The sequence below is a fragment of the Prinia subflava genome, chromosome 5, assembly GCF_021018805.1.
Source record: "Prinia subflava isolate CZ2003 ecotype Zambia chromosome 5, Cam_Psub_1.2, whole genome shotgun sequence".
In the NCBI taxonomy this organism is placed as follows: Eukaryota; Metazoa; Chordata; class Aves; order Passeriformes; family Cisticolidae; genus Prinia; species Prinia subflava.
The window spans coordinates 58176399-58247891 of NC_086251.1; the positions used below are offsets into that span (position 1 = coordinate 58176399).

Below are 71493 nucleotides of genomic sequence, written 5' to 3' on the forward strand. Positions count from 1 at the left end.
TTGTGCAGGAGCCCTCCCAGCTGAGAGAAGTGCTGTGGGTGGTGCAATATTCAGCAGACTTCCAGACACCCCCTTTTTCTGTTCTGCAAAGAAAACACCTTGGGTACACAAGGGGCAAAAGCAGTGGCAGAACAAATAGGGAACAGTCCCTTTTGTGGGACTGGGCTGTGGGATGAGGATGGGATGAAGGCTCTGCAAGGGCTGTGCAAGCTGGACCATAAGGATGGGTGTGCAGGGAGCACCCGCAGGGACCAGGCAGCAGCTGGGCCAGTACCCCCGCCATGGAGAGCCTGGTGTGGCCTTTCCAGGGTTCTTGCATCCCCCAGCCCTCCCTCCAACCCAATTTCCACCGCAAGCAGCAGCAGTCCTCCTCTGCAGTGTGGGACTGGGACAATGCTCCCTGGATAAGTGGCCTTCTGTCCTACTGCTGCACCAGATCCAGGCTCTCTTCCCAACCTGCAAGCTTTTTTTTTTTTTTTTTTTTTTTTTTTTTTTTTTTTTTTTTTTTTTTTTTCTTTTCTTCTTTTCTTTTCTTTTTTTCTTTTTTTCTTTTTTTTTCTTTTCTTTTTTTTCTTTTTTTTCTTTTTTTTCTTTCTTTTTTTTCTTTTTTTTCTTTTCTTTTTTTTCTTTTTTTTCTTTCTTTTTTTTTCTTTTTTTTCTTTCTTTTTTTTTCTTTTTTTTTGGGATGGGGTGTTTGTTTGCTTGTTGTTTTGGGATTTTTGGGGGGGTTTTTTGTTGGTTTTTTTGGTTTTTTTGTTTTGTTTTCTTTTTTGTGGTTTTTTTCTGTTTTTGGTTTTTGGTTTTTGGTTTGGGGTGGGTTTTTTTGGTTGTTTAATTTTTTTGGTTGTTGTTGCAAGGTGGGGTTTGGGGGGTTTTTTGGTGATTTTTTGTTTTTGGTTTTGGTTTTTTTGGGTTTTGTAGGTTTGTTTTGTTTTGTTTTGATTTGTTTTCTCTTGCAAAATCAATTTATGGACAGCTCACTCATTTTTTTCCCCCTTGCAAACTTATTAGGTATTCAGTCCCGGCTAGCACTCGCAAGCATCCTTTGTCCCAGGGAGGGCTGGAGACCCCTTCATTAGCAGTGATTACCTCTGAGCAGTTTGACAGCCTCCCAGGCCGCTTACAAGACTTTCCCATTCAGCCCTGCCCGGGGCTGCCCCGATTCTCAAAAGAAACGGAAATATTCAAACATTTCTCCCCCCTTCCTAGCTGAAGAGAGGAAAAGCTGTTTCTCTTCTCCGCCTTCCCCATTCACTTCACTTTTGATACAATATTTTTCTTCTTTGTTAAACCGCAGAGAGAGGGGTCAAGGCAGACTTTTTAGTGACCCTTTTCGGAGCGTTTTGTTTAATGTAAATACAAGCTCCTTCACTCTTATCCATTTATAATTATTATTAGTTTTAAAACAACCAGAGGCTCGGGAGGGCGACGGCTTGGGCTGATCTTTAGGGGAGAAAAAAATGCTGAAAAAGCCAGGGGACGGACATTCACTTTCAATAAGGGAAGATAAAGGGCAGCTGGAAAAAAAACAAACGGGGGGACGGGGTGGGGAAAACGCGGTTTGTTTTTTTTATTTTGGGTCTTATTGGTCGAACTAAAGGCGCCGGCGCAGCCCCATGGCCCCTGCAGAGCTCCGGCGGGAGAAGCGGAGCAGGGACACGCTCGGTTCTCGCGTTCTCCCACAGCGAGCAAGGCCGGGCAGCGGGGCTGCTCTTCCCAAGGGGGCTCCGCGCTCCTTTCCCCGCCCCGGCCGCTCTTTCCGAAGGGCTTGGTTTGTGTTCTTGCCTCCAGCATCCGCGGGAGGGTCCCTGCACTGCCCACTCGGGAGATCCCGCATCCTGCATGACACTCAAACCCTTTGTCAATAGAGACAATATCAAAGAGACAATATCATCCCCGCTGCCCAGTGAATAAATTCCAGGTGGTTTTTTAGTTGGAAGGAAATCCCACGTTACCAGACGCTGAGCGCATGTGCTCTCCGCTCTCTTTAGATCTTTAATTCCCCACAATAAGCGCTGCTACTCTGCCTGCAGAAGCCGACCGAGAAATTGAATCCAATTCACCGATTTCCCGGGGAAGAAAAGAAATAAAGAAAGAACACGATGTATTTCAGCAGATTCCGTTTTGATGGCGAACGCCGCTTTTGCTCCCAAAACAACCTGATGGGTGGGAAGGGCTGCCTATCAGCGAACCCCAAACCCAAGGCAAAACCCCACGCGTCCTTTGAGGCTTAAACAGCACAGCAGGGCTCTTCTTGCACGGCTTAAATCCGGTGGGGTTCAGGAGGCAACAAACCTCAGGGTTTGGGGTGCAAAGTGCGCTCCGGACCCTCCCACAGGTGGGTACCCCAAAGGCAGGTGGAGACTCCTACTCTGCCCTCGCTCCCCGCCCTGCGATCCGACCCTCCCGCGCTCCTAAAATGTGAATTATTTGCCTGTTACACCTCACCAGGGATAGGGCTGCCTGTAAATTGACTTGAAAAAAAACAGCTAAAAAATTCCTGCTACGTCCCCCATCCCTGGAATAGTCTGTAAGGAAAACCAAGGCACATGCATTCGGGGACGGAACGCAGATTTAGGCATGGGGAGTGTAAACGCCTTGAATCCGGGTTTTAAATTCAAACTTAGGCAGAGAGGGGGAAATCATCTCCGAGACGGGAATATACCTCCCGATAAAAGGGAGGAGGACTGAATTAAACTACCACGGAGCTGAAACGCCCCTGTGCCCCCCCGGCCGCTGCCCTTGCAGGCAGCCGGAGCCGAGCGGGAGCCGGGGCATCTCCCGCTCCCAGCGCTGCTCGGCTTCCCCCGGTGCCAGGCTTCGGCTGCTAAATAAAACGAGCCGAGCAATCAGCTTACCGGGGAGGCATCTCTCTGAGGACAGGGAAGTAAACGCGATGAGACCGAGAAGACAAAAAAAGCACAGCTCAGGCGATTTAAAGATCAATGTCAAATTGTATAATATAAAATCCTTCTGCTGGGGAAAAAAGCTTAGCACGCTTCTTGGACCTGGCGTTTGGTCTCCTCCGGCAAAAGCGCCGCAAAACAAAGCGAGGGAGGCGGATGGTGGGGACAGCCACGGGCACATCGCAGGGGTCACGATTTGGGGTGATTTCGCCCCCGTATTGGCCTTTCACTGCCATGGAGAACTGTTAATTCCCCATCTTCTCCTTGCCTTTGCCAGGTGAGGGAGGAAGCCTAGCTTCCCCGGCGGGGCTGTGCCCCAACCATGCCTCTCCATAATATTATCTTTTTCATTTTTTCCCCCCTCGTTCCTCTCAGAAAGTTCGCCTCCGATAATCCCCAAAGATTCAACCCTCGGGAGAAAAGCAGCAGCGGCGATGCCGCCTCCTTCCCTTCCTCGGGCACCCGCATCCCCCGCCAGCCCCGTTCCCGCTCCTCTCGCCTCATCCCGGCTCCTCCCGGCTCCCTGCCTGGCACGGACATCACCCCCGGTCCCGAGGACCGGCCGGTTCGGTTCCTGCCGAGCTGCTGCTGAAATACCCGTGGCCTCGGAGATCTGCTCTGCGGAAACCGGCGGGCTTGAGAGCGACACCGTCATTTCAAAGCAGATGCGAGGGTCGTTCACCAAATATTTTATTATGGTTTTAGGCTGCTTCATACAGTTTCGTCCTGCACATGCTCTACAAGTCACCTGTGCACATAGAGAACAAGCCAAAAATAATAATAATAATTAATAATAATAATAGAAAAAATCTACCATAGCAATCCCTTAAATAAGTAAATAAACATTATATATATATATGTAAAAAACCCTTTAAAGTAAAGCAAAACCAACCAAAAGAACAGCGTCTTTTCAACATGAAACAACCCCGCGGGATAAGGGCAGGGGCTCAGACATTTTGCAACTTGGCATTAATATTTTTTAATTTTTTTTTTTTTTAATTTTACGTTTCCTCGACTTTCTTTAATTATTTCTTTTTAGGCATCAATTCTGCAAATCCTTCAAAATAAAGGCGACAACGATTTTAATTACGTTTTTCAATGCAGTCTGCTGCGGGGCTGGGAGGGAGGCGCGGGCGGGCGGCCGGGGAGGGCCCCGTACCCCGCGTTGGGCGCCCGCGCCGGGCGCTGCCAGCCCCGCTGCTCCGGCCGTGTGTGCAGGCACCGGTGAGCCGGGCCTGCCGCTGCCCCCGCTTTGCCGTGGCGGTGGTGTCAGATGTCACATTCACTGTCGCTGGAAGTGATGGAGATGGCGGAGGTGGCCGCTTTGCTGGAGAGGCTGGCTGCGGGGCTGGAGGCGGCCCCCACCGCCTCCCCGCCGCTCTCCTCCTCCGCTTGCAGCGAGCGCACCGAGCCCTGCGTTAGGACCTGCTGCTGTAGCCTGCAAGGAAGCGGCACACACAGCATCACCGCCCGCCCTGCGCACCCCGGCACCCTCCGGCAGCCCCCGGTGTCCCCTCCAGGGGCTCCCCCGACCCGCTGCCCCCGACCTCCGGCTCTCACCAGTTATACCAGTGACAGCAGAGAGGAGAAGCTGGCTATATCCAGTTCCTCAGCTCTGAGAAAGCGGTGCCCACCGCAGGGTCAGCCCCGCTCCTCGGCTGTCACACCCAGGGAAAGGCTGTCCCACCCTCCGCAGGCTGCCCCCAACCCGGGCCTCGTCTTAAGGGTCAGTAATGCCCTGCAGCAGCTCCCAGGCGCGTCTCCCGTCCAGTAGGCCTTACATCTTCCCTTAGCTGATAAAAAAGGACTCCGGGTGACAGTAGCCACGTCCCCGAGGTGTGACAGCCCGGCTGAGGGGTGAGAAGGGGAATTTTCCCCACCCCGGGATCCTGGGGAGGGGATAAAGGGGTAACTCTGCTCCCTCCCCTGCTTGCTGGGGCGTCTGCTTGTGTCACTAGTGTTGGGATAACACTGCTCATTTAGAGCCGTGATTTTGTTCTGTAACATTTATATATATATATATACGCTGTATTTCTATTATATATTTACATATAAAAAATAGAAACAAGAACAACATCCCAAGGAATGTTCCCGGATGGCTCCGGTGGAGGAACAAGGCACGGCGGCTGCGGCAGGGCCTGCAGAGGGCATGGCCGGCTCTTCTCAGGATGGACATATCTCAAACCGGTATTTATATGTCCGGGCAAAACTTTGAAGGGGGTTTGTCTCCGCTCAGCCCCTGAACACGGCCCTTCTACCGCCAGCTCCAGCCGGTGGCTCCCGGAGCCCTCTCTCCTGCTCCCCCTGTCCCGCTTCCCCACAGGGCAGCCTAGAGAGAGCCCAGGGCGGGGATCCTCCCCTATTAAATCCAAGTAATTAAAAAGCCTTAGCGCTTTCCCGCTGCTCCTGCTTTATCTCACTGCATTTCCCGGGGAGAAATCTCCCGGGCTCGTTTTCCCCATCCTCTGCCGGCAGCCTCGCACCGCCTCCCCGCAGCCTCCGGCCTCGGCGGGCGGGGGCGAAGCCTCCCCAAGGGGGAACCTGGGTCCCGACGGGAAGGGCAGCACCTTACCTGTTCTTAGCGGCTGCTGCTCTGTCCCTTTGCCGGCGGTTTTTGAACCAGTTGCCCACTTGCGTGGGGGTAAGTCCCGTAGCCTGAGCCAGTTCCCGCTTTTTGCTGGGGTTGGGGTAAGGGTCCTGCAGGTACCACTCCCGCAGCAAATGCCTCGTCCGCTCCTTGAAGCAATGTGTCTTCTGCTCGCCGTCCCAGATGGTGCGGGGCAGCGGGAACTTCTTCCTCACCCGGTACTTGTCCACCGGTCCCAGGGGTCGGCCCCGCAGCTTCTCCGCCTCCTGGTAATGCGCTTCCAGCCAGAGGGCTTGTAGTTTGGCGTGGGACTCCTTGGTGAACTTGTGGTTCTCCAGGATGTGGTAGAGCTCCCGGTAGTTCCCCGTGTGGAAGGCCACGATGGCCCGGGCTCTCAGCACCGACTCGTTCTTGTTGAGCGCCTCGCAGGCCGCGGGGGCCACGGGCAGGGACCAGAGGAAGCGCCCCAGGCGCTCGATGTCCCCGCTCTCCTCCAGGGTCTCGCATACCCCGGCCACCTGCTGCGGGCTGAAATTGAGGATGGGCAGCTGGAACATGGAGGCGGCGCCGGGCTCCGCTCCGCGCTCCGCGCACCCGCGGCGATGCCCGCCGCCACCGCGCACAGCCCCGCGGCGGGGAAGGGGCAGCGGCCCCGGGCCGCCCCTCGCTCCGCTGCTGCCTCCGCCGGCACCGGCGGAGCTGCCGCGGGAGGGACGGCGGAGGGCGGAGAGGCGATGGGGACCGCTCGGCAGCTCCGGCGACTGGGGGCGGTGGGCAGGGGCGAGGCGGAGGAGGATGGAGCAGGGAGGGAGGGCGGGCGGGGGGGAGGGAGGGAAAGAGAGAGAGAAAAAAAAAAAAAAAAAGGAGGGAAAAAAAAAAAGAAAAGAAAAGGAAACCAGAAAAGGCACAAGCACAGCTCCCCGTCGCCGCCGCGCTGCTGCGGGAACGGCTGATTTGCTGCGGGCTCGGCAGATTGGCTCCCGGGTTTCCATGGCGGGGCTGCCACTCACTGTCAGCCGCTGCCAATCACGGCGGAAGGCTCCGCTCCGCCCCGCTCCCCGCCCCGCTCCCCGCGGCTCCCCGGCCGCTCCCCGGGGACCGCGACCCCGCCGCCCTGCCCCGCCGACCCGGGCAGGGCAGAGCAGCCCTGCCGCCCCGGGGAAGGCAGGCGGAGGGGAGGGAGGGGGGCTCCCGCTTCAGGGTGCTGGCGGCAGGTTGGACGGAGTGGTCCCAGCAATAGGACGGCAGGGAGCCCCACATCCTTCCCGGTAAAGCCGCGGGGTCCTGCCCGGTGATGCCCGCACGGAGCTCCGCGCACCTGCGGGCGGAGAGGGGGATAAGGCAGAGCTGAAAAATAAGATTTAAAAAAAATTGGCTGCTCAACAGTGACAGTGATGCTGGGAGTGCCACTGACAATGGATGCACCGGGAGGACAGCAGGAACCGCCGAGATTTAGGGAAAACTCTCCCCTTTCCCCCTGTAGGTGACTTCCCATTTCGATTAAGACAAGCAATTATCTGCAAAGAGCCCACAGCCCTTCCCCGTTCAACCAAAGCGTTACTTTTTATTTCTATTTTTTTTTTTTTTACATTTAAATCCCTTATTGTTTTCGGCTGAATGATCCTGAACAGACGCCGAGAATAGTCGCGAGGAGTGAGAAGTCATTTGTAGGTCAGGAAAGCGACTTAAAGCAGATTTCGGGAATCTTTTGAAATATCGATCACCTCGCAGTAATCATTCCCCGTGGGTTTTTTCGCCCCTCGGTGCCCTAAGAGAGCGGGGCTGGGTGCGAGGTGAGCCCCGGCCGCCCCTTCGGATGAGCGGGGCCAACTCCAAACATCTCGGGGTAGGATGCAGTCACTTTCTGAGCTGCGAGGATACGATTTATTTTCCATAGAGAACGGGAGGATGATCAAGAAGCCACTCTTTATTCTACAAATAGCTGCTCAGTGGTAATTTCTTCCCAGGAATATTAGGAGCTGTGGTCAGAAAGGCAGCATATATTTTGAATTAAGCTCAATATGTTCTCCCCTCTGCTCTTTGCAATGTATTTTTTCTAGAATGCTTGTCAAAAAAATCCCTTCTTAATTTGATGTCTTGTTATTGTCTCTCTCCCCCCTTTATTCTTTTTTTTCCCCTATTGTTTTTGTTTTTCTTTCTTTCCTTCTTTAAAAAAGCTCCTTTGCTAGTTGCCCGTAGACCGAAATTAAACAGATTTACATTTTCTCCAATCATTTCTCCGCAGAAATGGAGCTGGACTGAGGCTCGCCGTCTTTTCTTTAGTATCAAGTACAATTTGTCTTTTGCTTGTGAAGATTTGGTAAATCAGAAGGCAGATAGATAGCGCAGATGGTCGGAGGTGTCGGGTCAGATTATGGTACGCCTCAGTACAGTGCTAAGCTCATTCTGACGGAAAACCCTGATATTATTTTCACAGATCTACACAGTTCACTTGAAAAAAACCCTTCGAGCCATTTACATCATTTATGTGAGGCTCACAGCTAGCGGGATGGAAAAGCTTTCAATACTGCTCATTTTCATAAAACCCGACAGAGCTAGGGAGACATAAAAGCGCACACAAAACTCACGAGTTCAGAGGCACTCCAGAGAAACTTAAAAAAAATAAAAGAAGTGACTTTTCAGCTTCACCTTCACCCAGGTTTGCTTTGCCGGTCTGTTCAGGGGGAAAACAAAGCGGGGAGAAAAAAATAGAGAAGAAAACATAATCTATAAATATTGCTGAGAGTCCTCTTCCAGCCTTCCATTCCAGCACTGTCCTCTCCGTTAGGGAAAAGCAATAATTTGACCAAGCCAACGAAAGATCCCAAATAACCTTTTCGGGCAGGAATTTAAAAAGCCTCCAGACCTCCTCGGTATGAGCATCGGGCTTCCCCAGCGAGCGGGTGAGAAGGCGGCGACCTCGGCGGCTCCCGGCGCGTCCCCGCGGGCAGGAGCTGCCCCATCGCCCCCAGCCCACCCCGCCGAGCCCCGGCAGCGTCCCGGGACGGGGCTGATGGAGAAAAACCTCTGCTGGGAGAGACGTGGAAGGATAGAAAACCTGTATTAATGGGTAGCTAATTTAGAACGGCCAGATGATGATGGTGATGATGATTACTAATATTACTGAAAGGTGGTTTCTTTTCTTTCTTTTTTCTATTTCTTAAAATTATACACATGATCTGGCGAGGGAGTTACTGGGCTGCAGCCTAATGACCGTGAACAGAGCGAGACAGGCTCCGTAATGAAAGCCAGGACTGTAGGCTAAAGAAATGAATCCTCATTAAGCGCGGCTCGCAGGGGCGAGGGGCTGTCCCCCAGGTCCCCAGCCTTTGTTCCCCAGAAACCGGCCCGGATGGGGCGATGCTGGCAGCACGCTGGGAGGGGAGAGGAAGAGAAAGAAAAGCGACACCGAAATGGACCCAGGAACCTTGTGTTAACCACTTAAAGGGTCACCCAAGGCGGAAAACCAGCCCAGTTCCAGTAGTTTTGCACCCTCTCCAGCAGGGAACGATGGGTTCTGGTTTTGGGAAGTGGCACGGTCCGGAGTGACTGGATTGTCCCCGTTTGGGAAAGGTTCTTGGGGCTCCTTGCTTTGAGCCACCAGGGCCGAGAGAGATCAGCTTCAAGGGGGCCTCTCCATCCCTTTCCCAGCTCTGGGAATTTTATCCATGGCCGGTACCACAACAGGTTCCCCGTTGCCCCGCAGCTCCGCAAGAGCTCTACCGCCAGCCCGGGCCGGGTTTTGCCTCCGGAGCTCGACCCTCGGCGATCGCAGCGACCCCAGGAGCGACCCCATCCCCGTGGGACGCCGAGATTCCTGCGGTGCCCGAGCCCCTGGCTCAGCCCCCGTGTCTTATTAAAGCTCCGGGCCAGCCTGGGGGGCACTTGGCTGTTTCCTCTACTTTTCGGCCCTTTCCTCCATTTTCTTCTTTCCCCCTCCCTCCTCTCATATAATAGAAACACTGCTCTTGACATTAATAGCAGGCAATGATTACTATTTTTATTTAGGTGACAACTTTGACCCTTGCTACAGGTAGCTGAATGAGTTAACACTGCAGAGACAAACCCACTGGAGAACAAGAAATAAAATTGTACATGAAAAAATATTTATCAAAAATATGATCAGACATCTCTAGCATTTCGACGGCCTGCATGGACATGGGGGTTCTGGCCTCAGGATAGGAAATATTCCCTTCTCCTTAGAGCCTTAAAGCAAAAATACGCTGAGAAACGTATCTATATCTCAGCATTGGTATTTGTCAGCTGTCCTGGGCCCTAGAATCTCAGTCACTGGGGATTATTAGCCAGACGGAGCTTCCAAACGCAGCAGAGGTGCGAATACATTTTTAAAGCCCTTGATTAGCATTAAAGGAGTGTACTAAAAAATACCCTCGGGAAGGAGAAGCCTCACATTAAAGTCTCGTGGGATTGTCAAGAGATGAGGGAGTTCATTAAGGGATGCTGACCGGCAGAACTGGAGCGCAGGCAGTCCCTCGGGCGGATATCTGGGAATCCAGCCGGGATTTCCCGGCCTTGGCTGGGTCTCGGCAGGGCCCGGGCTGGTACCGTGGAGCGCTGCGGGACTGGCTGGGCTGGAGCTCGCAGGAGGCTCCCTGTCCTGCCCCGGCTGGCTCTTACCCCGCTCCCTCGGAGCAGGCGGGGGATGCTCAGCCCGAGGGCAGTGCCCGCTGCCGCGGATAGAAAAGGTTACTGGAAATGTCAGCCCTCCTCGGGGAGCGGGGACGGAGTTTTCGGGAGCGTTTCCCACCGAGCCATCCCGGAGCTTTGATGGAGAACCTCAAGCTCAGGATGCTGGAGTGGGGGATGCTTGGTGAGGAAACGACCTGAGTTTCCATGTGTTACACGTGCTTGCCTTATTATTGTTAAGAGTGCCATAGTTGTTGAAACAACAGCTATCAATCGTTCCATTTCTTCCTAAAAATGAAGTTACATTTAAAGCTGTAATCTGCTTAATATTAAAGAGAGTGGGCAGGTTGGATCCGCACGTAAGCTCCTGATACCTGTTGAAGCACCCACTTTCTACTCTCACACAATATACTCATTAAATCTTTGTTCTTCAGTGTGTTGTTAGAATTACTTGCCAAAAGAAGTATCAGGCCGTGGTTGGTATATTTGAAGTTAAAATAAAGATGCACGGAAAACTCAAAATGTCTAAATTATTTTGATATTGGAAAGGGAAGACTTGTACAGGCCCCTGGTCAAGGCAATGACTGCAGACAGAAAGGATCTACCGCCCAAGGTTGAACTTTAATTTTCTTTCGAGTGTAGCTATCAACCTGGTTTTAAAGTTTCAAATCCTTTGGGATTTGTTTGGCTGCTGCCCTCACCTGCAGGTGAATACACACACTGCCAAATCTCCTTCTACAATGAAATGTTCCTGTACAATCTTCAATCTGCTTCCATCAGGATTTCATTGAAAATTTCAACAAAAGCAACAAAATCACAAAGTATTCAAATAGATTTTTTTTGATTGATGGTGTTTTTCTCCCCCATTAAGTCTCTCCTCTCCTCTCCTCTCCTCTCCTCTCCTCTCCTCTCCTCTCCTCTCCTCTCCTCTCCTCTCCTCTCCTCTCCTCTCCTCTCCTCTCCTCTCCTCTCCTCTCCTCTCCTCTCCTCTCCTCTCCTCTCCTCTCCTCTCCTCTCCTCTCCTCTCCTCTCCTCTCCTCTCCTCTCCGAACCTCTCCGAACCTCTCCGAACCTCTCCGAACCTCTCCGAACCTCTCCGAACCTCTCCGAACCTCTCCTCTCCGAACCTCTCCGAACCTCTCCGAACCTCTCCCTCTCTTATTTTACATTCAAGTCCTTTACGTATTACAACTTCTCCCAGGATGAGGACGAGAGTTGTCATGAAAACATTTACATAGCAGAAAGCAGGAATTAGGACAATTCGCGGGTTTGGGGGAGGTGAAGAACCACGATCAGATATTCTGCGGTGTCCAAATGTTTCTGGGGCTGAGTCTGGGAGAAATCCTGTGTCCCGTGTGGCACTGAGCTGGACTCCAGCTCCTCATGGAGGCGACTCGCTGTGGTTGAAAGCTGCTCAGGAATTGGGGTCCCTCTTTTCTTGGGAGCTTTGGGTACCATGTGGGAGTCAGGCACCACCCTGGGCTTGGAAACAGATTTGGGGCCATGGCTGAAGGTGAACATCTGCCTGGGCTCCAGCATTACAGCGCTGCTTCAAGGAGAAAATTCATCCCGGAGTAGCTTCATGAGGACTGGAACCTTCCATCCCGTATCCCGATAAATCAGGCAGCGACACTTCCCTGCTTTCTCCTGCTATTTAGCCGGGTGTCTCCAGAGACCTTCCCAAACTCGATCATAGTGCTAGCGGCACTGGGCTCCCTGTGCTCTCTGCGGGGCAAGAGAAAACAAACAAGTCAGAAGCAGCGGAATACAAAATTACCCTTTTTGCAGCTTCAGAAGGCGGTTTGGTGTTTTGGTGGTTTTTTGTTTGTTTGTTTGTTTTTGGTGGGTACAGAGCGATAACCTCGGCTTGGGAGTTCTTACAATAAATAGATGGGTAAAGGAGCTCCCGGACCCTGCCAAGCCCCGGTGGGAACAGGAGCCAGGGGAATTAACCGGGAAGTCCCTGCCGGCTTTATCCAAAGCCTATGGAACTGACTGACCACATTCCAGGTGAACTGGGGTCTGTGGGAACCTCACCTCCCTTGGCACCGCTACTTAAATTACCGGGACATGGCGAGGTGTTAATGAGCGTCATTGAAATTACCAGCTACTCTGCTGTTAAATTCTTATTTCGAGAAGTTTAGAGGGTCTCTAACGAATTGCTTAAGGCAGGACAAAGCTTCGAAGCCATTTCTCCTTGGGAAAATATTTAATGTTTTTGGAAGACAGAGTGGCAAATGCAGAGCCCCAGGGGCATCTAGGAATTCGAGTGTCCCTAGGGAGCAGGGCAAGGAGGCGGCTCTCACCCTCCGGGACAGTCAGAGAGATTGGCAGATGTTCCTGCAAAGGACACAGCCTCACCACGGAGCAGAGGCCGCAGATATCTACCTTGCAAAAGAACATGCCTATTTCCAGATCCCTCTCTTTTTTATTTCCCATCCTCATGTCTGACTTGAAGCCAGGTAAATCAGCTATTTCTCTCTGAAGCTGCATTTCTTGGTTGAATTGACTGTTCTGAAAGCCGCACCTCATCTGACTGACGCCTGGGGTACAGCTGGCAGAGAGAATTTTCTCCCTCTTCAGTCCTGTTTCCATTTCTCTATCCTTTCTTTCATCTGCTGATGTTTTCTTCTTCCTCCAGCTTGTACCCTACCCCCCAATTTATTTTCCTTTGCTTATTAATAACCTTAAATCCATCCTCTGCCTCAGTAATCCCAATTGGGAGTAAAAAACAAAAAAAAATGTAGAGGGAAGCATCACGTTCTAGTTTCTTGCACGCCCGGGCTGTGCATTTTTTCCTTGTAATGCTACACTTCCATAAACAAATGCATGCACACAATTTTGTGAGCACAACTTGTGTTGAGGCAAGCGGCGGCATCCCGCAGCATCCTTAGTGTGAAGCACCGCTCCGGGATGAGAAGGGAGATGCTTTAATGCCTTTTTAAACTATCTGAGGGCCGGGCCCGTGAGGGATTGAGAAGAGGATTTAGGCTGATTTCCACTAGCTGTGTCAGCAACACGAGTGGGATCTGGCGGGTTGGATAAAACAAGTTACACTCTGCAGCTCCTTATTTTTGTGCCACATCCCGGAGCGTGTACGTGTGTAATTAACCCCCAGCAGGCTTCCAGACCATGTCCCCTTCTAGAGGCGCTGCCTCCTCTCCCCGCCCGGCCACCGCCCGCCTGCGCGCTGCCCCCGGTAGATGGAGCATCCTCATCGCTTTTCGCCCTCAGAAATGTTGGTCTTTCCCTCATAAGTCCCACTGCTCAGGCAAACGGGTGGTTTGGGGAGCACATTGCGCCCCGCCGATGCGTCCCTGGGGGAGCGGCCGCTGGCGATAAGCCCGTCCGGCTGGCGCTGAGGTTGCTCCGCTGGGCGAACGGGCTCAGCCCCTTCTCCCGACCGCCCGAGCTGCTTCGGGCTTGCCCGACTACCCCGGCTCCCGGCAGGCCGGGCACGGAGCGCGGCGGGCAGGTGGCACCTGCCGCCCTTCCGCACCCTTCGGCGGGGCTGAGGTGCCTGAGGGGACGCGGGGCTTGACCCGCGGGGCGTGGCTGGCGCTGAGGGGCAGCGTCCGGCGGTGAGGGGGGCTCTGGCTCCTTCGTCCTTGGGTGAGTCTCTGGACGGCTCCTCGCCCTTTCGCTTGTGGCAGCGCCCGAGACGATGCGGGGCCGCCACGTTCTGGTTCTTTCCCAGTGCTGGTGGCCCCCCAGAGGCAGAGGGTCCCTGAGCGCCCCCGCCCCGCTCTCCTCCCTGAGGGACTCGGCCCCGTTTCCCACGCCGCCATTTTGTGGCGCTCTTCTGCCGCCCCAGTGGTGTCCCACAGGATGGGGGGGTTCTCCCCAATGTTTTCTCTTTTGACAAAAATAGTTTTAATTTTTATATCCCAGGACTTTAGGGAATAATCTGCAGTTTGGTATGTGCCGGAGTAAGTAAAATGCGGCAATCCAGTGGGTGCTTGGTTCAGGTCTCCTCACGAGGTTCAGGTCTTCTCCAGGGTTTTCTACAACTGTGTGGTAAAAGAAGGGCAGAGGAGCATGAACAACACGATAAGAGGCACATTTTTATTTTATTTTATCAACAGAGATAAAAAAAGTCACGAAATGTAAGCTCTTCTAAATTTCAAGAAGAGTCAAGCAACCAGTCTCTTTATAGTCATAAACAGTAATGAATAGCACGGGAGAAGCACAGGTTTGCTCTCAAAAGAGCCTCCCTAAAATGAAAATTATTCATATAGAGCCAACTGAAATTAATACTGTTTCACAGCTTACAACTGGTAGAATCGTGATGTGGATTTTAAGGAAGATATTTACCTCACAGGTTATGGGTATTTTCCACCTTTTAATGAAGAACCTGGCTGTTGCCAGATGGGTTACTGAGAAATGGCATTTTAAATGTTAGTGCTATAAAGGCTTGAAACCACATCAGGCTGTCTGCTTGTGGGTTCTGCACCCAATACAATCTTCTAAAACACGAAACTTTATTGCCGAGATTGAATTCCATTTAATTACATTAATGCCGTGCAAAAATGCAGGATGCATAACAATACTTTTCTCCTGGCAGCATTCTGAGTAGCCCCATTAGAAAGAATAGATGCAGTCTAAAGCTGGTTTACCCAGGCGCGTGTGTTACACATTTATCTTTAACAAAAATATCAGCCGCATAGGAGAGTGACCTCTGAATTACTCATCCTGAGTTGGCTGATGCTACTTTTCTGCAATATGTCCAAGAATCAGTCTTTGCTATAGTCATATCCTGAATGACATCAGAAAAGTTTGTTGCAGGCTGGTGTTACCTACTGTTTTAAAAGTCTGCAAACACCGTATATATTACCAGTGCAATTGCACCTCTCAGCCCTTTCTGTATCCTCTTAATTCACAGCATAGAATACCATCTGATATTTGCAGTTACACTACTTCATTTCAACAATACCAGAATAACAAGTATTTTACAAATGCATTATTTCAGAAGCACTGTTTTCTGCAACTTTACCCTTTTTTAAAATTTTATTGTAAAACTACAGTAAAAACTACAATAAAAGAAAAGGAACACTTCAGTTCTCTCTACAAAAGCATTAGTACTCTTCTACAAAAATATTCAAAAGGTAAAATTATTTGTATTTTTCTGTGATAATATAGTAGTCTCTATCTTAATAATATACCGCTATACAGTCTGCTCTATTGATGAACTTTGTATTGTAGTTTAAAAAACAATAAATATTTTTTTTTGCCCAAATATCTTGCAGCTTTTATGGGAAGTTTGAGAAAACCAGCTAATAAACACAGTTAAATTGTTTCTCAGGGACAGCTTTTTAATGCATGCTCCAAACTATTCTTTTAATAGTAAGAAATTACTTAGGATTTTTTTTTCCTCATGGTGTGAGAGCAAAAATATTCTGCCTTGAGGTAGTATTTCCTAGTATTTTTCTTAGTATTTTCAGAAGACTTTTTTTTCACTTGCTACCTGAACTGTTACCAGGAACTAGGATTTCGATCTTTTAAATACATTTGGTAAAACTATTATCTCTTTCTCGGAGTTTTTATCACAGCCTGTGCTAATCCATGCACTTGGATTAGGTGTCCTGATCCTCCCCTAACTCCCTTATGAGACAAATTCATTTCTGTCAAACACCCAGAGTTTTAAACGCTGCCTCCGCCCCTCCCGCTCCTGCAGCCTCAGTGCTGCAGGATGTAGCCTTAATGCCACTTTAGTTAAATTCTGCAGCTGTTTTCTATTCCACTTTATCCTGGATTAGGATCTCATCCTCATCACCAATTTGTGGTGGCTTTGCTTTTCTCGCGGTGTGATGGGGAAGCCACTGTGGGACAGGTAACACCCGGACAGCTTCGCTCACTGTCAGTGCACCTGAGCCGTGTCCAGAGCGTTCTGATGAACGGTGTTTGCATCCTTTTAGAGATCTCCATCATCCCCCACCTCTTTAAAAACTCAGTACTCAATTTCTGCACACAGCAGCACGGTACAAACAGAAGGATTCATAAGAGTCCGTCTTCCCCTTGCTGAGCATTCTGTCTTTAATCACAGTCAGCATTCATACAGCTTTGATTTAAATTAACTTGGTGGTTGTACGGCGGGAGTGTGCAGGGTGCTGAAGGAACTTTTCCAGCAGCAGCACTGCAGTCCATAGGTTTAGCAACCGGCTGGAGTACAGGCTACACATTTTGTACACAAACATCTCTCCTTGCGTTCTTCATTGCCTTCTGAGAACATTAAACCTCTCAAACAGAACTGCTCCAGGAGCAGCGCTTTACCTAAATTATAAATCTCCTTTTTTCCTAACTGTGATTTAGACTCCACCATTAGTGAGAAATTTGGCTCCACTAGACAGCAATTCAAATGCAGTTACAACTACTTTCCTCCCTTTTATGTTAAAATGTGTACTATTGTCTTGCCATTTTGACTTGTTTATTGTATCAACAAGGCTTTTGACTGTGTAAATCCTTGAATTGCATTTTTCTTTTGAAGTTTAAACAATGAGTGACGAGGTTTCGATCAACTTGGACAAAATTCTGGTCAAGCTTGGTAGGTCATTCTGTTACACATTTTTTGTTAACAATTATGCACTGCATAAAGTGGTATTTTCTGCTTTAAACAGTTATATGAACTTCAAATAAATGTATAATATTAAGCTTTTGTTCTTTGCCTACATAATGTTTTGTTAGCTGGGAGGTTATGGAGAGGAGTCCTGACAGCTATTTAATGGTAAAATTTCTATTTAGATATTTTGCTAAAATAATTGTTAATCAGAGTTTGTGCAGTTAATACTGCACAGCATAGGTTTGTTTCACAGCTCCACTCATATGTGTATATAACAAAGGGTCACTTTTCTTTTTAAGCTTCCCAGATAGAAAAAACTCGCAGTGCTAAGGAACACGTGGATCATCAGATAAATTGTGAGTAGTGATAAATTATCGTTTTATTGGATGCTGAACACTGATTTTGTTTCATGAATCCTGGGACACGTTCTGTGGCTCGGGGGCGGAAGCAGGATGAACAATGGAAGCTGTCCCGTGTCCTGCTCTCACCCTGCCTCGTCTTTAGCCATCAATACTTGCCCATTCTCCCCAGCAGACTTTGCTTTGCTCGCGACTTTTAGCCGAGGCTGTTCAGCTGCCTCATGGACAGCCAGTTTCATGCTGCGCCATTTCCTGCTCTGACTCTGCAGCTCCTCACAGGCACTGGCAGCCCTTTCATTCAGCTGTTCTTGCTCAATACATCTGCCACTTGCCTCCCTTTCTTTCTTCATGTTTTTTGTTCTTTCCAGATTTGGACCTCTGCCTCACTGCATCTTCTCTCTTTCTGTTTTCTTAAAATAATGAAAGTTCTCTCAGTTGCTGCTACATACTCAAGCCTGGTTCTTCTTTTTTTCCAATCAAGCAGCTGGTTACTTTATTTGAAATTCAAAACATTAAACCCAAAGAGAAAGTCTTGCTCTGTATCAAATTTGTTCTCCCCCAGGGTTTACAGATAACAAATACTATGGACTTATATCTGGACTGATTTTTAAACCATGCTACTATGTGGAATCCCTCATTAGGATGTCTGGAGAATAGTTTCTGTACCACAAACAATCTGAGAACATCTGTGCTCACCTCTGGTACTTCATAGATAGATATTCAAACACATAACATCCATTAAAGAAAAAAGGAACTAGAGAAAAATCTGGTCTAATTGGTGTTCTTTCTGATTATAACATTTCAAATAATCTTCACTGATATATCCAAGCGAGTACTTATTCATTAAGAAGATTATCACAATAGAATTGAAGCATCTTAAACATGAAAACATCTGTAACACTAAATCTGGCACACCTTGGATTCTGGTTTAACTCTCCAGTCACACAATTGAGCCTTAGAGATGAGGTTTTTCTTAACATTTATGCAGGCTTAGGGTAAATGTTCTTGGGGAAAATCCAAAGGCTGTGTAGTAACATGGCATAGCTGCTTTTGTGTTCAGTTCAGAGATACCTAAATCTGTGTAAACACACAGCCAACACTCAGGCTTTTAGCAGTTTGGGTTAAGTCTTTCAAAAACTTAGCAAAAAATAGTAACACTGATGTAATTTTGTCTCTGTGTGAGTATTACTTGGCAGATGAACAGCTGTAGCATTCAGGCTTGGACTTCTGGTGTGAGATTCATCAGGCTATTTGGCTACAGTCCCTTTCTTACCAATGGAGGGGAATAGGCACTTTTAGAGTGTTATTTACCTTATCCTGAAGGAACAGTTTAAAGTGGGTTAGATAAAATAAACTTTGGAAGTGTCAGCTTGTCTCAGCTGGTTGTAGCTGCAGCCATGGGTGTGTTGTTCTGAAGAAGGTGCTTGCACTAACATTGGGTGAGGTGGATCTCACCCACCAGGTCCTTGTGAGAGCACAGGGTGAGTTGAGCAGCTCACAGAAGTGCTTATCTGTAAAAAATACTAAATGAGATGTGAAGTGTATGTTTTGTTAATAGCATTGTGTTACAATTTGGTAAATCTCAAAAAGTCATCTACAGGGTTCTGCCACATTCAGCTGTTTATTTACAGAAGTAAGTTGTCCAATATTTATGCTTCATGCTAAGTAAAGGCAAGTTACTGACTTTAGATATTGAAAATATTCAGTGACTTAAGATAATCCAAGGATAACCCAAGACATTAAATTGCATTGAGAAATTTTTGCTTTTCACTGACCGACATTTCTCTGTGAGAAACAGTTTCTTTTCTGCTGTAAATGCAGATGCTGTTGAAAATTAATATATAGCAAGTAGTGCAAAACCAGAGCCAAACTTCAGGATGGACTGAATTCCAGAGCAGTAATTCCAACAACTCAAGACCCATCTTGCATCACTAAGATGCTCTTCCCAGTCGAGTAGATGAGGATGTGGCAGGATGTGATTGACTGCTGTGTAGGGCCACCTACTCTGGGATTTAGTGCTTCAGGGCAGCACTGATAGCAAGGGATGATTTAGCACTGATAAAGCTGAAATCTTGCATAGAAAAAAAGAATTAAAAGATGCAGAGAAAAAAAATTGCCAAGTTGTGCTTATTGCATTGCAAGGTGAGCATGCATGATAGCTCTCACAGCTTTTACTGGTGGAAAGAACACTGATCATGTTCAACAACAAGGATTCTCCTCTAAGCACTCATGCAGAAAGTGTTATCAGCTGTCTGCTGTCAGAGGCAGAATTAAGAGTTTGCCTTAAGAATCTCCACAAATATCATAGTCTTTGAGAACCTGTCATTATAAGGCACTTTTTAATTAACTAGCCTGTGTCCTATATTATCATACATTACACATCCTTACACTTAGTAAAATTCCTTTTTATTTTAATTTTTCTCTTTCTGTTTTCCACTCATTGCTTATATACCTTTTGTGATGTTTTTATTTTTCCTTTATTGTAGCCAACATTTGACTTTCTGGACTTCTACAAAAGAATACAAATGTTTGAAAGAGGGTCCTGGTTCTGGCTAGAGAGTGAGCAGTGCATGGTTTGGAGTGTTTCAGTGGGAACACTAAACTGGGGGATACCACTAATATTTACTTCAGTTCTGTACAGACTGGGAGTCACAAACAGCACAAATCATGGCAGTCTCACAATATTAGATGAGAATTAAGGTGCTCACCCCACAGCTGAAAATCCCCATGTTTTGACTCACTTTGGTGTTACTTTGCTTAATTGCAGGCTGTCTACTCACCTAGCATTATGGAGATTAAGCTTTTCAGAAGGAATTTTTAATAATTCTGAATGTAGACTTTTGATTTCATAGATTTGTTGAAAATAGTTGAATATACTTTTAAATTTGTTTTTTAATTTCAGTGTACACTGCAAAAATCACAGAAAATAAGAATCAAATTGCTTTGTTGGAGGAAAACATAAAAAAGGCTAATGGGGAACTTGCTGATTTGCAAAAGCAGAACGAGAGCAGCAAGAAGAGCTGTGATGTGTGAGTATAAAAGAACCTGAACTCTGAGTTGTGGCTGGAATTAGGGAAGTCAGTGAGGAAGGAAGGGAAAAATATGTGTGGGTGTGTTCTGACAGCAGTGATGTTAAAGAAAAATTTATTATTCTTCTGGGTTTTTTAAACTGCAAATCTTTAGGTATAAAAGTTACAGTACTACCCATTTACTGAAGAAGAATTATAGAAAAGCAGGCTACATTGAATTTTGGATTGTTTTTTAATTAAAATGCCCAGTTTTCAGAAGATCACAGGTACAATCTTTGCAGCATGCTAAAGTATTTATGTATTAAGGTAATAGAAGCAAAATTTTTCAACACTTGGATGCATCTGAATTTTGTCAAATTTGACCAATATTAAGAATACTGATTAAAAAATACTTCCTAAAATTGAACACTTCTTTGTTCACAACATGTTTCATGTTACTTTCTGTTCTATACACATTTTCACACAAGATGTGCCCTAGCTGCCTTTGCTTACACCCGTGTGTGCTTCTGCTGGCAGATTCTAGTACCAGTTTTGCTCCAGACTGCAAAATTTGTCTTCTGGGCACAATCTTTTGATGAATGCAATGGGCTGCCATTCACAGTTTTCCATACATAAATGTTTTTACCAGATAATTAGTTCAAGTTTTAAATGCTGATGGCTTTTGGATCTTGGTAATTAGAAGTTTTCAAGACACAATTTAGCTACAAGGAGTTTTATTTCCCTGACATATAATTTTTAAAAATTAAAACCTCCGGTTATTTGTAAGGGTAGCTGAAAAGGCAAATCTGTATTTGACAATACAGAGGGTTTGTCCCAGGTAATAAAATCCATCAGATTGTTCAATTTCTCCACAACCTGACTAGTTCCTCATCAACTGGAGTGAGGATCTGTTTGCAAATTCTGTTTTGTTTTCTTACAATTCTATATCTAAAGATAAGTACTTCAATAAAAATATCTATGAAATACATTTGAATATTTTTTTTTACAATGTGAATGGAGAGTGCAGGTGTTTCTGAGAATAAAGAGGGAAGTAAAGATTGCATTGGGGTTCTTTCTAGGTTTATTTTGAACTCTCAGAAAGAAAAAGAAGAATGGAATCATTAGTGAATAAAGTGGGTATAGTGGCTGGTTTATTTGAATGGATTGCCATTCAATACTGATTTGTAGCTTTACCATTAAAAGACTTGGGAAAAGATCTGACCTTGGTAAAAAAATTCTACTTTTCCATTACATTTAGTTCTTGCCTCCAATGTAAGATAAAATGAACACTTACACAAGTTTATGAAACTATCTACACTGCTTCCTTTGATATCTTTGTGAAGCTGCAAATCTGTTTGCAGATGATGAACTGTTAAGTGATGCAAATGAAGGAGTAAAAAATTAAGGGTAGAACCAACGATCTGATCTAAATTTTAATCATTGAATTCAATGGGGTTTGGCTCAAGTCCTACAAAGAATAATTAATGGCATTAGTGTAAAGAGACTGAAAATGAGAAGTGACTCATTAATGAATACATGTATTCACAGAAGGACAATGCTTGCAGAAGAGTAGAGACTTTGTGTCTTAAATTATTGGAAATGTCATTTAACGACAGACTGAAAACTGCAATAAACAAGCCCTGGCTATAAGATCAGACAATTAGAGCACTTACACAGTAGAATCTCCCCAAACTTCTAAAATTTATTCTAGCTGACACTCCATCTCTACTGGACATGATTCTAATGTTGGTTTTGTAAATTCAGATCCTGTTTTGGAGTCACAATCACTCCACAGCTGACTAATTGCCAGTGATAGAGCTCAACAGAGCTCTCAGAGAAACAACGTTTTGTCTGGGTTATGAGACATTATGGGTATATTGAAGCAGATTTGAAGACTTTGAACAACATGCAAGGTTCTTATATTCAACAAGTCTAGAGAAAATATGATATTTAGGATAGATGTATTGGGATAATACTGTGTTTTCTGAAGAAATCCGTATTGGTCCATGTAAAAAAGACCTGAAGACAGAAAATGACCTAAATGAAACTTATTTTTAGACAAGTTATGGCATTTTGCTTGTATTTAGTTTCTTGAAGGATCCAAACTAGAAACGTTGATCCCAGAGCAGTAAAAAGTAGTGAAATGCTGCTGATGGAACCTATTCCAATTTTATTGTTTCTCTTAAAGTTTTTAATTTTGGATGCAAGGATGGTGGGATTTCATGGAAATAGAAGATAATTTTTAAAAAGCCACATGAACTCAGAATGTTGTTAGTTAGGAAAAGAAGTTATGTCCCACTAGCCAAAGAGCAGGATAATTTTATTGGTTTTAGAGTAGTGTGGATAGAGATCTTTGCTATACCCTGGCTGATGAAATGAAGGACAAATAAATGTGGTGGCTACCAAGGACATCCATGGGACAGTGATGGATTTAGCAAACGAGTAAATGAGCTGCTTGAATCCTGCATACCTGGTTGTCTTCACAAACCACTGTTCTTGTACCACATTTTTTTTCCATGTCCACAGAATAGATGTGAACAAAAAATGTAACTCACAACATGGCTTGTACTCTGATTAATAAAATCTCTATGAATTTTACATCTCAGGGTTTTTTTCCTCCAAAGAAATTAATGGAATTTTCTGAGTAAAAGAACATCACAATGTCTGATGTGCAAGCACATTTTTATATAAGTATGTTGGTTTCTGCTTTTAAAAAAATCTGACCCTTTTGAAATTCAGCTTTCTGCTGAATTTGCAGTAGATGCAGTGAAGTAACATTTTGTACTTCCTTTTCTAATCTCTAGTGGTGTCCAGCAGTTTGTGCCAGGAGTGCTGGATGGTTCATGCTTCTTAGACCATTTTTTTTCTTCCAGACAGGATACTTTCTTTTCAAAATCTTTTTAATATGCCTCTCCTAAAAATCACATCTGAATTTCACTTGAATCAGAAAGTCTGTTTTTCTAGTATTCCCATATCCAGGGCAGAGGTGTCTCTAGTGCCTGGATGTTGATAAAGTCGTGCTCTTTCAATAGTCCTAAGTATTCTGTGAAGCTGCTCCATCTACAACATCCTGCTGTAGGAAAGTCACTTTGATGCCTTCTGAGCAGGACCTGCTGAGCAAACAGAGGAAATTCTGAGTTTGTAACTGCTGCTGGTGTTTAGGTGTGAGATGGGTGCTGGTGATACTGGGGAGAATGAAGTTGTGGGTGTCTCCAGCAATAAGATTCAACATATCTAAAGGATTTACTGATGGTGACATGTTGAGGACTTAAAATGTGGATTTAGATACCTCATTACTTAGCATTAGGTCCAAAAATTTGTGAAGTTTATTCCATTAATTCCTTAGAAAGTACTTTTTAATGTTTCTTAATTCTAAATATAAATATTTTCTTGAATTTGTAGGGTTTACAGTATTAACAAAATAAATGTATTCCTCCCAAAGCTGTCCCAAACCAGGACAGCCTGCAAGAGATTTCTGCACTAAACCTATTTATGTTTAACTTAAAAAAATTATAAATCATTTGTAAGCTAGCTAAAGTAACTTGGTGTCTTCTACATTTTTTTACTATGACAGACCACTAATAGCCTTTTGCTTTTTGTTTACTTTGTCCACAGCTGGAAGCCCACCTATGCAATTCTCAAAAAGCATGGACAATGTTTGAAAAATGAAATTAAAGCTTTAGAGGAAGCTACAGAAAATGAGAGGTATCTATGATCACATAGTTAATTAATAGTGATGAGGTTTCCAGCAATAGTGCTGACTAAACTGACTAAATTGATCAGCAAAACTGGTGCTGTCTGCAGGAAAAAATGGTTGCAAGCTTTTCAGGAGTTTGTAGTCATTTATAGGTGACTGAATAATCAAAAGAATTTTTTGTTTACATTACTATGAGATCATATGTTATTTTGTAGTTGCCAAAGAAATATGATAAAATATGAATTATTGAAATTAAGTTGCTTCCCAAATTACAATTTTTCAGAACATTGTTTGATCGCCTGTTGTTTCTAGAGAAGCCCAATAAATAAAAACAATTAATGTTTTCAAGTAACAGTTACAAGCATTCAGATAATTTTATGTTTTTCCTTATTTTTGAATATAAATTGCATAGGATTGTCAGAATATACAAATCAAGTTTTTAATGCTGTTGTATATTCTTCAGAATAACCACAAAGCATGCACACTCAGGTCCTGAAGAATGAGTATGTGGCTCAGAAAAGCCTGGCTTAAAACCATTTTAAGACCAGTTGTGAGCAAGCTTCTAGTCAGCATTAATTGCAAATTCAGTTCTGTTCAGTGAATGGCTTCTCAAGGGTTTCATCTTCATTAATTAGACTCGGCATTTAAAAGAAATTGTTAATTGTGTGATGTAGCTGCCTAGAGTCAGTGAAATAAAGAACAGACCCTGAAGACTCTCACTTGTACAAAAGTACCAAATGTTCTGTGCCAAGGTAACCCTCTAAAATTCCACTGAACAAAGTAAAACTTCTCCATTTCAGAGAGGCTGCTCACCTGCTCTGCCCGCCAGGGGCTGAAGGCTGCTTGGTGCAAAAGTCACAGCAGACCCCTCCAAATACCTAAATACCAGCTTAGAGTTGGAAATTTAGGTAATTTAAAACATTGGCTTTGAGTCTTTTGTAATCATTCTTTTTGCCAGTTGTCCAGGACAGCAGAAACAGCATGCCTGAGAGACTTTAATTAACTCACTTAGTAGCTTATCTTTCTTCTTCCTGTTCAGAGCTCTAAATTTGGTGAAAAATAAGGCTAAATTGGCTTTCTATGAGTATATGATTAAGCCATTTTGGCTTTCACTAATTTGAGCTGACAAGCCAAAGAAGCATTACTTTTAAATTGCTTCTTTAGATAACTAGTTTCAATTCCAACTTGAAAGTGTTTGATCTGTTTTCCTGAGCTTAATTATAAGACATCATGAGTACAAATCACAAAATAAATTTTATTCATGTATTTTTCAAAACTGTGCCCCAAGTAGAGTCTCTCTGCACCAAAGCATTTGATGATATGTTCAAGTCAGCAAATTCTAAATGTTTAAATTAGGAAGAAAAATAACTATCTTTACAACTTTATGAGCTGAATGTTCTTTTTAGCCTGGCATTTGGGGACACTGAGGACATGCTGCTTTAGATGGAAAGATGCTTTTAAAGGATGGGCAGAACAGTTCATGTTTAATTAGGCACTTACAATGGAGGTTTATGAAATGTTCCATATTTTTTGTTGTTATTGGTTTCCAGAGCATATAAGAATGCATATATGAACTGGAAGTTAATCCTGAAAATAAGTGATATGAAGAAGGAAAAAGTAATCAATTGCTATCCACATAATGTTTAGGGGATTGTGAGTGCTGCCCTTTTCCTGTTGTAATTAGATTTAAACTTGTTTTAATTAATGTGAACAGTGATGAATTCTAAATAGTCTGTGTTATCTGCATGAACTGGAGGATGTGAATTACTTGGAGAAAATATTAAAAATAGTGACGATTACTCAAGACTACTATACTATACATGGCCATAAATATTATCTGTAAAAATAGATTTTGGGAAAAGAATATAAAGTTTGAGGATTATATTCACAAGCTTGAAATGCACCTGTTACAACAAATTATTTTACTTATTTATATTATTTAAATTTATTTGTAATGCATTCTAAGTTTATTAGCGAATTTATTTTTTGATCAGTTATTGTTGTAACATCTATTTAATTAAATAGAACTGAATATTTTTCACCTTTCATACCTGGGAAATTTTGTACAGTGTCCAGAAATATTAAGTAAATGAAAAAACTTAGATTTTTGAGACCACCTGTACAGAAAAGTAAATAGTGTTATTTTCTGTGTGAAGTTTGGGAAATATCAATTCCTAGGTTTGATTCAGAGTGCTGACCTGCAAGTTCTCTCCTCTAAAGTTTGTCAGTTTAACACGAACTCCTGCCTGGAGTGTAGTTTAATTTGAAAAATAGAATCTGATTGTGTTTTGCCTTGTGAATTTGTTTTCCTTTTGTAAGAGCAGAAGATTCTAGTATTGAATTTGGATATAAGTTTTTCCCTCTCCCATTGCCTGGCACAGCCAGTGGGCAGCCGGGACTGTCAAATGCAGCCTCTCAGACATGCTGCAGTTAAATGATTAATAGCAGTTTGAGATGAAATGTGTTCCTTAGAGAGAAGCCCCGTGTGCTTTGCAAGCAGTGAGAGCTGTTCGTCAATGCAGGGGCAGCTTAAGAGGTAGGATTCTGCTTTGAATTGCTTTTATACACCATAGTTTTTCCCATAAAGGAATTTCTTGCTAATCTTTAGGTGTACCAATAACTTAATATTTTAAATTTTGCCTCTCCATTGTTCACATAAGCTTTTCATGCATTAATTGCTGTTACCTACTTCAGTAATGCATAGCTATGTGCTTACATGATGTCAGTGAAGTTACATTTAGTGTAACATTCATTTACAGGGCAGCCCCACAAGAAGCTGAGCATTCTGGCTCTTTGCCACTCAAAACATTTAAGTGTTTGCTTAACGTTAAGTATGAATAGTCCTGTTGTTTCACTGACTGATGTGTGTATTTAAGGCTTCCCTGAGTCACACAGAGATTACCTAGCATCTCCTTGGAGGCAGCTCTTAGTCCAGTGGTGCACCAGGCTGCTCTAAATATGGGAGCTTTGGCCAAATTCTCCTCTGCTGTAACTTTGATCCAGCTCCACCAAAACTGATGGAATTGTGCCAACATGCACCACCAGGGACTTTGGCCTGCAGTGAGTTTCATGATAATTACACAGGGAAAAACACATTTGTCATCTGCCAGGCTGCCTTTGAATATGGTGTGGTCTACATTCCCTTCAGAACGGGGAGGTTTGGCTGGTTTGTATGGTTTGTATCATGACTATTCTTTGTTACATACAGCATGGACTTCCTTGAATATAGCTGGAAACAAAAAAAAAATAAAGCTAAATATAACCTGACTCTTCTTCCTATGATAGCAGCAAATTACTTGAACTGATGACATGAATTTTTAGGGTTTTTTTTTCCTTATAAACAATGGTTTCCTGTGAAAAAAATTAAATATACATGTATTTTATAGGAAAATGTATGAGGATTCCATAGCCCAGTGTAGAAAGACTTTGGAGGAACACCGCAAAAAATATACAGAAACTGCTCTTGCCCAGAAGTATTACAAAAAAAGGGAAGAAGTTGAAGAAATCCAAAAGAGAGTTTTGAAACGCCTTGAAAAGTACAAATGGAAAGAAGATCCTTGCTTGGATATTCTGGGTATTGCTATTGTCAGTGCTTTTACAATAAAGCCTTTTGGCAGTGCCCTGCACACTAAAGGTGCCATACAGAAAATCTCTAGTTTTCCGAAGTTAGTTAAGCTAATAAAATATAATCTCTTTATTACACCATTAAAAAAATCTGTAGCAAATAAGAATTTAGATTATACATACTAATATTCCTTCCTCCAACCCACAAATGTAATGGGGAGAGATTTGTCATTGAACTTCTTGGGGTAAAAAAGTTCTAAGATTTCTTTAGATCAAGCCTCTCAAAATTTTAAATTTAATTTTCATCACTTTTTAGTGCTGTTTTTTACTTCCATTACTGTCATAATGCAATTTTTTTTATCTATACTAAGCCAAGATAAATGTTCCTGATCTATTAATTTATCTTGTATTTGCTAAGAAAATGGATTTGTTAGTTAATGATCTGAAAGCAAATTTTATTTTTGCAGAGGCTTCTCCTTTTACATCCGTAAATGCTTGGGCTGTACACATGTATCCTTGATTTCTAGTGTTTGGTCAGTTGGCAGGAAAGCAGTTTTATATTTAACTTTCACAACTTTCAATTTGAAAATAATTATTCACATATTTATGTTTAGAGTGGCAGCATTGGCATTTCTCTGTGAGAAAACTGAAGGTCAAATTCAGCTATTCAGTTTAAATTTATGGGAGCATTTTGGGGAAAAAATATAATTTAGTTTTATAACATATCGATCAAAATGCTTCATTTAGGAGAAGCTTAATTGAAGTTAGAGTTGAAGATTTGCCAAGGAAACACAGATTTATCAGAGCTCCCTGCACCTCTAGCGTTTGTTATAGCATAAAGAGGTCAGGGATCTGCTGGCATCCCTTGCTTGAAAAAATATATTATTGTAAAATATATTCCATGACATGGAAGTGCCTCTATGAGGAAAAAAACACAGGAAACCTTGCAGCTTGCTGAAGCTGCTGCTCAGGAAGCCATCAAACTGGAAAAAGAAGCAGAAGAATTACAAATGAAAATTGACTACTTAAAAAAGGTAACTTTATCTTAATTTTATTTTATATAAGTATGTGTTATATATGTGGTCATGCATAGCACTGTTATATTTTCTGAAACATCAAAAAAGTAGTGTGTTTTCAAGCTCACAGACCAACAGGATGATTCCAGCTTTATCATTGTGTTTCTATAGCATCACATGTGTTTTCTTAGAGAAGAGGGGTCCAGGAATGTAAAGGTTCTTAAAGCTTGATTCCCACTGACCTCAGTTTGTGTCACAGTTTCTGCTGAGGCACCGTGTGCCTGTGACTTTGATGTCAGCTCAGGAGAATACACTTGAAAATAGATCAGGGCCACTCCTCAGTGAGCCCCAGGGCTGGAGTGTGCAGCTTTCACAGGTCCTGCTGGGTTTTTAAAGGGTTTGTATTTAACTAAATATGCTTTACAATAAGAATAATGGAAATTCCTTCTCTCCTTGTTTTTTTTCCCCAAAGTACATGTGTGGGTATATAATATCCAGCAGTAAAACTGGCTGATTAACTAGGAGAAGCACTGAATTCAAAGGGAGACTCTTCAAAAACACCCCCAAAAAATCAATGGGATATTATCAGTAAAGAATTTGAACCTACTCCTCTGTAAAAGGTCTCTTTTAAACCTGAGTAGCCCAATCTTGTAAAGGTTTAGTAACTTTTTATGGAGTTGCATCTGGGTGTTTTTACCTGTCTGGAAAAGGACTCCATTGACTGCCTTGTGCTGATAGCAGCATGATGTGCACAGGTATTTTTTTCTGTTTATGTTCTATGATCCTGTTTGACACTCCCAGTTCCAGACTTATTCCAGTTCTTAGAGTTGATCCAACAAAAAATACTGTCTCTTTTTAACCTTGTTCTCCTTATTTCTTCAGAACCCCTTGGCTACAAAAACTACTACTGAGCACTGATCCATCAGGTTTAGAAAACTTCTGCAGCATGTAGCTAAAATAGATCAAGTTTTGTCAATTTTTATGTCATTTGTTCTGTATCTTTTAAGACCTTCAAAGAGACTAAAGAAGATCAAAATAGTTCCAAAAATATTGAAGGAAAAAATCAGAAAATTCTTGAGAAGCCAGAAGAGTTTAAAGAAAGGTACACTTCAAAATTATTTTTCCCCTTGCTTTTATCCAAAGTACTACCTCAGAATTACACAAATACTGCTACAAAACATAGATTGTTATTAAATAAGGACTGGCAAGCTTCTCTAATCTTGGTCATGTGATTTAATTATGTAATTTAACAAGTTTTAGATTTTTGAGGGTTTAAGATAGTGACAACTTTTGATTCTTAGAAGCCAAATGTATCTGGAAACATGCTATTAAAATATTTTGTAGAAGCATTTTCTCCTCAACTACTGCTGAGAGATCTGTGTAAGTAGTTTTAGTGCAACTACAGTGACCGTGCAGTCAGAGATAAAATAACATTAACTCCACTAAATATATATTTGGAAAAGGAGTCAGGGTTCCGCATGTCAGTTGTCTTCACCTCTGAACTACTTAAGAAATTTAACTCTTAATTTAGTTCTTAAAAGCAAGCATGAGTGAAAGTTTCATAGACAGGATTAATGGCTTAGTAAATTAGTCAGCAATCATTTACAGCTGGGACTCACTTTAATTTGAGCTCAATTACAATGACTGAAAATCACCATGAGGACTATCTCACACTTCTCTGGAGTCCTTGTGAATGTTGAAACTTTGGACCAAAATCCATTCTAAAATGAAAATATGTCTGAAAGAATTAGACAATATGATTTTATGTTATGGTGTGCTTGGCAAAGAATCCTTTTAGGACTTTAAATAGGCATTTGGTGGAACATACATATTTAAAAAAATGTAATTTTAGTAATTCCTAAGATTCTTTTCCCAGGGACCTTCTAAGTCTTAATGTCTTCTTACAGCCTATGAATCATTCAGATGATCATTTCTTTGTGGTAGCCTTTGCACCCATTTTACACTCTCATGTAAGATTTTTGTAATTGGCAAGAACAGAAACTCGGGGAAGCGAGAAATCCTCTCAGTTTTAAGACGAGATTAAAAAAAAAAGATGGGAAGCACTGTCTTTGAATTTTCAAAGAAACCCATGTGTGTTCAGTCTGGAGAACACAAAATACCAGTTTACAGACCTGCTGTAAGAGGCAGAGATCCATGCTCTGGGTATGGACGTGTAAGAATCCCTCAGTGAGGCTCCTCGTGGTAAGGAATCCATAGGCACTGCCAGACCTGCCATTTGTACATTTCTTTTCCTGTCATGGGGTCTGCTTGTACCTTCACCTGAAGTTGTGTATGTTCCACAACATAAAGGCTTGTAGAAAATGGCATAAAATTGGTTTCTTAATACATTTATCTGACATTAGTGTATTCAAGCAAAGTCTTCACTAGAAAGTGTGGAAGTGACTGCTTAAGTAACTATTGGTGTTAAAAATGAGTGTATTATGAAGCTGTGAAAAAAAACCCAAAAGAAGACTCTGAAAAAAAAAAAAAACCCAAGCAGAAACTGTATGTTGAGAAAATGAACCATAGGAAATGAAACCTTTGCAGACTCAAAGCAATGTACAAAAATGCAACAGCAGAATGTGGGTATCAGTGGCAAGAGTTTCTTTTGAGCTACACTACAATGTTCCTACTGAGCAAAAAGATCTTTGTGAAAAAAGGTGATATCTTCATCTTCTGCCACAAAAGACAAAGTGATAAAAAGAAATTGTACTGTGAATCTCCATGAACTGGTCCAGACCAGCATGAAACCAGCAGCATCAAGGGAAAGAACTAAAGAGAGCAGTGAAAGCACTGGGCAGAACAATGTACAGATTAATACCCATGGAAAGCTTCAGAAGGCTTCAAGGCACGAAGCAAGCTTGCAAGCCAATGAATAGGTGCTGATGTATATGTTCTGCTCTGGACAGCAGGATGGCACTGGGAAATGTTCCTTTAAAAACCTGGAATGCTGTTGTTTGAATCACTTAGGTCTGGCCAGATTTTGGTTAGGAGTGTAAAACAGATTCCTCTGCTCTTACCAGCTCCTGTCTCTGATCTGCAGCTCAACTGTTACACTGATAAGTATCACTGTTTAATTTCCAAAGCACAAGTTCTCATCAATCACCGAACACGACTCAACTCTTCTGAAGCCCTGCTCTCGATTTCTCAGTTAGACATTCTATTTATTGCACAGAAAGGCTGGTACCTTGAACTGTGCTGTGGCACACATCGTGCTCATTCTCTCTGCTTTTGTAAAATGGTTGGCAGAGATTTAATTCCATGACTCTGTCATTCTTTATTTCTTTTTCTTTCTAATTTGGTCATGTATTTAATTCCATCTCTTACTTTCCATATGAGAGCTTTTAGATACATCTTCACATAAAGGAGATTCCAGGGTGGATTATTGCAGTTCTTTCACCATCCTTGCATCAGAAGTGATTGACTTTACTGATCAAAGGAAAAACTTGATAATATAAATCTTAGAAAAGTACTTATGAAGTTGTTTCTGGATTTCTAATGTAAACATATGAAGAGCCAACTCCAAAGAATGCTCCTGATGAGAATAATGAACATGGTTTCAGTAGCTGTAAATACCACAGAAGGAGGAGTGATTAATATGTATAATGAGATACACTTGATTCCTGTAGTGGAAATTAATATTAATCCTTGGGTTTCTTATGCAAAGAAGAGAATACTACTAAGGAAATGACAATTTATTTTTGACTTAAGAATATCTGTTTTTCTCTTTGTACTTTAAAAAACCCCTGCAGCATGGATCAAGATAAAGAGTTTTTATCTACTCAGATGTCTACTAACAATGAAGTAGAAAAAGAATACAAATTATTATTATTGTTGCAGCAGTTTGGATTGTTTTGAGCTTTGTGATGCAGTTTTATTTTTCTTCCAGTGGCATTAATTCTTGTCAGAGAAGATCTGCATGGTTTATATTTCAATAGTGCTTTTGTGGAGGGAAGGGTGTACTGCATACGTACAGAGTTTAACTGCAGGCTCTTTTGCAAGGTTTTGTTACTTAAAGAATGAATATCTTAAGAACCTGTGAGTTTGGTTTGTAACTCTGCCTTTGAGACATTCCTCTATATAGATGCATTATAAGATGATTTTTTTATTTAATGGAGAGTAAATCTTTAGAATTATAGAGTTGTCTGCTAGGTTTTACAGAAGCACAAGGAAACCAACTCCAGCAACTTTTAAAAACAGAGTTTAACATCCTAAATTCTGGAAAAAACCCAGACCTATCAACCAACCAATCAACCACAAACCCTCCCGTATTTATGGCAGTATAACTGATGACCTCAGCCACAGTCGCCTTGTTCAGCTGATCTTTGAATGATTATTGTGGTAAAATGAGCCATGTGGAACAAAGTGAAACAGTTTTAGCCAGAGTTCTGTGCTTAGCTCTGTTTTCATTTCTCCTTGCTTTTGAGTTTCCTGCATCTGAATTTAAAGATACACTTGCCATCTTGTTTTCTGTATTCATTCTTGACTCAGATTTATCTAGAACTAATGTAACAGGAAGATTTGCTTTGGTTTTCATTTTTTAGGTGATAGATGTTTTGTACAGTTTGTTCAGTCTCAGTCCAGCACAGCACCAGGTATAAATGTAACTGCAAGAGAAAATATTCCTTTTCATCAGAGATACTTGCCTGAGGTGCTTTCAGGGTTTTATGTGAGCACAGTTCACACAGTTGACATGTATGTATATGAGATTAATATGTTAGGTCCTTGCATTTACCCAGTGCTTCTCAGTGGTATTTTTTATTAGTGTTGCTAATTTTACTCCACACTATCTTATAAAGTATATCCTACGTTTTGTCTTATTTTTGTTTATGGAGAATTTCAAGAAGAACAAAAAGACTGACTCAGTTCTTAATTTGTTCTGAACATCATTGTTCAGTCAGCAACAAACCAGATGTTGTAGCTAGAAGCACAGAAGCACTAAGCAGGAATGCTAGAGACAAAATAAAATAGAACTCATTATTCTCAAAAATAGTAAATGTTCCTGTGCCAAACAGCCACTTTACTCTTCATTGTTCTGCTAACCTTTGTCTTTCTGCACTATAGAGAGCTATTTACCCTACACAGATAATTACCCCACAAGTGAAAACACTTGCTGCAGTTTTCTCTTTTGTGTATGTGTAGTGTGAATATTCCAGGCAATCTCAGAGAGAGAGGGAGAGAAAAAGTGGTTTTAAATGTGAAAATGTGATTTCAGAACTACCATAATGAGGCACTTTAATCAAAGTATAAAACTCCACAATACTAATACTTTTCTTGGACTCTGACAAAATTTAAGCCATTAATGTTCTTATGATTGGCTTATTACTCCTTTATGGCTTCTTTTTCAGAGATATTCTCTCTCTGATATTATTTAAAGAAAACCTCATTTTTATCAACTACTGGTGCTGAAAGTGGTAGAACTTCCTTGACAACATCCAATGTCCTTGAGATTCCACTCATTTGAAGCAGTTATATTTTATAGTTTCTTTTCTTTTGCAATGATCAGGGTTTTTTTTAATTTAAATTTGTTTAGGGTGTTTGAAGAGCGTGAACACCTATCTTTGCCAAAGAAGAAACATCAGCTGTATAAAACATTGCATGTCCCATGCGTTCCTCAGAAATTTGTCCAGTCTGTACAGAGTTTTAGATTCTCAAAGCAACGAGCAGAAACAGGTGCAGTGTGTTTAATGACTTCAGTGAGCATTTTGGGTTATTTTTGTTGAAAAGGATGGGTAAGTGATGATAACAAATCTAGTGAACTGCTCAATTAGTTCACTGTTTATAGTTGAAGCCAGGCTTTCAATGGAAGTTGGGTGCTTACCTTTTTTTATATTCTGGAAATCTTGTGTGTCTGATTTCTCCCTTATCTGTGCAATGAGTAAAGTAACATGACAAATACCTGATGCATAGTGCCAGAAACATCTGAAAGTAATTTAATTTCAAATCTAAAATACCTTTAGCACTGTTCCCATTAGTGCAGTAAATGTTAAACAACTGTTATTTGTTTGATACTTCCATATTTTGTGATAAGTTTCTTTTTGCTCTCTATTAAAAGGAAAATTTATAAGGCTTGTTCTGAAGTTCTGTTTAACAATGCCATGCTTTGGATACTTAATCTTATGGATAATATTATGTAATACTTGTAAATTTAGGGAGGAAAGAAAAAGAGAAACCAGTGGAACCTTCAGTGGCCAAGAGCACCAGCAGTTCCTCCAGCCTTGCAGAAAATCTGTCACAGGTGTGTTGCTCTCCCACTGGCAAAAATATGAAGTTATATGATCTGTTTTATGTGGTTGTTTAAATTTAAAATACGTCAAGTATACCTCATGGTATTATGTCTTACATAAAACCTGTTAGCACTGTAAATTGCTAATCATGGTAATCTGCAATTGCTTGGTAATCACAGCAAAAATCTTTCTTTAGTGCCTTTTCATTCTGAAAATATCTATGTTCTTACAAAGTGCATTCTAATGCTAAAATCGAGGTGGACCATCTTACCAACACATTTTTTATAACAATTTTTAGCATTGAAAATAACTGTTGTAGATTCTGTATGTAGCAAATACTTTGAACTCTAAAGAAGGATCAGAATCTTCTGTTACTGATGAATCATGAGCCATCTACTCCATAATGAAGGATTTCATAAAGGACTGAGTGTCTACAGGACAGCCCAGAGTTAACAGCTCCATTCTGAGGTTTAGCCAGAAACAGAAATCCAGGCTGAGAGGAATAAAACCATGAACAACACTTCTAGGTGCACTGCAGGAGCCCACAACTCCATTTGCTCTCTCACCCATAAGAATATAGTTACTATGACATTTTTGAAATGGTGGTGTAAATTGCAGCTTTATTCAGATACAATGTTTTTAATTCAAATACAATAAACTAATCCAGAAGAAAGCTGGAGGTACAGCTTGCAAAGTTGTGGAAACCACCAGTAGTCTCATGGAGTGCAAGACCATTCATAGGAGCAAGACATTGTTAAAATATTAAAAGGAGACATCAGAGGAGGTAAGGCTGTAAGGGGGAGAGGAGTCTGTAACTGTGTTTGCTGTACAGGAGCTTGGGGAAGTTTCTGTCTCTACACTGTCTTTCTAAGGGACATCTCACTGGATCTATTTAAAATCAAAATTTAATGAGCAACAAAAAATCAGGTAAAAAAAAGTTAGCACAACCAGTTGTGATTTTCTTAAGAATTTCAAGGAAACTGAAGAATGAGGTGAGTGAATCACTAAATGGTTTAGAGTGAAGTCTGTATGAGAAGACAAAGCCTTCATAAAACAAGACAAGATGAAGGACAGTGACAGGACTGAGTGAACAAGACCAGAAGAAATTTCAAGCAATTCTGATTTGTGACTGGCTTAAGGAGTTGGACATGATGAGGATGATGGAAGGGCTGTTGCCAGGGTAATCTAGAGATGAGGCTGGGAGTCTGGGACCTAGAATTACACTTAGACAATTGTAGGAAGCAGTAAGTCAAGGTTAAGAGAACTTTAAGAAAGGGTGATGGCAACAAAGAAAAGAAGATGGAGTCAGAGGAAAAACAAAAAGATTGGAAGAAAGAAGGTTGCTGTACATTACAGGAGTTGAGTGGCAGGCAGATTCTGCAGAACCAGCTGGTTTTCCCCTACCCTGGATAGAATTCAGTTTGATACATTTTGTTAATTAAAGATAAACAAGAACTAGACACTCCCTGTAAAATAATGTATTTGATTTTGAGGCATAGATTTCTTACCCTGCCCTTAAGGCACAAATACATGCTACTTAGAAGAGTGGTGGCTTCTGCTCTGATGAAAATCTGTGAGGTGGGAGTATTTCCATGTTTTCTACACTGAGACTGACGTGGATGCTCCCTTGGCCTTCAGAGGCAGAGCCAGGCCTGGCCCCCAGCCCTTTTTGTGTTGCCAAGCACGAGCAACCAGGCTGCAGCAGCAGCAAACCTGCATGAAGTTTGCAAATGACAGCATTATTTGTGTTACAGAAAAGCGAATTAATCACATCTAGTTATCAGTGCTGGGACTAAGACTTTATTAAAAAATTACACAAGTGGTTTTAGGTATCATGCTGTCAAAATGTAGGTAAAACAAAGAAAAGGTTTTTACATTGTCTGATCCTTAAGTTCCGATTAAAAGAAGGGATTTCTACAGTCTAAGGAGAAACCAGAGTGATATTGTTGAAGGGACAATTTCACTTGCTGCCTCATTTGAATTTTTTCTGTCTTTTAGATGGTTATTGACACTGCAGGGACTAATAACCCACAAATAGGCCAAGTTCCATCAATAGTAAGCATACAAAACCAAATGAAATTCAGGTAACTTTTCTTTAATAAACTAGCTTTCATTCTTGAGGCTGGGGTTTATGGAAAAAATTCACATTTAATCAAACATTAAACTTCGTCTTTTAGACTGTCAGATCTTCCAAAGCAGTTGACTTCCAATCAACAAATTGAGAGTGAAAAAGCAGTAATGGGTAAAGTATTACCATTTTTTTTTTATAAGGTTGGATTATATAATTATACACCAGAAAATTCTAGGGACCAGATTTTCATTCTGGCATTAACAGGGCCACCATTTGCATTTCTTTTCTACCTTGATTGTTTACTTCAAAATTTGAGTATAGCAGACAGGCAGAGTCCTAATGTGAATAGAGACTTAACTGCTCACTAATGTGGGATTTATTCTGCACTGGCCATTGTGAATAAAAGGATCTGTCCAACAACTCTTGTAAATTCACACTTGAGTCGCAAATTACTTGGGCAAAATGAAATCCAGTCTTAACATCTAGCCAGAAGGCATGAGAAAATGCAAAAAAAATTATAAACCCAGTAATTTAGGTATCTTGAAGAATCAGATCAACATTATTAAAGATGAAAATTAATTAGAGAAAAACATGCAGATTTTCTTACAGAAAAAAACAGGGTAGTTACAAATACACCTATAGTTTTTGAAATCACAAGGATCTGAGCTTCAGTTTAAATATTTCTTTTTCTAATTGTACTGCTAATTTAGATGCATGTAAAAGATTATAGCCTAGATTTTTTTACAAAGAGAATACTGAAGCAAAGGACCTTAACCCACAGTGCCTGACACGTAGCACAGTCTGAAGCTTAAAGCAGAAACACTGACAGCAGAAAGTCTGATAATGTTTCTTCTCATTTCTCATCCTGACTCTTGCCCAGTTCTTTAAACTACACTTCATCACTGTTACATGGATGTGCTTTTTATATTGCTCCCACCTGGTTTCTCTTGACTATCAGCACTCTCAGGGGGCAATAGCTGGAGAAGACAAACACAGCACTCTCAGGGAACAATGGGCAGGTTTGAAGAACACACCAAACCACAAGCAGCAGCTTTGACAACAGCAAGTGGCAGAACAAGAGGCAATTGTTATGGACAGAGCCACAAAGTGGGTTGTTGAGAAAACCACAGTCAGAACACTTCCTCACCAATAGCAATGCCAAGCTAGTGCACTTCTCTCACGGCTTCTTTCCCACAATGTAATTTTTATGTTAAAATGCTGTTATAATACAGGCAGTGCTGTCTTTTTTGTGCAGCAAGCCAAGAGGCCAAACATGTTGGTGAAGAAGCAGATGAGCACATGGACTGTTTGTATGTACCTCAAGTAAGAAAAACATTTCTTATGTCATAAGTAAGAAGTTTATTTAGAATAGTCAAAGTATTTTGGCATACCTGATTCAGTTAGCAAGAGGCAAGTCTCAGAAATTGATAAAGTATCAATTGGTGCATAACCAGTAATGTGAGGTGATAAAACATTTTGAAAAAAGCCTGCATTTAAAACTCATTTCTTGCACAGAACTATAAATAAACAGGGTCAGTGCTGGCTCCACTGAGAACATATTTACTGTTAAAAGGACTAAGGATATTTTGAGAAATTTTATATGTTCTAAACATCATTGTTTATTTCTTTTCAATAGGATGTGCACACAGGTTTTAAGCCAACTGAAAATAATCCTGACATACCAGAAGAAAGTGCAGAACCTTTCTTAAGAGCACCTAAAACACCTGACTTCAAGGGGAAATTTCCACTCTTCTCAAAAACACCTCCATTTGACTCGTATGATTTCAACTTTTATTTGATTCTGAGCAAAAAGTTGTACTCACATTTCTTGTATAAGCATTTCTGCTCTTTTTGAAAGATACTAGCGAAAGATTTTTCTAGAAAACTCTTCTGAAAAGGTTCAGATTTTTTTTTCCTGAGTTATGCTTGATATTTATTAAGTTTTCTTCTTACATTATCATTTCCAGTTGAAGCTGTTTTGAAAGATCAGTACTTTGCTTAGAAATATATGACACACATTGTCTTTTCCTGCAGTAATATTTGTTACTCTGATTTCTATCTTTAAACAGTTTTTTTGGTTTTGGTTTTTTTATTTTTAAGAGGGCAGGGAGTTGGTAAAACACCGTTATGTGTTCTGTAATGCAAAAAGCAATTATTGATGAAAGCTATGAGGATGTAAAAAAGTGAAAAAATAAGAAAATGAAAAAATAGGAGGAAACAAGCCATCTACATCACTTAAAAACTACTAATATAGTTTCTACCTTTCTGTATTTGCAGCATTCAAAATTTAGGTTGTGAAGAGGGAACATCAAAATCTCCTGCTTTCTTTTCTCTCATGAACTTCTCCCAGAAGTCACCTGCCTTTAATTTATTTGAGTCTTCTCTGTTTGGAGCACAAAATTCATCTGATGAGGTAAAAATGATTAATTGCAAACATTAAATTTCCACAAAGCAAAATATGTGAACAAAACAACATTGACACTGAATGAGATTTTTCAGACTGGTTATCTTTGTAGCAAACTTTTTTTTTTTAATATCTTGGTTACTTTTAAGTTTGATGTTCTTTGAAAATGTGTAATTCCTTTCCTGGCAATCCCCCTGTGATGACTTCTAACGAAGTATGAATCTCTCTCATATGGATCATGTGCAAATATAAAGTGACTCAATTCACCAAAAGGCTTCTGGTTCAGTGTTACAGTGCAAAATTCAAGTTCTCTAGCAGACTTCAAAACTCATGTGCTTCTCCAGTGTGGTTTTGTCCTTACGAAGTGAAGAACAGTGAGAAAGGAAGAAGGAACAGTCTGTTAGGGTTACTGAACAGCAAATATGGATTAGCTATACTCAAATGGAGGAGCTAGGTAGGCAACGAAGTAGAACAGAGAATGGAATCCAGGTCTTCCATTTTCTTTGGAGGTTCCCTAACTCCAGTGCTCTAGAGTGATTTTTCCTCTCCTGGGCTGTTGGGTTGGTAATTGGGGATCCAGGATAGACGGGTGCAGCAGACAGGGCTTAGGTATCACTTGGCAGTGCAAATAAGGGACTTGAGCCCAGGTAGCTGCGGTTGCAGGGGGCTGGGGGCTGAAGCAGGGATGAGGGAAAGCACCATTTTATTCTGATTTTGGTATCCCACAGCGTGAACTGTGTGTAGGAGAGAACACACTGGTGTGTGGTTTGTGAATTGTTTAGGAGTTAGGTGGGGTTTAAGTCACCCAGTGCTGTCAGAACCCACATTATTTTGTGCCTGCTCAGCAACAGAAAACAAGAATTTATGAGGCTGTAGCAGATCTGGGATTCTTTAAAGTTAGATGGGAGTTTTGAAGGACTTCAGTATCTATTTTAAATCTAGCGTGTTTTAAGAACAACAAGTGTTGTTCTTAAGAACGTGTTTTAAGAGCAACAAGTGGTCATCCTGCTACTCTTTCTGGCAATATGAGGCCCTACTCAGTAGGATGTATTTGTGTTGTTGCTTGGAGATTTTATAAAATGTCACAGATTTGAACAATTTTGAAATTTTTTTTGGTTTAAAAAACCAGCAGTAAGTCAGGTCAGCTTTTGGACTGTTATCAAGCTGATTTTTTCTAGAAGACTGGAGGAAGGATGTTTGCAGCTGTGTGCAAATATCATAAAACCCATCTGATCAAAGAACTTACATTGCAACCTGAAGGACTGATAAATACCTTTAAATCCAGATTTTGTAAAGGCTGCTAACATCCACTGAGACAGCGTTTTTCTCACTAAAAGCAAAATAACATATTACATATCAGCAATAAGGTTTACTTTTTGCCTTTCTCATTTGTTAAATCAAAATTTTGTTTACACTTCAGACAGAAGAAAATTATTCTGTGGGAAACCTGAGCTCTCTGTCCTTACACAAAGATCTTGGTAAGTGTGAAACTCAGATGTGCTTGTGTCTATCAGCTCTCCTCTGCTTGTGTTCCTGTGACTGACAGGCTCACCAAGCAGCTTCACAGAGCTCCTTTGGCTGTCTGAAAGGCTGGTCAGTTGTGATAATGTAGCTCAGTGGTTTATTGTGCTCATTTGTGTTTAACTAAATCATTAATTTAAATCTTCCCTTGCATGTTGGGCTCCAAAGGCCTGATGTATCAGGGAAAAGAAGAGGTATGAGAAAGAAAGAAATAGGGATAGTGTGTTTGAAGCAAATGAGAGGACTTGCAAAGGAGAAGAAAAAGTCCAAGTATTTCAATGACTGATCACATTTTTCTCTAAATAAACCCTTCTGCAGATTCTGTTTACAGATACCTCTGGTGCAAAATGTGTCATGCAGAAGTGTTTTGTTGTTCTAAACCATTCAAGTGCTCCACACTTCATTTGATGTCAATTCTAGTAACAACCCCTTGGAAATACCATCTCTGATGCAGCAACAAACACACAACTGGAGGGTGATGTTCAGTGGGATATTTGGCACAATATATTAATAAAGAAGCATATGCTGAATGCAGTATTCTCTCAGATTTAATCTAATAAAAGTATTATATGTATTCCATATAGGAAGCTTCTTTGGGAAACCAGAAAATGAAGATGCATTTGCCTTTCCCTTCCAGTCAGAATCAGTTTCTCATGCATTTGGAGATGGAAAAGATGACGTTAGTTTTTCATTTGCATTTGGACAGGATCAGAGATCACCACAATCTCCTTCTATGGAAGGTTTTCAGTCTTCCATACAAAATACAAAGCCATTTACACTCTTTTGAATGCCTTTGACTTCCTTTTAAATTGTTTTCCTACTTAGCCTTGAAAAACGTTTCCAGTTTCTTGAGTTAAAGTACAAAGCATTTTGTCTCCTTCCATTTCTTGTAAGGATACATTATTGCAATTGCTGCAATGTGTGTTCATCAACCACGTTTTGAATTTTATTTATCTTTGAAATGTATTTGTTCATAAAATATTATTATATGCTCTTGCTAAATTGGCACTCACAAACAGAAATATCATTTTAGGGGTAGGGTGTTAATGTCTGTGGGAGCATTTAAACATAGATGAGAACTTGAAACTAAATTATTTGTGTTAGTAAGAATGACTTGTAGCAGTTAAAGCTGAATTTGAATTAAAGACAATGTTCTTGGGTATTCTATGTATAACGGCTGATTTATAAAATATTTGAAATAAACATTTTTGTTCATTTTATGTAAAGTTTTGTAGGTATTTCTTAATATCTTAAGTGGAATAATGTTGCAATTGTAATACTTAACATATCTCCCCTTCCCTTCCCTTCCCTTCCCTTCCCTTCCCTTCCCTTCCCTTCCCTTCCCTTCCCTTCCCTTCCCTTCCCTTCCCTTCCCTTCCCTTCCCTTCCCTTCCCTTCCCTTCCCTTCCCTTCCCTTCCCTTCCCTTCCCTTCCCTTCCCTTCCCTTCCCTTCCCTTCCCTTCCCTTCCCTTCCCTTCCCTTCCCTTCCCTTCCCTTCCCTTCCCTTCCCTTCCCTTCCCTTCCCTTCCCTTCCCTTCCCTTCCCTTCCCTTCCCTTCCCTTCCCTTCCCTTCCCTTCCCTTCCCTTCCCTTCCCTTCCCTTCCCTTCCCTTCCCTTCCCTTCCCTTCCCTTCCCTTCCCTTCCCTTCCCTTCCCTTCCCTTCCCTTCCCTTCCCTTCCCTTCCCTTCCCTTCCCTTCCCTTCCCTTCCCTTCCCTTCCCTTCCCTTTTTTCCTCCTCTTTATCTAATGTCTTTCAAAGAAGACAGACAGTTTGCAAAGTCCAGCTCTGGTCAGTTCAAGTACATCCCTCAGTTCTCCACAAAGGCCTTTCCTTATGGAAAGAATGACTGTTAGGACAACATCAGGATTGCTCAGCCAGGAATGCTGACTGGTCTGAGCCACCAGAGCACTGTGCCCTGGGAATCCCTCAGAGACATCTCTAGAACCACATCTTTCATATTTATGGCCTTTGAAGGAAATACCAGGTCACTCTGAAGTTATTTTTTTTTCTTTTACATATCAAACTATTACTAATTTTCGAAACTCCTCACATATTTATAAGGGAATTGGGTTTCCCAGTCACTTACTATGAGAAAACTCCCTGCCTGACAGCAGGCAAAATAAAGAGAGGTCCACATCGTTCAGCAGACTTCAGAGAAGAGATTGCAAGTGCACAAACAAGTCCGAAGGGCACACAGAGTGAGAGGACAAAGTGGTCAAAAAGCATCCTACCTATAGAGTCTGCACAGTCTGCCAAAAAAAGTCAGGTAAGTCCCAAGGGGAGTAGAGTCCCCTCCCCTCTGCTGCCCTGAAAAACCCTTAATGACCAAAAAGCTTGATTATCTATGACACTGTTTCTTTTCTGCCAAATTCTTGAATGCATCAGGACTATTTTTATGCCTAGATATTTGTGAAAATAGGAATTTTTTTAAACTGGAAGTGAATCAGGAAGTTTTAGTGAATTCCTGCTGGGGTCCAACTACTGAAAAGTGAGATACAGCATTTTTAATCTACTGTGTACCTGTCACTCTGAAAAACCTAAGGCAGAGGGAAGTTTGAGTCTCTCCCTTTTACTTGGTGCAGTATTTATGGTACACTGCTGACAGATATTCTGAGATCATTTAGCAAGCCAAAAGTTTCATTTTGTTTGCCCAGTTATTCCATAACTGAAGACCTTTCCTGATGAATTCTGTTATCCATACCTAAGATGTCACAGTGTAGAGGTCAAGGCTGAGGTTGAAGTGGGGGAAATCACAGTCCCAGGCCTTGCTGGATGCTTACTGACACAAATTGGATGGACTGATTCATAACAAAGCAGAGAAAGCTGCTTCAGTAGAGGCAACTTCTCCGCATTTGGGATAATTTTCTGAGGTCTAAGACCATGAACTGCTTATAAACACACACTTGGATTTTTTCATTGGTACCTGTCAGATTCCACCTAGGAATGGTCCCTGTTATGCCTAAAACCAATAGCAGTGCTGATGGATTGCTGGCACTGGTGCCTCTCCCACTGCCCAGTGCCACTGTGGTTTGCCCTTTACACACTCACATGCTGCACCCACAGCCTGAAAGCTGAGCAGAGAGAGATTCTCTTCCCAGGAAGCTCCAGGAACAGCAGCAGCTGGAGCTGCCATCCCTTCAGAGCTGTGCAGCTGTCACCAGAGTGGCAGGATGGTGACACTGAGCACTTGTGCTGCCAGGCCTTGGATGTGGGGAGTCTTCTTGTTCTCTCCTTGGACTGCACGCAGTAAAACAGAGTTCAGGCTCACAACCAAGCCAAAGGTACCAAAACCCCCTCTTAAATAAGCAGGGCAGGCATTTGATAATAAGAGTATCCTAACCAGAAGGTAAAGGTTTATTTAGAGCCCTGATATCTTCATTGTTTCACTTAGGTTTTTAGTGAAGTTTTTGACAGATAACCCCTTCACTTGAAATATTGCTTGTAAAAGCTAATATGCCACACTCCATTAGGTCAAATAAATATTAATAACAAATATGTTGTGTCCCCAACCTCATAGGAAATATAATGATACCTGAATAAATAGATTTTTGAATTTGTTGATTAAAAAACTTTGAAGAAGTTTACTAATGAAATTTACTTTTATCTGCTGCTATGGTGAGGAAGACGCTGCTCCCTCGGTTTTCTTTCTCCCACAGAAATAACAACTATATGGAAATGCCATTTTTCTGATCAGAAATAACATGGAGAGCATTTCTGCACATCTGCCTTGTTCTGCAAAGTGGTCTTGCAGTAAAAAAAATGTTTTAATTTCTAAAGTAAACATCATGACTGGAGCACCATCTACTATTTTACTGATATTTTTTCTGATACATAAATATAAAGCATGTTTATAAACAGTTAGGGATATTTGCTGACAAGTAAGCAACTGCTGTATGTTTGACACTAAAAAAATAATTTAGAAACTATGAGGTAAAGACTAATATAATCACTTCTAGGGGTTGTGGAATATAAGATTTATTTTCATGTACTACTGTTTCATGCCTTCAGACCCCAATTTTAATAGGAAATAAGACATTCAGTGAACTGTTCCCACTCAAAAATCAAGTTTCACATTCAGAGCAATCCATGGATTTTCTGTAACTTCAGCCCATGAATATTGATCTAAAGTGCCTATGCCCAGCATAACACTCTGCAGGACAAATTTTGTTGTGCTGCTATGTACAAAATTTAAAGTGAAAAACCCACAAGAGTTATTTCTATTCTATATAAAAACTGTATGAATAGGGCAACTGAGAGTGTTAAAAGTGTCTCTTTACCACACTGAATTGTCAATGTCAACATGTGAATACTTTGAGGAAAACAAAAAGTTTTTATCATGACATTGTAGGCTCATCTGATTCCTCACTGATTTTATGTGTAATATGACAAGAGCAACCAGGATTCTGAGTTGGAAAAACTGCAGTGGTACAAGTGGTACAAACCTGGAGCTGCAACCCACAGAGCAGATCAGAGAACGTTGTGTATGAGAAGTGGCTTTATTTCAAGCTACCTCTTAAATTACAGCACTGAACCCCATAGAAATTCTGTACATCATTTCACCCTCAGTCTGGGCTCTATGCAAAGAAAACAAACAGTTTTAATTTTTCATTTCAAGACCATGAACATAATTAAAACTTTGTTGGGAGTAACAGGGCATCTCTGCATGTATGTGGGTGAATGCAAGTGAATCACTGCATCCTCAGAAAACAACCTTACACTACAGCATTAATACGTTTAAGCATTTCAAGGAAATAAGCTTTAAGTGCTACATATTGTAACAGATTGGAATGTGTAGACTTACAGTATTAGATGGTCGTAATCCCCCCAGTGCAAGGCTGATTGCAGGAGTAGCAAGAGTTGGCTAATCCTTTTGGGCCAATGGCATAAAACAAGGATTAGTTTTTCATTTACTGCAACTGAGTGGGTCATTAGGATCCAAAGACACTAATGAGCCTGAACAGGCAATTGGATTCTGGTTTCAAAGTTATGGGCTAGTTTGAAAGGAGATTGATTGTGTCTTTTAATGATTTAAAACATGATGTTTGGGTGACCTTTTGCCTGGGAAAAATGAATGAAGGATATAACCGTGGAACACAAACCTGGAATGCTGGCTTCTTTTCCTCCTGAAACTTGAGTTGTTGCCAGATTCATTGCCTTGGAGGCTGAATGGCTCATTTAGAAATATCTCTGTTGCCTTGCTTTTATGTTCTGCTCTTGATGTCTCCAGAGTTGACACAAGTCACATGCAATCAAGTCTGTATTCCTGGTGGACAGGCACTGTCCTAATATTCTCTGACTCACACCCAGGTTGTTTGCAGCTCAGCAGTTCTGCTTCCAGACACTTCACTTTGTGTTCTGATGCTAACATCTTGCTGAGAAATTGCCTCTTGGCACGTTGTTTCTTGAATCCTGTACCTTGCTTGATTTGATGTGAAGATGATGCTCTTTTTAGCACTTGCAACACGTTACCTTTGGAAAGGTAAATCTTTCTCCCCACTTGGCTACATCCCAGATTTTTTCATCTCAGGAATCACTTGAATTCAGCAATAATAGGTAGCTTCTATTTGGTTTCATTCAAATTAAATGAGGCTGAAAGAAATATCAAAAGATAGACATTGCCACGCTAATAGAATGTTTAGACATACACAAAAGGAAAATACTTTGACTGTTATGACTCCATAGGAGAGGTGGTGTCAAGAGTTTTAATAACATGAACTTAATTTTCTGAATTATATCACAGTCCACAAAGCATCCAGAAAATTATTTCATACAGCACAGGACCTGATCCACAGTCTTTTGAGGCTTGGCTTGGGGAAGGGAAAGAAGTAGAGGATCAAGTTACAAAAAGTTCTTGCCAGTGGGGAACCAGCTGTTCTGGCTGGTGGGAAGCTTGGAAGCTGACAGTCCATACTGAAACTCAGATCTGAGCTTGCAATTCTCATCTGCTCCCTTCTGCCAGAGCAGGACTGCCTTGAGCTAAGCGTGGTCTCTTGCTGCTCTTTTCTTTACCTTGAGGCACATGTGTGACAAGTTTTAACTGTTTCCACAAAGTTCCTGATGCTGTGATTGGTGATGTCGCTCACTGCCACAGCTGCAAAGGGCTCCTGTCCGGAAGTTTAAAATGTTTCTTAACAATTATAAAACCCCTGAAAGTTTCCATTGCCTTCCAGGGAGATGCCAAGCCTCTGAAGCACTCCAGGCAAAACCCAGGCTGTACAATACAATTTCAAGTCATGCCACATCAGCTTGAAAAACCCCAGGGCACAACACATTCTTCAAGGTGATTTTTCCCTTGGAAATGAACACCACCACTCGTGTATTTCATTCTACATCCATTGAAGGAGCTATCATAGGCAGTTGTTTATTTATTTTTCTCCCTCACAGTTGGAAAAGGCTCTTGACAAACATGCAAGTTGTTACCAGTGATCTTTGGTGAGGAGATGTTAAACCAAGGCCTGACCACCTCTGCTCAGTGCAGACCCCGTGTTGCCACTGCTGCTGTTTTGTTGAAGGAGACTAATGCAGAGCCATGGCTTCTTGGACTTTTATAATTTTTGATCTTGACCTAACACTTGTGACTCATCATGAGATGCTAAAGAGCAACAGAGTTCTGATAAATATATATATATATATATATACATATATATATATATATATATAAATCACAAATTACATGGAAATCACCTCTGAACTTCAGGGGTGCTTTTGAACCCAGGCTGGTTGTCCAGCCACAGCACTTAAGCTGGGTCTGTGAAGTAGGTCATGACTTCATGTAAACCTCCACTTCATCTTGGATTGTGCTCTTCCCAGCTTTCCAGAAAATAGATCTTTAATAAATTTCTAGCACGGGAGAAACATTCTGATCACATGAACTGGGAGATCAATATTTGGATAGATTTTCCTGCTCTATCACTGGTAGACAGAGTTATGGCAAGATTACCAATTGTAGTGACAAGTTGTTTAAGAATTGTTAAAAGAGCCAATACTTGGATGGACAGAAGATATTAAATCTCCAGATCTTTCTTTTAAATAGTACTGAGATAGTCTTGTTGCTTATCAGTATGATACTTGGATTATTTGTCTTGTGTTGCATTGGAATTATATCTGGTCCTTAGGTGAGTTTTGCCACATTATCAAAGTCATTCAGCATCCACAACCCTCATTAACATAACAAAGAACAGAGTTTGGGGTCAGATTGTTCTAGAATTTCCCTGGCGTTACCTTGGGGGATTCTGTGATCCAGAGCAGAAGCAGAGGCTCTGGGAGCAGAGGCACGAGTCTCTTTTTGGTGTGTGAATGCCTTATTTTCAGCAGTGTAGGAACACACACTGCCCTGCATGTTTATCACAGCTAGCTCACATATTGCAGTGTCAATATTTTATCAGAGAACACTTTACAACACAAAAAGGGAAAAAAAAAAGAAAAGGATGCTCCAGTGGATGCTGTATATGTTTCAGATTCCTCTGTTGAGCTTTATCTGAGCTGACATTACTGGAATAAAGTAGATTGTCAAAGGCTGGGCAGAGTGCTTTTATCATTTGCAAGTATTGGCATGGAGTAAAATAATGATTCAAATTTCTGTTCTCTGTCTTTTGTGAATTCCTCTGTCAGTTACAGTGATGCTTTTGACAAGGGAGTGCTGCTGGGTTAGTGATTTCTTCCAGAGCTTCAGAAATAGTGAAGTTATCTGTTATCCTCACCAGATCAAGGCTGACAGCTGACGGTCAGTGCTTACATATTGTCTTTGTAAATTACAAAATGAAGTTAGCAGCAGCAAATGCATCTCTCCACTTTTATAAGGCTAATTCCGTGGGATTATTTGCCATCTACTTATATCCAGACTTGGTAAAATTTTTGGTAGTAGTTAAGTTGTGCAGAACAACTTCAGGTAAGATATTGTTTGGGTTTGATGGGTGGTTTTTAGTTTTTTTAGTTTTTATTCTTTTAGTTTTTTAGGCAGAGAAGATAAAAGTCCTACTCTGAGCATATCTCTTGAAGGCTTGTAGTATTATGGAAATACTTAGATCTCTACAAGTTCTGAGTGCAAGCTATTACTAAAACAGGTGTGGGCTTCTATTATCTGGTTTTGCCACATGTCACAGCACAGTGACTCTGTCACCAATGTAGCTTTAAAACCTAATGACCCACACAGGTAACTTTTAACCATACATGAAATATCCCCAGCTGAAGCACTGGTCCTTCTCCAGGCAGTTCTGTCATGAGGGTTGGAATACAAATACAGTTTAATCAATGTACCAGCACACTGCAAGGGCACGCAGCGATGGGACAAGGAGGAGCAGCTGAAGGAGGGTAGATTTAGATTAGATTTTAGGAAGGAATTCTTTGCCCTAAGGCTAGTGAGGCACTGCAACAGGTTTGCCTGAAGCATCTGTGGCCTCATCACCCCTGGAGCTGTTTGAGGCCAGGCTGGATGGGACTTACCTGGTCTAGAGGAAGCTGCCCCTGCCCATGGCAGGGAGTTGGAACTAGATGGAATTAAAATTCCTTCCAAGCCAAACCATTCCATTATTCTATGATTCTATACTGAAAAAAAAATGGGAGAGAGAATAGAAAATTTTAAATATTGCAGTAAAATTAGCTGTTCACTCACATGACAAAATGTTAAATAAGTATCAAGGAACACAGATGCCTTGTGCTTTATTTGGAATGTAGACCTGTGGAGCTATAAAGCATAATCAGTGTGACTAGGTCTGGGCAAGGGAAAACAATAGTGCCTGCTGAATCATGTTGATAAATGAGATTTCAGGAATCATGTAGTAAATAAACTAAAACTAAAAAACAAAATAAACCTTTGTTTTATGCAATCAGCTGCTCCTAAATAAAATAATCAGCTGAATTTTTAATCACTGTTGGTGAGAACTGGGTAAATTTTGTGTAAATTTATTCCTAGTTGGGAAAACGTCACTGTCATTTGACATTTTGACATATCATTTGACAGATTGTTTCATGAGCAATCCTTCCTATTCCCCATCAGTGAAAGCAAGGATGTGTCTGAATTACTGTGTAGTTATAGCTGGGAGAACCATGCAGCAATTATCATTAATATTTGAGTGCCCACAGGGCACAGCTTTGTTTAAGGCCTCATTGTGAGACACACAATGAAAGAGTCCAGGCCCTAAACATTTCACAGTTTAAAAAGATTGGCAGAAAATGAAGGGCTGGATGATAAAATGCTGAGTGCTTCCCAAAAGTTCTGAGCAACTTGACTGGAAATCAAATGTGATCAGTGCCTTGCAGTACCAGTCAGTCTGACTTATGCAGAATCCATTAAAAATTAAGTATCAACTAAAATAGTAAAGAATAAACCTTTCCCAGTAATTTCATAGAATTTGCAGAAGGGAAACTAAATTTTAAGCCTTTGGAAATAGTGCTAGTTGGAAATAAACTGGAATTCCTCTTGTTGGTTAGATTTTGTTAGGATAGCTTTGCACCAAATTCAAACCAGGCTGTTTCCACTAGATCAATGTTCCTGACGAGCCGTGCTCTGAGCAGAGTTGTCATCAGGAACTTAAGCTGGGAGAAATTTATAAAATCTGAAAAACAGCAGCTTTCAAAGTGTTGAGTGTCCTTTCAAGTCCTTGTCAGTCTAGGAAGATGATGAAAGAACAAATCTGATGAGGGAAAGAGAGGCAAATGGCAAGAAAGAAAAAGTTGAAGGGAGAAAAATAGACAGAGTGACAATTAGTGCCTGAGCTGTAACACATTTCCTCCCGCTTACCCCAAGATTGTAGTAAGACTTTGGGCAGGACTGATCAATGTCTGCAGGTTTCAGGGCTTTCAGAGGTGGATTCAAGCAGGGGAAGGTGGAGCTGTGGCACAGTTACATGTCCCCAGCCTTTGGCATGTTTCCTTTTATCAGGGGCTGCTGCAACAACCCCAGTGCAGTGCAGCATCAGCATGAAGGACTCCAGGCAGCCCCAGGATGCCAGGTCAGGGAGCTGGGACACCAGCCTTGTTTTTCCCATCATGAATCTTGGCTCTGTTGGGGCCATTTTTATTGTCATTTCTGCAGTCAGCGCTGCAGCTTCTGGCAGCTGCTGGGGGAGGCAGAAAGGAGGGCGCCCATATGGCGAGCGCATCGTACCAAAGGTGCCTCGGCGTTCGGGAAGATCCCCACAAATGTCACTGCTGGGTCACTTCAGGCCTGACTTTATTTCAGCAAAGTCAATCGGGATTTTGGCGTTTATTAGTAGGAGCAGAAACAAAACCTTAATCCCTGGTAATTCTGTTTGTATTACATTATACTCAGTGTCACAGATGTGCACAGGATACTGTGAAAAACACGGGGTCATATGCTGCTGTCACCTGCTCTCCCAAAACAACGGGACTGAAGCCAGAGTGGGCCTGCAGGAAGGCAGCCTTGGGCCACTGCTTTAGGCTCCAGTTTATTTTTTTTTTTTCCATTCTCTGGGAGGAAAAACAAATTTTGGGGAAGTGGATGTGTGTCACTAAACTTACTGGTGCCACCTCCAGTCTCACTGCTGGTGAGCTCTCAAGATGCTGGGAGCATCACTTGGCCAGAGGGAACCTTGGTTCCTGCATGTGTGGTAAGATCTGGAGCAGAATGACAGACACGAAGTGAAGGCAGGGGCATTGAGACAGAGGTTCAAACAGGGGAGGACAAGCAGGAAAACACAAAATAAGCAAGAAAGCAGGATATGAGGAAAAGAACGGGATCATGAAGCGTGAAGAAGGAACACTGGGTGGGAAAACAGATCCCCAAATGGGTCCTGTTAATTCCAGCTGAGTCACTGTTCTTTGACCCAAATGCTTTATCTCCTCAGTGTCTCCTCCCTGCTGTGTGCTGGGCACCACTCTGAGGACATGGCCAAATCCTGCTAGGCAGGGACTCTGCCTTTCTACCGCTTTTGCAGCTTATTGTGAGGACCTCAATGGCTGATTACATCAACTTAGATGGGCAGTGATCTGAGGAGACGCTGGAGTAAAGACACAGCAAGTAAAACCATGGCTGAGATAGAGCAGAGAAACGTGGAAACCCCGGTGCAGAAGAGCCCGAGTGTCTGAGTGCTCCCACTTACGTAAGTGCCCCGCAGTGCAAAGTGCCAGCCCTGGCACTCAGCACTGCCTCACTGGCCTGGCCTGGCCAAGGCATAAATATCTTTTCATTGGTGCCTGCTGACAACGTGCCCCATTGTTCTGCGGTGCTGACCTGAGCAGGCCGGAGCGGCCGCTCCGCGTGTGTGAAGTGGGCTGCACTTAATGCAGGCACTGCTCCAGCCCTGCCGGCTCCACGGGAGGGAAGGGCTGCAGCTGAGCTGCTTCCGTGCTGCAGAACAGGACCTGTGCCTGGCCACCTTCTTGGATATGCTCTTGGGAATGCAAGGACCCCATGAGCATTGCAAATGGAGGATGTCCCTGTCACTGGGGTGGGATTCCTGTAATGGATGGAGCCAAACCACTGCACTCGCAGCTCACTTCTTTCTCCATGTCCTTGTGGCAGCCAGAGGTCCCTGCTGAACTTCAACAAATGATTTTGCTGAGACTGTTGTCCATAAGTGGCAGTATTTATCATATGATAAATTTGTTTTGTATGAAGAGTTTGTTTAACAAGAAGTCAACACTTGAGTGAGCCTGGTTACACTCCAGATGCAGGGAAAGCAGAGCAAGGACAAAGCACATGATGATTTCCAGCTTTGTTCCTCTTGCTGGTACTTACAGCCTGGTACAAGCACCACTCACTCGCTCCCATCTCTGGCAGATGAGGCTGTTTGTGTCTTTGTGATCATGAGAACTTTGTTCTCACAAACTGAGTCAGTGCAAGCAGAGGTGTGTGCCCGTGGAAGCAGCACAATCCCTGCTCCACACCCAGTGCAGCTGCCAGCCTCCTGCTCCCCAAAGGGGTACAGAGAGCTGTGGAATCAGGGCACAGTCCAAATCAACTGCGGATGGATTTAAGCCACTAACAGGACCTCAGAATTGCACGGGTTGGAAGGGACCATAAAGATGACCTCAAGAGGATTCTACCACCCCTGCCATAGGCAGGGACACCTTTCACTGGACCAGGTTGTTGAAAGCCCATCCAGCTTGGCTTGGAGCACTTCAAGTGATGGGCATTGACATCCTGCTGTGCTAGTGCCATTAAATACACTTCTTATTAGAGCAGCTATAAACACCACGTCACCACTTCTGGGGCCAGTCTTATTTTATTTATGTCAATGGCAAACCTCTAAATTTATTTGTTTTATGTAACCTCTGGAGAGCTGGGCCTGTCTCTGGATAGTCACCCAGTATCTCTTGTTTTCAAAGGGCACAAAAATTAACATGTTAATAATGGGTTTGTCACCATCATTGTTATTTTTATGTGCTACAAGGTCCACACTTTTTCTTAACACTTCCAGGTATGGTGATTCCACCATTTCCCTGGGCAGTCTATTCCAATATTTCTATTAGACTGAGCAAGTAGGAGAAAAAGCTGAGATGGTTAATTTGATTTAATTTCAGGGTTGATGGTGCATATTTTTGTTGTTTGAGTTGCATATTGAACAGGGTGCAATTAATATTTTCTTGGAAGCAACCTGAGTGTCTCTTACATAAAAGCTTATCCTCTGAGCATGAAGCCATGATTCTGATAAAGCTGAATTATGATCTTAATGATGAACAAACCTTATTCATCCCAGGATTCCCACTGAAAATAGACCCATATGCCACTGAAATGCCACCATCACAGAACACTTATTGGGAATAAATACTGTGAAGCTGTGTTGAGTTTTTAGCTCCAGGAGTTTCAGGTGAAAACCTGGTGCAAGCAATTCTAAGCTTTCATTGAGAAAAATACTTTGGGTTTTATTTTTATTCACCAGGAGCACCGTCCTTCTTTCCAGGGAAGCCATGGTTTTCCTAAAGCTGTTGGCAGGAAAAGACAGCACTGTTCACTTGGTGTTTAATTCAAGGTGTGCCCTCGTGCTGGAGCCCTTCCCTCTCTGAGCACTTGGAGCTGCTGTGGGATGAGTCTGGTCACGTCAGCTTTTTATTACAGCACCAGACTGACAGAAAGGGGCTCCTCTCTCCCCAGCAAATAAACTCTGATCAGCAGAACACACTAAAGGTGATAATCACTGTTAGCCCATACTCCTGTGGCTTTATTTCCTTTATTTGATCAGATATTTTGCTAATGCTGAGGGTGTATTTGAGGCACTCACCTTCCCATGCTGTAATGCAGAGACTGGATCATCCAGCATCCAAACCTCAGCTGGGGAGGCAGAAAAACCCCCAATTCCCAGCATTTTCACCAATCGAGATACAGGATTTATTTACTATTTCCTTTCATAGATCAATCATCCCTTGTGCCAGAACATCTCTGAACTGTTCTTTTCTTAGCCCCACAGGTGATGTTTCCAAGACCAGCTCACCTCATGCATGTGCAAAACAAACCAGATTCTGCTCTACTTTCATTGTGCTTTGTGTGTGTGCTTGTGACATCATTTAAATAAGCTTATCCTGCTCAGAAAGAAAAAAAAACCATTCCTACCACAGTTTAGGTAAACCAAGCAATTATTCTGTTACTAAGTGTAATTAATGCCTAATGATTTGCTTTGATTAATAGGACAATCAGCATCTGCTCCTCGAAATAGGGATTAGTAACCCAAGCCATCTCTAGTATTAGAAGGTAGGGGGTCCTTTTGTACTAAAGCCTATTTTTCCACATTCATCTCAAAGAAGAAAAGCCCTGTGTTATAGTCTAAAAGCAGAATAAAGGGAAGGTAGCAAATTAAAAAAAAAATAGAGAAAGTTTTATCATGTTCTCATGAATTTATGTTTTTGAGTGAAATCAGTGCATCTTCATCCTTTAAGAAAGAAAATATTCTGATACAATTCTCTGATAATTTTTACAAACAAAGTTACAGCCAAAACATTTAAGATTTTGCATTTGCTAAGCTGGAACAGCAAGCTGAACTAAATAAGAACCTATGGTTGATATTTCTGTGCAGCTGATTACTGCTAAATATTCCCAGTATACAAAGTAATAAAATGGTATTTTATAGACATTATGTTAATTTTTCAAAGTCTCCTGATCAATTTATCTTTTTTCCCCCTCTCTGACTGAAGAATCACAACACACAACGCAGCTGCAGGGCTAATCATTCTTTAGCATCTTCTATTGATCCTGGAGATAGAGCTGGAGCGGGGTTAGGTCCAAACACTAATCCAATCGTATAACAGACATCCCCATATGGTTAGGCCCCAGCTTTGCCTTAAGCCAATCAATAATCACTTTGACAAAGAAAAAATATATTTGGATTTTTTTTTTCCCTCTGGAAAGGTTGGGCTCTGAATGTTCCATCTACCAAGTGTTCTGGACTTCTCAGTCCCCTCAGTGTCCACTGTGAAACAGAGCTTGCAATGACTGGTAGATAACCAAGGCAATGGTCTCATCTCTGGGATTAGTGCAGAGCCAAGGACAGAATTAACTTGAGCCACACGTCTTGCTTCTAAAAGTCTTTAAAGGAGACTGAACACCTTGTAAATGAGTTGGGCTTTCTTTTTAATATAAAAATGTCCTTGAAGAAGCAATGTCAGTTGGAGCTGTAGAACTTGGGAGGTGTGTGAGGCTCACCGGGAGGCTTTTCCTCACTACTCAGGGTTTGGACAATACAAGAACATGGAGAGGGTCTGTAGTAGGCACCTGGTAAGGCCTTGATTTATTCCATTTATTGATGCTTTCACAGGAATTTCCATCTGCTGTGACGTGTGCAGTGCTGAATGCAATGAGGAGACACCATGAATGCCAACTTTGCTTGTGGCTCTGCTTCAGCTCCTCTCTGAGTCTGTCTAGTTGAGGGCTAACTCCTGTGTTTGGTCTTGGGCCACAGGAGTACCAGCTCCTCTGTGTCCAGAAAATGTATTTCCAATCCTCTTGCACAGGAATTCATGCTGCAATTGCAGAAGGGCTCTGCCAGGTCAGGACTGGTGATGGAGGATGATGACTGAAGACCAAACGCTCCCTGAAGGTTCAGATTGATCCAGTGAAAAATTCTCTGATACCAAAACTTTGATATTCAGAATGATCTGCCTTTGGCCAGATGGGAGCTGAAACAAAAGGACAGCACATGGAAAGTTACAGGTGCTTTTGCTATAAGGTTATAGGTGTCTTTAAATTAGATGTACCAAGGTACCAAGCTCTGGAGATGTCAGAAAGTTCTTTGTAAGCCATACTACTCCAAAGTAGGAGCCCAGCAAGAATAACCTGCCTAAAAGACGATAAAATCCAGCTTCTGGGAAAAGTCTTCCTTGATCTTTCTCCAGCTGGAGGATGACACTGTTTAGGTGTATGTTCTCCAGTGGCTCCCTGCATTCCTCATTGCGTTGTGGTGTATCTTTTGCTTTTAATTAGAGCTGCTTTGGGATTGGTCTTGACAGCAGTTTGAAGAGGGTTTTTGTTCAGAAATGCCAGAGGAAGTATATTAATGGAGAGATGTCAAAGGTATTAAAAGCTGTGAAGTCCCACATTACAATGGAGAGAAATTCTTGTGTGTATTCCAGTGCAATCTTTGAAATATAAATGCAGAGACAAAACATCCCTGGTGTTTCTTTCCTCTCTTGAATTCCATCTTTCATCACCCTATTCCCTTTGCAGGTTGGTGAGTGGCTGTTGCTAAATATATGCATAATAGTGAAAACCACTACATAATACAATGCATTGACAAAAGGTCCTGTCAGGATTCTAGGTCAAGGGAAGCAATATCTCTTTCTTCCCTAGTTAGCTTATCTGCCCATTTGTCTCCTTTTGCTTTATGAAAGAGCTGATGGGGAAAATCTCCAGCTGATGGAGCTATTCAGAAAAAGAACTGACATTTTGAATCAAAATTCAGGCTGCCCCCGAACATCGTCTGCCTGGTACCATTAAACAATATTAAAACATAATGAAATTCATATTTACTCTGAAAACAGAAGGTACACAGGTATTTGATTACAGAAAAGCCAGGTAATTGACTTAGAAATGAAATCTGTGACAGATGGCTGCAGAATGGATGATTTAGGTAGAACATGAAAAAAGGTAATGCTTAAACCTTCGGGAAGAAGAGACAAGAGCCAACAGCAGGCAGAAGCACAGATGTTGGCACTCTTATTCTGTAGAGAAGTGCACAGAAACATGGGGAAAAAGGCATGGACAGGGATCCCCACGTCAGCAAAGTCCACCACTGGGATCACAGTGTGGTGACAGTCACAGCACATGTGACAGTCCCCACATGCCAGTGACGTGTCCCTGCCTGCCTTTCTGACATTGACAGTGACATTAACACCCCTGGTGTGTTAAACTTGCACCTTCAGCGAGTTTAACACCTTTATTGTGTGTCAGTGAGGACTTGGGTGACATTGAGGAGGATATTTTACCCCACTCTGTGGGTAGAAGTTTTAGCCCTAAACCAACAGTACATGTCTGCCTGATTTATGCACAGATTCCTTCTTTGCCCCAAGCCTGTCATCAGTTTAACCCTGGCTTTGTGATAAATCACCCACTGCTCGAGAGCTTTCTGGAGATCAGCAGAGGCAACAACTCAACTCGCATGAAAATCCATCCACATGTGGGTGTTTCAAAAGAGGCTGGGGATAAGCATTCCCAAACCCCAAAACTGTGAATAATTGTGGACAAAAGTCTTCTCAGAGCCTTGTAAATGATCTTTCAGACCTGCAGGTTAAGTGGTTTTGTCTTACTTGCTGGTTTCACCACCTTCTTCACATCTCACATAGCCCTGGCATGGACTCTGCTACCATGGAAATTGTCACAGACCAAGCTCTGTCCCACTCCCCTGACCCTGTGGATGGAGAATCTGAGTAATTTCTCTTTCAGGGTGACTCCTCCACCCCTGGTCCTCAGAACTGCTCTTTGCAAGATGATCCCTGAGCTGTGAACTGATCCTGCTGCACACCCAGGTAGGAATGACTGGCGTGTGCTCAAATTCCCAGGTGACCGTGTCAGGAGGTGGATTTGCTTCTCCTGTACCACTCATGGGGGTGTGACCACAGAGGATAATGCAAGAGCAGAGAAGAAGAGCCAGGCAGGTGGAGAAGGTCTTTGTGTGCAGTTTGTCACCCTTTTAAAGTGTCAGTGAGGAGATGGCCATGCTGCTGCCAGGAGCTGGAAGGAGCTGGAACACCATGAGGGCTGGGAGAGAAGCATTTAGTGAAGATCCCAAGGCTGCAAAAACCTGTTCTTGTCCCACACAATTTCACACAGCTTACCACAGCCAATACTTGTATAATGCATCTCCAGGCTGAGTAATTCCACAGTGATTGACCACAATCAGGGGCAGTGCAACTTGGAGATGCTTCCTGGCCTCCCACCTAACAGCATCCCTGAGCCCTGCAGCAGCATGAGAAGGGTCAGGGAATTGATGCCATGCCCGTGAGAGCTCTGCTGCTGAGACAGGGGAGTCCCAGAGCAGCAGCAGTTTGTGTGCAAGCAGAGTGGATCCAGAGTGAGAATCTGAATTCTCCTGTTGAAATCCCCCTGTAAAAGCATTGCTGACTCTGTGCTCTCTGTGTCCTCACTAAACTCAGCTGAACTCATCTGCCTCTTGCCTGCCAGGACATCCCAAGGTGGCAGAGCACTGCAGGAAGCTCCATGACCAGCAGAGGCTGGATAAGAAAAGTCACTGAGCTAAAGAAAACATCAGCATTGCTACAACCCACTGTGCTTCACAAGAGAAATGACTCCATCAGTTCCTGCCCTGCCTCCCAGCTGCAGGTTTAAAAAAGCCTCCACCAATACTTCTCTTCAAAGCTTCCAGAGGCAGAGCTTTCCTCTGCAGCCCTCATCACACCTCTCAGGCTCATATTCACAAGGATTTGATGTATAATCAACACCCACTCAGCACAAAGGTTATTCTTGACACCAGGGGAGAAGTTAATGTTTGAAGGAATAGAAGAATATTGTAATTGAGATTTCCCCAGAGCAGAAAGGAGTGGAGGAATCTGCCAATGCACATCATGCATCTCACTAACAGATCCATATTCATTGTGCTTAAATGTATTCTGGTAGTTCTTATGTATTCCTTGTAGTTCCTAACAATTATATCTGATCCCTTTGTTAGGGACAGAAAATGTAGGTTTAATAGGATGTCAACAGACAGGGAGTATAAAGTAATTGCCCATTACGCTATAAATGTGTTATAATCATTTGCCAGAGGGAGAAAGAGTCTAATTGAATGAAAACTCTTGATGGTTTCATTATGCTTCTATTAAAAGGCAGTCAGGCCTCCTGATCCAAATACAAGGCTTGACTCTTCTTTCATTTATATCTGTGAAAAACAGGGGCAACCCCAGTGTAACTGATGGATTTGCAGTGACACAGAGCTGGAGTAAGAGAGCTCGGAGTGAGTCCTGAGCATTTCTGAGGCAAGATGAAATGAAAACATTTACACTGCATGTGGAAGAGAAGAAAAATTCATTACAAATGTCAGCAAAGCTTTATAAAATGCCAGAGCTGTTCCCAGAAATGACAAGAATCAAAATCTCTGTGTGAGGAAAAAGCAAAGGAAGGGGCTAAATTCTGCCTTTCAAACTGCACTCATAAAAATCCACACTGATTATTTCATTATTAGTTATTAAATAAAACTTCTATTTCTCCATCCTCCCTGATGCCCAGACAGAGCAGAGCTGTTGAAATCCTTTCCTGTCTTTGCCAGGATCAGCCCAGCCTTTTTACAACCACTCACTAACTCCCCCTTTCTCTGCTGCATCTCTTTCGAGCTCCTTGTCCTTGCCTCTGTGCCCTGCATAATTCCAGCTCTCCCCCACATTTTCCATGCCTTGTGCACCTACTCCTCTGCACTTTCCCCTCCTGCCACCATTCACAGCCCTCCCCAAGTGCTTCACAAAGTCATCCCCTCACTGACTTCCAATAGTTTTTGCAGACCCTTTTCTCCCATGACCTTAAATAAACACAACCCTTGGTACCTTCATCCACTCACCACACTACAGCAGGGACTGCTGCTCCTGCTCTGCATCGGCCTCTCCAGAGAGGATCCTCAGTGCTGGTGTGTCTGTCCCTGCTTCCCCACCCATCCACCCCAGTGCCTGCCATGGAGTCACCTTTGGGCTCTGTGGGGTGGCAGTGATGAGCTGCAGAGAGGTCCCACCTGCCCTGGGAGGGATTTGGGGGTCTCTGAATCCAGCTGTGCCTCCTGCAGCAGGGCGTGGTGGGTGAGAGGGGATCAGGGTGAGGGGCAGCCATGAATTAGGATTTAGGAAGAAGTTCTTGCCTGTGAGGGTGTGAGGCCCTGGCACAGCCTCAGAGAAGCTGTGGATGCCCCAAGGCATCCCCAAAGCCAGGCTGAATGAGGCTCTGAGCAACCTGGTCTGCTGGAAGCTGCCCCTGCCCATGGAAAGGGGGTGGTACTCGATGGCCTTTGAGGTCTCTACATTATTCAGGGTAAAAAATAAATAGAATGACATGATAAACAAAACCTGGCATAAAAGATAAAAAAGGATCACTAAACCCATGTTGTTTAAAGATTAAATATTGTTATTGCTTTTAACCAAGTTCATTCTAAAATATCAGGAAGATTTTATCACTTTTGGCTTGTATCTAAAACTCAGTAGTTTTAACATTTTCTGTTGGTTTAATACAGCCAAACAAAGGATATAAAAGTGTTAGCAGAAATTAGAAGCAATTCTGCTAAAATCTTTGGACAAAATTTTCAGCTTGAACATGTTGAAACAGATTTATACATATTTCTTTCAAATCTGACTTTTAGTGAGAATTGAACCATTATCTTTCCTGGTCTTGCAAATCCCCTTCAAACATAGTTACATTCTGACTTCAAAAACATCAGTATTATAAATGTTTCACCTGATGTCTTGGAATTTCAGTTCTGAGAGTAAAAAACACAGTTCTGTTTTGGAGAGTTATCAAAGCATAGATTTAGGAGACTAATTTTAGGCACCCAGCCTTGAAGTTTTGACCAATGGGATTACATTGGTAGAAACAAAAGCAAAGCCCCAAATCTGGGGAAAATAACAAAGCAGAAAGATCTTCTGAGGGAAGGGCCATCCACCTCCTACAGAAGCTGCCAAGGATTACTGTAAAGCAATAATTAATGACCATTGCTGCTGGGTCTCTAACTGATGCAGGGGGAATATTGATATAATCCTATTAGTGTGTTGCTCTCATTAATGTACTTATGTCAATTAGCTGAGCATTTTAGCAGAAAGGTGAATTTATGATTTTTTTTCCTCCATCCAACATAGATTTCCATTGCAAAAATCAATTTTGAACAATCACCAAAGATCAAGGTCCATTAATGAATCTTATCTGACACTAATGTTGCCTAATTACATTAAAATGTCACAACTAATTTAATGGCAGCAGAGCTCCCTACTCCATAAACAAACACAAGTTTGGTTACATTTCTAAAGAATTTAATGTTTGATCAGGAAAACAATGAATGGAAATTCCTGTTTTGATAATTTTCTGCATTTCTGTCATTCTTAAGTGCTTGGAAATAAAGAGCAAGAAAAACCTGAGCTCAAAAGAACATTCCAGGCCCTGAGGAGACCTTAGAACTCCTTCCAGTACCTTAAAAGGCTCCAAGACAGCTGGAGAGGGACTTTCAACAAGGATGTGGAGTGATAGGCCAAGGGAAAATGGTTTTAACCTGACAAAAGATAGGTTTAGATTAAATATTGGGATTTTTTTTCCCCTGTAGGGTGCTGAGGCCCTCAGGTTGCCCAGAGAAGCTGTGGCTGCCCCATCCCTGGATGTGTTCAAGCCCCATCTGGATGGGGCTCTGAGCAACCTGGTTGCTCAAAAAGAGGGACCAGAGACTGCAGGGAAGACACAGTGAGAGTTTTCATCACTCCCCAGACCTGAGCCTCGAAAATGAGTTAAAATAAGACACTGAACCAACAGCTCTTCACATGACTGAGAACTGGGGCAAGGAGGGGAGATCTTAACCTAATTCCCACTGGGTTTTTTTTTTCCTTCAACAAAACAAAACAGCAGACTCTTTCACAGTTGCCAGAGCTGGAGCCTCAGTGAGAGATTATGAGGGATGCAGCCAGTGACTAAGTTTGGATACAAAAGCATTTCTGATTGGTTTCCCACAAGATGAAATTCTGTTATGAAACCTGCTGCTCATTTTCCATTGAAAGAGTAATTTGGGAAACTGTCTCTCTTTGTGCTCTAACTAGGCAGCAGATGGCTCCAGATATGTTTTACTTGGTCCTATTGATTTCACTGCACGATTTAATTTTATTTCTCAGCAGAGCAGATTAAAATATGTGAGATGCTTTATAGGCCCCTGAAATGACAGAAACCTGCCCTGAAGAAGCCCCAGCATCAGTCCCTCTCCAAGAGCACCTTTTTTCCTTGTGTCAGCTCAGAGACCTCCCCTTCCTCCCCACAGTCTCCAGTAGCAGTTTTTGGGTCTAGGGAATGGTGTCGGCAAACCCAGCACAAAATACAACAAATAGTAAAAGGAGAAATAAGAGACCCTGAGGAAAAGAGGTGCAATGTGGTGATTTTTGTTTTTTTTTTAAAGCCCATCCCAATGTGCACTTAATAAATAATTAATTGCTGTTATTTCCAAGCTCAGATCCATTTTCACACAGATGCACTTTTAACTCCTGTGATAAAAAAAGGGGGATGCTTTTTTGTTGATTCTTCTTCAATGCAGCCTTGAAGCAATAAACCAAATTGACTGCTAAATTTAGACAAGAATACAGTCTGGCCAAGTCATCTCAAAGTCTATAAATTTATTAATAAGTGAGATCAAGACAAGTCAGGAAACAATCCCTGAGATGTAGACCTGCTTCTCTTTTTACTGGGTCAAGGATAGTTTGGGGTATGAAACACATACTGTACACTCCAATTTACATCTCTAAGTCTGGATTTATTCTCTTAACTGTGAAGAAAACCTGCTTGGAGGAAGAAAAACTTCCCCTGCTGAGGGGCTGCTTGTTCCAGACCTGTGACTCCACGCTTCTCCTTGCACCCTTAGGATTCCTGCCTTTTCCAGCAGAGACAGGGTATAAGTAGTATTTGTATATTTTTATCTCTGTATTTTATCTTTTATAAGTAGTACTTCCTTCACATTCCCTGGCAAAGGAGTCCCTGGGAGGGTATTTGGATCCCACACTGGCACCTGCATTTTTGTGCAAAGCAGATGTGCTGGCTGATGCTCAGTCACATTCCTCACACAATTCCCAACTTTTTGTCTCAGGTATCTCCCACACTTTTCCAGGTTAGAAAATAAACCCACAGCAAGAACAAGAAATCTATCCCCAGTGCTGCACAAAGAAGAGTACAGCCAATTAAAGATCCATTGTGTGGCAAGGTGGGAAATGAAAAGAGGTGGGAAATGAATGGGGAATCCACTCCTCTCAGTGGAGAAAGGAACTGAATTTCATCTTCCCAGGGAGGAGAACAGACAAGCAGGTGTCACCTCAGAGTAGTTAATGCCACAATCTGTCCTCCAGGTCTTCATCATCTCCTTGTACTTCACAGGCAAGGTGTGACAAGAGCCTTCCTGAGGAGGCCTGGAAGTTTCTCCAGGCACTGCACAAGACCTGGCCTTGAGAGACGTCTCCCATTTCTCTCATGATCTTCCTGCCCACACAATGAACTTCTGCAGTGGCAACACAGCTACAGCCACTGGGGTCATAGAATTTATTACAGTTTCATGTGTAACACCTGGGAAAAAAAATCTTTGGGCAATCCTTGTGTCCAGAGACTGCTCAGTGTTGTGAAGGGGACAGGGCATTTTCTTGGAGCTACCTCTCTCTGTCATCTTTCTCCCTCACCATCTCCTTTCATTTTCCCTGCTCTTCTCCCATTCCTGCCTGGGGATTGGTGCCTGAAAAGGGCTCTGCTTTGCAGAGACAGGTTGTAGCTACAGCTGCATCTGTAACAAGGGTTGCATTAAAACTGAAAAAGGTAAGAGGGATCTGGAAGCTGAGGATGTGAGGAGGAAGGCATCAGGTGACAGTGATTTGTACCTTGTCCTGCTGGAAAGCCTGTTTTCCTGCAGTAATGTACTTCAGGAGCTGGTGAAAGCAAACATGAATGAAGCTGCAGTGGCTTTCTCTGGGGTTAGAGCAGGCACTCAGGGAAATTACAGCCTTTCAGTTACTTAGCAGGAACTTCCCTCTACTTTGCCAGAACACTTGTGTGTCCATCACCCTCACAGTCAGGGGGAGAAAGGCAAGAACTTGTTCTGTGCTCAGAGCATGAGCCCAAGACTGGGGTGGTGCCATGAGCTTGACCCTGTCAGTAACAGAATGTAATTTAATCACCAGGTTTTCAATGTTGATCTATAATTGTGAATATTTCAACTCAGATTCCACCACAATTATGGATGAGAGTTGCTCAACTCATATCCCCAGGCTACAAACTTGAAGTCCAAACTCATGGAATTATAGAAATGTAGATTGTTTTGGTTGGAAGGGGCCTCAGAGATCATCCAGTTCCAGCAGGATGGTTAGAAATAGATGATCTGGGGGGATCATTTGGGTAGATGGTTGGATTTAGATGATCCCTGCCAGATGATCTCTGCAACCTTCCACTATCCTGGGTTGTTCCAAGCCTCATCCTGGCCTTGAACAAATCCAGGGATGAGGCATCCACAGCTTCCCTGGGCAGCCTGTGCCACGGCCTCCCTGCCCTCACAGTCAAGGATTTCTTCCTCATATCCAATCCAGCCCTGTCCTCTGTCAGCTTAAAGCCATTTTCCCTTGTCCTATCACTCCATGTCCTTGTAGAAACATCTTCCTCACGGACATTAATCAGGGAGTGCTCATTAATCCACCCACTCCTGTGACCGAGGCTGCCCTCAGAGGACCCTTTCCAGAAAGGCTGACTGAGACTGATACAATTTACAGTTCCTGGTGTCCGTAAAACCTTCTGCACTGGTTTTTTAAGAGCTCCTGCTTAGAAGTACTTAACAGTTTTGGGGATTTTTTTTCTTCCTTTTCCTTTAAATTGCTCTAGTTGAGCACTCCACTGAGCAAAGAGGAGACAGGCCCCCAGAAGCAACAACTGCCACCTAATTTCACCAGCAGCACTTCTCCCATCTGCCTGGCCATTCTTCCTAAATTGCTGTCTAATTTTCAGTATAAAGAGTGTCTAAGGTACACACTTCCCATGATGGCAGCTTTATTACAAACCTGTGAGAAGGAAAAAAGAGCTTTTGTTGGTTTAATTCCTTGGAACTTCTGAATTGAGCTTCCCCAAAACACTTGCACGGAAATTGAAGAAAAAAGGTGCTGTTTGAAAGAGTGCAGGGAATAAGCAGTGGAATATTTCTTGTCATTTTTAAAAAATAAAAAACCCAAGCAAATAATCACATCTGCAATTAGAACATTCATCAAATACCCCACATTTTGAATTAGCTGTTGGAATAAAAACTAGGATTAAAATAAATGTATTTCTGGAGTGACTGATGGGTATAAACTGAGGGTGTAATTCTCCAACACAGATCCATCTTCAGAACAACAGAGACCTTCACAAATACAACTAATGGCTGATCAGCAGGTGAAAAATAAGAGCAAAAATAAGGGGAAAAAAAAGCAGGGTGAACACTTGCTGTTTGGTTGACTTCTGCCACTACAAATCTAGGCCAGATGCAGCCCTGGGTTTCCAGTCATTGAAGAAAGAAGCTCGCATAAAGAAAATCTATTTTGCAAAATACACAAGTGAAAGAGCTTGGAAGGTCACCAAACCTAAACAGTTAAAAGCAATCACGTTTCAATTAAGATGAATTGAAACAAACAGGCTTTAGAGAGGACGGTAAACACAGCAATGTTTGACTGAGCATTAAGATGAACAAAGAGCATACATCTCCTGAAATGCCTTTTAAGAGCCATCTCACCCCAGCCCTGCCACGAGAGGTTGTGCCTCCCAAACTGCCCAACTTCTCCCCGCCAAGCAGAGCACAAAAATTTAATAGTTTTTTATCCTTCCTGTTCGAGATTAAATAATGTCAAGAGAACCATGCGAAGCAAAAGGGAGAGAAATGGCTGCACGGTATTAGGAGAGTTAATTATAGATGCAGATTAAAAGGCAAGACTGAGTGGTGGAAGAAAAGGGAAGAGTAACCTCCGGCACAGAGATAGTGACATGCAGCAGTTGTCAGTCACCTAGCAACAAGTTTCCTATCCCTGCTGTGCTCTTTAATTCAGCAAATCTGCTCAGGATGTTGGGCTGTTCTCCTGACAAAACGCATTATGTAGCAGACTAAAGGATACAAAAATCCACTGTACACAACACTCTGCTCCCTATTGACCACTGATCCTTTCTCTCAACCCACAAAAGAGCCTTGCATAATGCTCTGAAAAGAGAAAAGTCTCAACAGAGAAAACATTTGCTTGTAATTGAGATTGACTACATAACGAAAATGATGTTCTTTTTTAAATTCAGCTTGTTGAGGCCATGCTTTTTGTCTCCTGGCTCTCAAAACCCATCCCTGCTGGGAAAAGGGGCAAACATTGTACAAACTCAAACCTGTGTGTTTTTTCCCTTCCTTTCACTGGAAGCACACACGCGCACGCATGCACGCACACGCATTTTGTGGCTAAATGGGCAAGACGGGCTCCTGAAGATTTAAACAAGTTTGAAAAAAAAAAAAAAGAGGGGACAAATAAGAAAATCGTGGAGTGTTTCTGTGTTGAAGGGAAGCAGCCTTACTTCTGAATGGAGGCTGAGGTGCGGAGGGCAGAATGTATTTTATAATTGTTCTGGCTAACTAAGGAGCAGCACCGTCTGAGAAAATGAGTTTTATTCCCAAATTCATGCAGTAAGTTATCAGCAAACTCAAGTATCACAGAATCACAGAAAGGTCTGGGTTTGAAGGGGACTTAAGGATTGTTTCTTTCCAAGCCCCCTGCAAGGGGCAGGGATGTCACCCACTAGTTCAGGTAGCTCCAAGCCCCATCCAGGCTGGCCTGGATCTGTCTCAGGGATGGGGCAGCCACAGCTTCTCTGAGCAACCTTTGCCAGTGCCTCACCACCCTCACAGAAAAGAACTTCTTCCTCATATCCAAGTTAAACCTACCCTGGCTCCCTGACTGTATTCCCAAACACACACATCCCTACCTCTGCATCCAAGGCAGGACCCTGCTCTGAGATAATAATTATCTAAATACAAAGAATAAAAAAGGGAGTGAGTTTAAAATTTTGACACAATGAACTCTACTGTGGCCCATGGCAGAAGTTTGGGTGAGTGCTCCTCACAGAGGAGAGCTGAGGGAGCAGCAGTGCCTTCCTGAGACTAATTGTAAGGTCTCATCTGGGGTCCAGAAGGAAGCAGAACGAGGAAAGGTAAAGCAGAGAAACTAAAGCTCCATGCAGCTCACACAGAAGCCCACAGCAAACTCAGCAGGAGAAAACAAACCCCTGAAGAGGGGTCTGAGTCCCATTGGCACACTCAGCTCTTTGGGGTGCAGTTTGTCCAGTCTGTAGAGCACCTCAACACAGCCAAGGATCAGCATCCTGGGAGCTCCACAAGTGCAGAAAATGGCAATAAACCATGTGAAGCTTTTCTGCTGACATTAACCAGCTGAGTCTGCAACTGTGCAACTCCAGATGAACCACTGGTAATGCCCAAAATCATCTGGAGCTCTTCCACCAGAGCAGGTTACTCTGAACCACATCCAACCTGGCCTTGGACATTTCCAGGAATGGAGCATCCACAGCGTCTCTGAGCAGCCTGTGCCAGTGTTTTACCATCCTCACTGTAAAAACGTCTTCCTTATATTCAATTTCACTTGACTCTCTTTTAGTTTAAAACCATCACCGCTAAAAATTTTGTCCCCATCCTTGGTTCACAGTATCAAAAAAGAAAAGGGGCTGTGCACCAGGAAATGAAGCAGTGCAATTTCTCCTCCAAAAAGCTGCACCAAAGACTGAAAAAACACCTTGGTGCCCCACCTGAGAGAAAATGGAATGGTGATTGTATGATTTATGACACAAAGCTCACAGAACAGCATCACTTGGAGATTGTAGCAGGCCAGGGCAAGGCTGGTGGGTACAAAACTTCATCCCAGGAAAACAAACCCATTTGGATTTCACTCAAGCTCAGCAGTTTCCACCCTCAGCCCTCCTAGAAAGGGAAGGGATGAAGGGCAAAGGCCATCATTTACCCAGTGTGTATTTCCAAGGATGGTAAAACACATTCCCCACTTGTACCTCTGACCCCTCGAATATAACATAATATATTCAGAATATATTATCTACCTACAACCCCTCAAATATAACAGAATATAACAAAGCCTGTTCAAGTTAAAGGATTGGGAAGTTTGACATGAATGTGTTATTCAGCCACAACCAAGAAAAAGCAGCTTTTAAAGTACTCTCTCTCAAAAGGTTTTGCTCCTTTGGAAACAATCTAATTGTTTACAGTTTTTTCCTCCCCGTTTTAAACAAAACAAAAACTTATTTTCAGTCAGAAAATATAAATTATACAAGAATTGATTTCAACTGATAAATATGAACTTAAGGGAGGTCTTTGGGAGCTGGGAATGTTTGGAAGATAATGCAGCAGTAGTAAAGGAGGTTTTGTGAACGCCCTCAAGAGACACCAAAAATAAAAACCTGAAACAGTAGAAGGCTTAGAGGAATGCAATAGGAGAAAAAAAAAGATGTTAATAATTGTGGTGCAGGGGAAATACATCTTGTTTTCTCCATAAACAATATACTGTTGGTCACTAGAGAATTTAAGACTCTCTGTCGTTCACAGAGTGCTTCAGACAGATTTCATAGATGTGACAAAGAAAATTCACTGTGAGGGAGCTGGATCAATCATAGAATATGCAGGAGTCCAAACTACTGAAAAAAAGGAAAAAAAACCCAAAAAACAAAGTCAGTAACTCCTAGTAATAAATAATTAGAATAACACACAAAAAATTATTTCCATCCAGTTTCTGGAGCTTTTTAAATAAAATCTGCAGGGATATTTGTTGAAACCTACCTCCAGTAACAACCAGTGTAAATCTTGCCCTAGCTTAGCTCTGGGTAGCCCGAGTACATAAGCTGCAAAGAGGATCTTGTGCCCTAAAAGCAGAATTTCTGCTAAGCAGGATATGAATTTTCAGGTATAGTTTTTAGAAAAGTTTTCTCTCAGAAAAGCTAAAATTAAAGTGGACACCGGGGTCAACCCGGAATAGTTGGATCACGTCCTACCAAAAATAAGAATCGCGAGGGATTCTCCTGTTGATATTTTAAACTTTTGTTCATGCAAGTTTTAATCAATTAAAATGCATTATCTACCCTCTTAACTTTCTCAGAGAGGATTATCTGACATTTACTATTCACCAGTTTTGCTGAAAAGGTTAATAGTTCACGGGCTGGAGTTAGGGGTAAACAGAATTGATCATTCCTAATGCCTTGGCTGGAACGGAGGGGCTTTGTGTTGACAGGCTGGGAGATGTAATGAGCCTCTAGTACATTCTTAAGGCTTGTTTCATTTGCTCTGTGAATGGGGAAAGTAAAATTATTAGTCTATAGGTGTTTTCCATGGTTCTTTCATAAGCAGGCCTCCTGACACCAATTAAAGAGATTATGTCATCAACTGAAAAGAAAGCTATAACCTTGTATGTTAATGCCGTGATTACTTAAGACAGGGTCACTGGACCCAATAGAACAGGGAATGACCTTGGTGAAATTAACTTCAGAGCTCAATTCCTAATTAACTGTTTTCAATGAAAGAATGTGTGATTTCAGGCTATTGGTTAAAATAGTCACTTTTTTCTGTACAAGGACTTTGCCACCAGAAGTTAGTCTCCAGCAGCATTAATAAAAAAAAAGCCCCCCCAAAAAACCAGGAATAAGATTAGGAAATGGCAAACAGCATGTTCAGAGCTTTATGAAAGCAGATATTGTCCCCTGGATATTTTGCCTGAAAAACCTCATTCTTTTGAGGCTTCTTTGCCCACAGTGCAAAATTTACAGTCCTCGGGAGGAAATGACACATTTGAACACACATCCAGGGCAGGAGAAATTTAAAAAAAAACCAAAAAACCAAAACCTATTGAAAACACAACACTACTAAAAATTAGCTATGTAAAAAAATGTGTGTATTTGTAAGTATTTTAAATTTACCATTTTTTAAGTGGAATTGCAGCATATATAAAAATTTGGCCAGGGAAGCTGTATTTTGTAGCATTGGAGGAATATGAAAAGAAGGCAGGGAAGGGTTTTAAGCAGCTGTCTCTCAGGTAAGAGTAAAAATGAGATTCCAGAAGGATGGCAGACTGCCAGGGCACCCCTGGACTTTGAGCTCCGTGGGAGATGCTCACTCAGAGATGCACTCTCAGTCCTGGTGAGAACACAGAGTCCCCTGCACTGGCAGGGGCTGTGCAGTCCCCTTGAAACCTTTTTTGGCACTGAACCTACCTTGGATCTCTGACCAGCTATGCTAACATCACACTGCACCTGCTTAACTTTCCCAGGAGGAAATACTCACCTGAAAACATTTTCAGCACTAATATCCAGCTGATTTGGTGGTAAAAAAAAAATAAATTTAACCTGTCAGCCTTTGTCTGCTTTCTTAAGTAACTGTTTTAGATGTGGTTCAAATCATACTCAGACTGGGAGTATAAATCCTGAGGGTGTTGCTAATTCAACACTGCAGCAAATAACAAATTCCCATTCAAAATAGGAATTTTTTGGCCAAGTTAATGACAATTGCTTCTTGTGTAGGAAGACTTCAGACCCTCTGAACAGGTTCCACTCCCATAAGGTTGAGTTTCACAGAATTCTTGAATAATTTGGGTTGGAAGGGACCCTTAAAGGTCCAATCCCCATCCTCAGCTGTGGTTTACAGGGTTCAGTGTTATGTCTGAACAGGGCAGAATTTCCCTCCTCTGAAGGCTGTGAGCAAGGCAAGCAGAGTGGATCTCCAGGGTGTCACACTGTCCCCAACCCAGGACAGGTGTGGGGCTCTGGATTCTGCTACAGAACTGGGAGAGGGAGCTCACTCCCCTCTGGCATCTGTGACAGGATGAACACCAGAGGAGGCCATGGAGGGGAAGCAGGGACCTCTCCCATCTGCCCACATCTTATTCTAAAGATGAGATTACACAAAATGTCCCAGAGAAGGCCGGAGTACCTGATGCTCAGAGACAGCAGAGGTACCTCTGTGCCACGGGCAAGACTCCAAAGGGAGCCTGCAGCAGGGCCAAGGATGAACCAGCTTCCTAAAACTCCATCTCTGTTCACAATCCACATCTGTGCCAACCACAGAGCATCGCTGGTTGGCCACTGGGCCAGCTGCTCCTCTCCTCACGTCAAACAAAATTCTGCCTGGGCTTGGGCACAGACATTCACTGTTCAGGGGAACACTCTGAAATAGCAGAGCACAAAAAAGACTTTTCCCACGGTCCCCAGGTCATCCAGCAGAGTGTTCCAGTGGGAATGCAGCTCTAGGGGACAGCTAAAGGGACTGGCACTGGGAATAACACTGGTGTGATCACTGATACCTGCCTGGAGAAACAGCCTGTGGATGGGAAGGCATCAATTAAATGTAAAGGTCTGTGAACCTGTGACCCTGTATTGCAGACACAAAACACTCAGTTCCCTTCTAACCCACCCAAATGGGGGCAGCTGCTTTCTCTAAGAACCAAGAAAACAAAACCTCATAAGGCTTTCTGGCTTTAATTTCATTCCAGGGCTAAAACATCCCTCTTAGACAGGGCCCGGATGTAATCAAATAAACCCCAGGGTTGGATATCACCACCCTCCCAGAGCTCACTTTTGATAACCACCTTTCACACCCCAGCCCCTGGCAAATAAATGGCAAAGGAGCAGTTGGTAAATTTGCTGAAAGGTGCAATTAAAAGCAAATAGGGACATTCTGCCTGCTAAAGGCAGCGTATTCTTTCCTGCTTGTTTGTGGAGGAGGGAAAAGAAAAAGAAGGGAAAAGAGTCCTTCCTTTCCTGTGGACCACCCATG

At 42.4% G+C, this 71493-nt stretch overlaps 2 protein-coding genes across 2 annotated transcripts; one reads left to right on the forward strand and one right to left on the reverse strand.

Moving 5' to 3' along the window:
• Nucleotides 1-3858: 3858 nt before the first annotated feature.
• On the reverse strand, nt 3859-6149 carry SIX6 (SIX homeobox 6). Its single transcript, XM_063397378.1, has 2 exons — nt 5479-6149; nt 3859-4344 (listed from the first exon to the last, which is right to left on the reverse strand). The coding sequence occupies exons 1-2, from the start codon at nt 6048-6050 to the stop codon at nt 4176-4178; spliced, it is 741 nt and encodes a 246-aa protein (XP_063253448.1). The 5' UTR covers nt 6051-6149; the 3' UTR covers nt 3859-4175.
• Nucleotides 6150-16632: 10483 nt separating this feature from the next.
• C5H14orf39 (chromosome 5 C14orf39 homolog) lies at nt 16633-41350 on the forward strand. Its single transcript, XM_063399155.1, has 17 exons — nt 16633-16681; nt 16996-17052; nt 19958-20084; nt 23679-23768; nt 27147-27334; nt 27792-27834; nt 28238-28358; nt 29348-29442; nt 33874-34013; nt 34493-34578; nt 36566-36651; nt 36745-36809; nt 37894-37961; nt 38275-38414; nt 38916-39051; nt 40463-40520; nt 41148-41350. The coding sequence occupies exons 1-17, from the start codon at nt 16633-16635 to the stop codon at nt 41348-41350; spliced, it is 1752 nt and encodes a 583-aa protein (XP_063255225.1).
• Nucleotides 41351-71493: the final 30143 nt, after the last annotated feature.

Excerpts from the sequence above, each read along its gene's own strand:
- SIX6 (XM_063397378.1), bottom strand. The coding sequence starts at position 6,050 with ATGTTCCAGCTGCCCATCCTCAATTTCAGCCCGCAGCAGGTGGCCGGG. Across the intron at positions 4,345-5,478 it reads GCAGCAGCCGCTAAGAACAG|GCTACAGCAGCAGGTCCTAA; the intron begins GTAAGGTGCTGC and ends GCTTCCTTGCAG.
- C5H14orf39 (XM_063399155.1), top strand. The coding sequence starts at position 16,633 with ATGAGTGACGAGGTTTCGATCAACTTGGACAAAATTCTGGTCAAGCTT. Across the intron at positions 20,085-23,678 it reads AGCAAGAAGAGCTGTGATGT|CTGGAAGCCCACCTATGCAA; the intron begins GTGAGTATAAAA and ends CTTTGTCCACAG. Across the intron at positions 27,335-27,791 it reads TCCTTGCTTGGATATTCTGG|AGGCTTCTCCTTTTACATCC; the intron begins GTATTGCTATTG and ends TTATTTTTGCAG.